Below are 60,948 nucleotides of genomic sequence, written 5' to 3'. Positions count from 1 at the left end.
TTTGCCATGTTCGAACATGCAAAGCACAAGTTCATAAGCAGATACCCACAGTTAATCTGCATGCAGGCGTTAGATGCAGCTGCTCTTATTCGTGCAGACACAGAAGACCCTGCCAAAGTGTCCTTATCTCGTTGTGAGAGGGGCTCGGCTCGGCTCGGCTCGGCTCGGCTCGGCTCGGCTCGGCTCGGCTCGGCTTGGCTCAGGCGTCGGGAGTAGGTGTGCTGACGTGGAGACGGCGACCTCTCCAGAAAGCACAGCCCAGCAGAACAGTGGCGTGAATTATGCTGTGACACAAGTTCAGCGTGCTGCCCTAAGCATTGCTGACCAGACACATCTAATGGGACGTGCAGGTGCCAGGGAACATGGTGAAACACGAGGAGGGCTGCTTAATAAAGAGAAAATCACATCAGTCTCCCTCTGTTCTCCTCTGGCTGATTAAGGCCTGCTCAGGCTTGCGTCTCCTAATGAGCAAAAGCGCCGCTATTCTCTCCGCAGGAAGCTGACCGCTGTGGCACTTAAATGCATTTCACTCCTACGAAGGTTCACTCGCTGCTCTGTTGTCTTCATAAACGATCCTCAAAATAGTGCGGCTCGGGGAACGCCTGGCGAATGTGATTGCTGCTGCGGATGAGGGTACGGGTAATGGAAGTGAGCCGCACTCAGCTTCTCCACAGAAATCAGCGAACTAATGTGACGAGGGACAGAGATGACAACAACAGATTTAACATCTCAGTGAGCCGGTGAGGATAGCACAGCCTGGCAGCTCCCATCTTCTCTCCTTCCCTGCCAAAGCTGCGCCTTCGCCGAGGCGGCCTCCCCGGTGATGATGATGGTGGAGGGGCAGCACCAGCTGTGGTGACGACGGCAGATGGCCAGCTGTCGTACCGTTGGATGGGAGGGTTTGTTGCAGGGGGGCTGAACTGTCAGAGCCCTGCCAGGGACGCCGAGGAGCCAGGCAGTGAAACACCTACACACACATCCATCGCATAGCATGTGAGAAGCTTAGTTAAATTTCCCAACCCCATCAGTTCTTCCAAAAAGTTATAGAGTGAAGACACATGTTTGTTTGTCTTTCTGCAATTAAGTGTTCAATTTGAAGTGACGTCTTTGGGGAATTATGAAAAACTTGCTACTACTGCAAATCCTAGATGATATAAAAAAAAAAAAAAAATATATATATATATATATATATAGATATATATATATATATCTATATATATATATAGATATATATTATATATATATATATATATATATATATATATATATAGATATCTATCTATCTATCTATCTATCTATCTATCTATCTATCTATCTATCTATCTATCTATCTATCTATCTATCTATCTATCTATCTATCTATCTATCTATCTATCTATCTATCTATCTATCTATCTATCTATCTATCTATCTATCTATCTATCTATCTATCTATCTATCTATCTATCTATCTATCTATCTATCTATCTATCTATATCTCTATCTATCTACCTCTACCAGAGGCCTGGGAGCTTGAGGGTCCTGCAGTATCTTGGCTGTGCCAAGGACTGCACATTTCTGGACTGAGATGTCTGATGTTGTTCCTGGGATCTGGGATCTGCCCCGAGAGCCCCGATGACCACAGGCACCACTGTGGTCTTCACCTTCCAGGCCCTCTCCAGTTCTTCCCTGAGGCCCTGGTATTTCTCCAGTTTCTCGTGCTCCTTTTTCCTGATGTTGCAATCACTTGGTATTGCTACATCTACCACAACGGCTTTCCTCTGATTTTTATCCATTACGACAATGTCTGGTTGGTTCGCCATTACCATTCTGTCTGTCTGGATCTGGAAGTCCCACAGGATCTTAGCTCTGGCGTTCTCCACCACCTTTGGGGGTGTTTCCCACTTTGATCTCAGGGTTTCCAGTCCATATTCTGCACAGATGTTTCTGTACACAATACCTGCCACTTGGTTATGTCGCTCCATGTATGCTTTCCCTGCCAGTATCTTGCACCCTGCTATGATGTGCTGGACTGTCTCAGGGGCCTCCTTGCACAACCTACACCTTGGGTCTTGTCTGGTGTGGTAGATCTGGGCCTCTATCAGCGATAGAGGCCCAGCTCTGGTGTTTAGGGCCTGTTCCTGGGCGGCCAGGATGAGGGCCTCTGTGCTGTCCTTGAGTCCAGCTTTTTCCAGCCATTGGTAGGATTTACTGATATCAGCCACTTGGGTTATTTGCTGGTGGTACATCCCATGTAGGGGCTTGTCCTCCCATGATGGTATCTCTGGCACCTCAACCTCCGTTCCCTGTTGTCTGAGACATTCACTGAGCACATTGTCTGTAGAGGCTTTGTCCCTGATGTATTTATGGATCTTAGTTGTTTCGTCCTGGACAGTGGTTCTCACACTCACTAGTCCTCTGACTCCGTCCTTGCGGCTCGTGTATATAAATATATAAAAACCTAATATATATACACATATATATATATATATATATATATATATATATAATATATATATATATATAAGGTTATATATATACCTATATATATATATATATATAATATATATATATATATATATATATATATATATATATATAAGGTTATATATACCTATATATATATATATATATATATATATATATATATATATATATATATATATATATATATATATATATTTTTTCTTTTTTTTTTTTTTTTTTCGTCTTCAACAACATGATTCTCAGAGTAATCTATTTTACGGTGTGTTTTGGAGGTACAGTGCAGTTATTCATTGCTCAATCATATACACACTTACATATAATTTGGTACACAAACTTTTTCTGGAGAGCTTTATGTAAAAAAAAAAAAAAAAAAAAAAAAAAAAATTATCACCGTAACCATTGGGGTTCATATGGACTTGCAGTCTTGCCACATTTGACAATATTATGTGCATAAAGTACATTTCAATCTTGTGATTGCTTTTTGTTTTTTTAATGTAGGTCTAAAATATGTACGTTTACCACAGCCAGCTGACAGAAACAATCTGGAAATTTATTCTTTCTGTTTTATAATAGATACTCAGGACCACATTGATTTCTGACCACACGTATGTCCATTCAAGCCCCTTTATCTCGTGATAAAGGTGAAATCCAAGTTTTCCAAAAAGAAGTAGAATCTGTCCTTTTTGTTTGCCAGTTTTTTAAATTTTTTTTTCAAATGTACCACGGAGGAAGTGAAAAATGCAGAATATTAAACTCCAACAAAAGGAACAACAGAAAGGCAGTGGATGAAAGATACAGGAGGCGCCTGGGAAAGAACCCAAACCCCAGAAATAGAGGACTTCTCCTGGCGCATCAACTCACGCCAAAGTTCACAAAGGCAAATTGTAAAAGAGCTGCTTTTTGGTCACAGCAGTGTTCACATTTTAAAGGACAGAACGTATGAACTGTCCATGTACGAGAAGCACATGCAAGACAGAAGGATTGTGAAATTTCGGCTTTTACCTTCTTAGAAGAACAACACCAGTGTGTGATTACATCTGGTCAGTCAAGATATGGAAAACACCAAGGTGACAAAATAAAAGGAAAGAACTCAGAGCTCAGAACTCATGTTTTAGTTTTGCATCTAAAACATGTACATTAAGGTGAATGTCTGAATATCTGATCCCAAATTTTACATCCTTCTGGAGTTTTTCACACATGATGCTGACTTGCAAAAAGGCTTCAGTTCTCTCTCTGTCTCTCTTTAGAAATATTTATACACACAATAAATATAAGACATAAAGATTGATGAGTGAGTCCCTTTGAAACAGAGACAGTGGGACTGATGGCTTGGACCTCAGCTCCTTGATAACATGATGTGAATCAACTTCTTCCAGAAGATGTTTGTCACTTGGCTACCAGGAAGGATTTTTCTTCCTTCTCTCTCTCTCTTTTTTTTTTTTGCACCTTAGAGAACAAACGCAGCATGCAAACCTGCAAGGGTAACTTGATGTACAGTCGAAATCAGATTTTTACACACACCGAATAAAAACAGACACACAAATTTTTTTCTCACTGCATGTAGTTTAAGACAGACCAAACGTCTTTTGTTTTAGATTGGTCGGAATTACCAAAATAATTTCTACAAAGCATACAAAACCTAGCAAGATTTTTAATTTATTTTCTTTTTTTTTACTTTCTATGAAAGTTAGCTGGATTTCTGTTCCTACTGACAGAACCGGAGTCAGGACAATCAGGTTTCTAAGCCTTTTCAGCAGACATGTTTTCTGATCTACCCTCAACTTCTCCATAGGATTGAGATCAGGGCTTTGTGATGGCTACACCAAAACATCGACTTGTTGTCCATAAGCCTACCATTTCGTCTGTATGTTTAGAATTATTGTCCATCATCGCTGATGTCTTTAGATGTTGCCCCCTTCAATATTTCCACATAATGTAATTTCCTAATGAAGCCATCTAGTTTATGAAGCTCACCAGTTCTTCCCGCAGCAAAACAGAAATGTCATTGTGTCCTGCGCCTATTCAATAAATGCTCCAGTAGGTGCAGTAAAGCAGACCTACAACATAATTGCACATTGTTCTTTTCTCATTAGGCTTATGTTTTCCATCTGTGAAGCCAGAAATGTGACAAAAAGCTGCAGTTTTGTCACATTAATACAAAGGAAATATATTCTTCCAGGCTCATATTAAGCTGGTTAGCAAGAGTTAGGTTGCTGTAATGGCAATGAAGTTTTTTTTTTTTCTTGAGTTATTGAAAAAGTATCATTTCTAACTAAATGTAAATTAAAATCATCTGCTATTTGTTGTTTTGTCCTTCTGTCTTACTTTTTAAATATATTTATTTGTCTTTTAAGAGATGGCTGTGCAATTTACAAACAGAAACAAACATTTTGTGTTTTTTAAAAAATATATTACTTCCAGGGGCGTTATTATGGTTTTATAAACTAGTTTTTACCTTAATTAGTGTGATCCATTTTACTCTGCAACTTTATAACCTTGATTCTTGTTTGCTTTTCTTTCAGTTGCTTTCGTGCAATTTATCAGAATTAAAATTCTCAAAGCTGTTAGTTCAACTTCCACAACATCATTATGGCAGCAGTTTCTAATTCCTCCTAACAAATTGCAAATCCTTTTGGACATGCACCAGTTGATTGCATACAATTCTCTTCTGCTTTATAACACAAGCATTTGCTTATGTCATGTCAGTCAACAAGAACAATACTTTTGAATCTTGCACAGTCATCCCCTATGAAACTGACTGACCTGATTTTGTTGCTTGAGTCATTAAGAACAAGAAATGTTTAACTAGTTATCAACAAAAATGACATTTTATGCATTTCTTTGCTGTTCTTTACTGAAAAAGTCTCCCAGATGGAACATTTTCTCCCAAATGAACATCAGCTTTCGCTGATGATTCTGTTTACAGCGGCGCACAGCTGTAGTCAAAGGATATTTCTCATATTTGTTGTAAATAACTTTGTACTTTGCTGTCGCTCAATGCTGTGAACAACTTGCAACTGCAAAGAGCAAAAGGAAAACCAAGTGTTAGCAGCCATCTTTTCAAGTGTCTGCTTGAAAAGAATCATGAAAAATAGATGATTTAAAACCCTGCATTAACCTGATTTTATCATAAATACATCAAACATATGTCTAGGTTTTACAGTGTATTGCTTTATAGAGGAAATTAGACTGACATATATAGATTTATATTCATAGAGAGAGAATAGATAGAATTTCTAAATAGAGTTTCAGATTTCAAATGTAAATCTATGGTGTGACTGTGGGAGCAGATTGGTAAGTGCTTCCAGACCTCGATGGGATTTATCAAGTTGTAGATTCATCAAGTTGTAGATACGATCTTTCAGTCAGAGCTAGTTTGATAGAATCACTCATGTGGGCGAAACATAATCTAGCGCAGCATCTCTTAAGTATGTCCCCCACTTTCTCCTAGTGACGCACAGATAAACATGTCGCAGGAACCTCACCCCTTGAGTATTTATTTATTTTGTTTGTGGCACCAACACAAGCTGAATTTTTACACTAAACTGCTGTAAAATTGCAACTTACTTGTAAACATTATGTTCAGGAAGTGCTGTTTAACATTCTTTTCTTCTGGATTAATAAATTGACACGCTCCTGTTTCTTCATTCAAGCCTTCCTTGCTATCTGTCCACTTATCGGTCCGGTACTGTCCATCCGCGGACCCGCCTTTCTGCCTGTCTCTGCAGTCGTTACCGGGGTTATGTGTAGTGAGGCTGAGCGGACATTACATGGACCATCTATTTGCCAGATGTTATTGCTTACATGCTGGTGATTTCATAAGGTGCTGTGACAATTTTATTAACTTGGCGGTGGTGATGGTGTGTGGAGTCTCATTTTTTATTTATTTTTTCTCAGAGAATATAAAATTGGAGAGGCTATGCAGGGTTCGGTATCAGCAACCTGGTTGCATTAGCAACACTGAGGCAGAATACATCACCGGGGGGAATTACTGAGCACAATAGACATGGCAGAATCCTTCTACTCAGTTTTAATGAGATATGCCCGGCTCATACTTTCTACAGTCCCGGGCTGCAGCTTAATGAAAAAGCACAAGGACAGCACTGTGAATTGTTCCTGACAAGAACCCTGATCTGTTAGCAGTCGGGCTGATTTTCCTATTTCCATGCAGCGAAGATATGTATTTTCAAATTGAGAAACGTGGGATGATATCAGACCAATCCCATTTCAGGAACATATTGTGCTTTAAGGACACTCGTACTGTGGGGTTTGAAGAGGAAACAGATTTCAGGCACAGTCGGGTTGTTAATGGAGCTCCATTGAGAGCAGGAGAGTCGGGGTGATAGCCCTTCCCTGATCTTATTAGTCACATATCGATCTTCCTCCTCTCTGTATGTTTGCTGAAGGTAAACATAAAACCCATAACATTGTCGGCAGCTCTTCCACCAGCTGCTCATCGGCATGAAGATGTTGTGCTCAATATAGCAATTTTGTGATTGCAATTGTGGGTTCAACAATTACAATTTACAAAACACGACTTTAGCCACAGTTTACAACAGGACAGAGTACACTGCTGCATCGACAGCATGAGTGATTAACTCAGTTGTTTTATTCACACACAACAACGTTCTAATACACGGAAATGTCCATTGACACAGATATTTACCTTTGAGAGATGAACTCAGGATTTTGTGAAAGGGCCAGGCACTGTGCATGTAATTCATGGTGTTTTGTTTGTAGCAATAGTTTTGAGAAATGCAAATGTGGGGGAGATTCGAGAAAGATACCAAAGTGACTGAGAAGAACTGTAATTGTTCATGAGCGTCAGCAGCCCACTGCAGCTGACTGCTGGAGCAAGGAGAGCTATGCTTTGATTGCTGTGGCCTTAGCTTAGCTCAGCTCCCGTTAGCGCTCAGCTGTGTCCCCATGACATCACAGAGTTTCCTTCATTAAACTCCTTTTCCTGCTGCTGGAACCAGATTGGGTTGAAATGCAAAAGATTGTGGAATCAAATAGTTATGCCAGCCTCCTGTATTCATTCCTTCATGGCTGGAGGTTCAGCAGAGACGTATCCATGATAAGAGTAATGAATCAGATTGTCAGGTTTCACAGCAAGGACTGTTTGCAAGCTGCTTTTTATTCATCCTGAACTCTGGATTTAAAATGGCTATTTGCCTTCCTTTGTTTCTCTGAGTCCTTGGCACTTTTGGATCCTGAAAACTTAATCATGGTTCTAAGCCAGATGAGCGCAAAGAGACACATACTAAAATATATTGAGTGCCTTGCAAAAGTATTACTGTTACATTAACTTTTTTGTTTTATTTTGTTATTGAGTAACAACAAATTTTATTGTATTTTAGGGGAATTATATATAATAAACAAACACTAAGTAGTGCATAATTGTAAACTGGAAAGGAAAGGATGCATGATTCTGAGGAATAATAGGATGTGGATATTGGCGGATAATAGAAATATTGGATTAAATACTAAACATATGATTTGTTGTATGTCAAAAGTTAGAGCTAAAAAACAGGACAATATTTTACTCAAAGAGATTTATGGCAAAGAACCAATAGTTGCAGAACAATGGAGGCAAAGGGAGAGTTTTATCTTTGAAGAGAATAACTTGGGATAAAAGGTCAAAGTTCAGACCTAAATGTTTATTCTAAATCCAATTGAGAGCCTATGGTAGGACGTTAGATTTGTTGTCCACAGACCATCTTTGTCCAATTTCATTAGGACTGAAATACTTGGCAAAGACTGTTCAAACACTTCAGTCACTAGATGTGTAAAGGTAGTAGTGGGATGCCCTAAAAGACTTCTAGATATTTTTATTACCAAAAATAACGAGGAGACCCGGTGCATCCACTACTAAACTAGCCACAAAGCTGGAAACTGGAAGCCATAACTGTGAAAAATCATCTCAAAGATGCAGAGAAACTGCTATCAGAAGTCCTTAATCAAATTTTGGCTTGAATATTTTCCTGACATACTGTATGTCCCTGTGTCAGATCAGAAGCTGAGTCTATCTATGAAGCCCTTCTATTCACATTATTCGACTACACAGTCATCTTTACTGCAATGTCATTTTGCCCTTGAACGGTACATTAGAGAAATTAATGTTGTTTTCTTGAAGAAAACAAATGCAAACAGAAAATTCAAGCTAAACAAATGCATTGAAAATTTATGGTGGGAAACGCATCTCAGGCCGTTAAAACTAATGTACTATATAGTGGCTGAAGGATGAGCTTTCACATTTTCGATGACTAACTCAGACACTGAATGTTCATGTGCTACACGACACCTCGAGATTGAAAGATTACATCTTTAATGGATCAAGCAGCTTCCATTTATTTCATTATTCCATCTGTACAACGGAGACAGTTCAGCCAATATTGTTGGTTTTTCAAAGCTGATAATTGTCGTTTTAACGCATAGAAATTTGGGCTGTCTACAAAATGAAATATTCAAACGCTACAATAAAGGATGAACTAATGAAACTGCAGCACTATTTCCATTTGCATTGATGCGTTCTGCTCAAAGGTTCAAGGACCTGCTTGAGCCATTTACCATTACTGCCCTCTAAACTGTTTGTTGTTGAGAAAGACCGGTGTAATTGATGATAGCATAGGTGAAAATGACTTTTTCTCACCTCACTGGGAAGACAAATCTTAACTTGAGAGCTCCAATAATACAGCATATTAAACCTGTATGTTATAGTTAATGTTTTTCTATCTATTTCCACTTTGCTGACATTGTAGCAGAGCCTTTTTCTCTGCAAAGAAGTGCATCTAGTCTAACCTTTTTGGAATGGGGTTGCAATGTGGCGCTTTCTGCTGAAGTCAGAGTTGTTTTCTGGCACTTAATCACTTTCCTCTGCCTTTCCATGAAGTGGTCACATTTACTTTTTAAGTAAACCAAGAGGTTTTTTTTTTCTTTCTTTTTCTTTTCTGCGTAACCTTCACTGACAGGTGATTTGAAGATTACACGTCTGTCACCGATGGTGTGGCTCTAAGAGCAAATGGTGAACAGGATGTGATTTTCTACCAGTCTCTGTCAGAAATCACCGCAGCGCCGGTGGTTTCCAGAAGGCTTTTCTTGAAGACTTGGCGTTCCAATTCATTATTCTTAAAGCGCAAAAAATTGTAAATAGTAAACAAAACAACAACAAAAAAGACTTCCTCAAGACCTCTGCCAATCGATAACGAAGCTCTGAGGTAGCGACGACAAAAGATCAGCTAGCTGGTTGACTCTGGCACCTGCACTGAAGAGAAGTTTTCATTAAACAAACATCTCTTGATGGCAACACACACTGAGCAAGCGGTGCTGAACTCGACCAAGACGGAACAGATTACATGGGTTGTTCCTCCCATAGCGGTGTCACTTGAGAACAGAGGAAAAGAGACGAAAGCAGAACACGTCACTGATGGGTTTCGGTAAATTGAGAGAAGTCTGGAACAAATTTATTGTGTGTAGCATTCATCGTTCATAAGTTCCACTCTACGCCTCCCATGTACCCAGAACCCAGGGTGAGAGACGATTTAGATGCTCAGGAAAACGCTGCAGAAGTTAATTAATTGATTAACTTGGGTTTCCAATATTTAACCTTTTACACAAGACTCTACAATTCAATAAACGAAAGAAAAAACACACACACATCTGTAAAAATGACAGGATTTTCTTGGCGTGTGTGCATTTGCATCCTTCAGCTAAAGACATAGTTTGCAGATCAGCAGGATCAAAATGATCTCATTGCACAGAGAAGTTAGTGAGAGGAAGAGTACAAAACGTGACTCTTTAAAACTATAAAAATATCAAGATGGAAGCTGGTCAGGGAGGCTGCCAAGACGTTGACAGGATGAGCTGCCGGGACCAGATCCTGTAGCTCTATTTAAACCTTCAGTCGCAGGTGTATATTTAACTGTAATTAAAATCAATTTGTGAATTACACAAATTTGTCTAAATTGGCAAAGTCCATCTTTTTTTCTTCTTCTCTGTTTTGTCAAATCACACTTCCTGGTCTGTGTTTATCTCCAGCATGTCGGCTAAATCAGGTGAATGCAGGCAACATATTGGATTTGGCCAAATCACTCCAGCTGGCGGCCAGGCAAGCCTTCAGTTTAAATCTTGGCTGCGAATTTTTCAACCACAATTTGGGATCAACAGAAATCCGCCAATCAGTGGCTGGGAGAGCCTCGCTGTGGTCAACTGCAAACTTTAGATCTTGCTGACTGCGTGTGCTGTCAGACGGATGTTTTGCGGTTATTTTTATGAGTCCAGCTCGCCTCTCTGTTTTCATGTTCTATTATGAGTGCATACTTACAAGATGACACTGTTCTGGCGCTCTTATGTGAAATATTTCAGAGCACAAACGTATGCTTATTGATTTTATTTTTGAGAAGTCTGCTTTTGTTTGTGAAGAAATGACTAATTACTAATACATACTTCATACATTTTGTCATTTTACAATCAAAACATTTTACTGGGATTTTATGTGACAGACCAGTCTTTGGTGTTTTAATATGCTCTATGCATTTCTGAGATGACTGAAGGCTGTGATACAAGACCAGAAAAACAGAAAGAAGCTGAAAAAAGTATTTTTGCTCAAAAAAGAGAGCTGTTGCCTCCCACTTTGTTTCACTTTTTGTTCATCTGCATAAAATCCCAATAAGACAGTTTGAAAATTATGAAACACTCAAATTTAAAAAATGGCACCCTGTATTAATGTGTCGTCAATGAAAGGGGGAAAAAAAGTGCAACCATAGTAGCAGAAAAATCTAAAAATATTTCTTTTAGTGCAACAGAAACAGGAAACGCCGAAGGCCTACATGGCATCAAATATTCTTTGTAAACATAGAAAACATGTGAGGAATGAAGACGGAGCTTCAGCCACAAACAGGACGCTTCAGTCTGATGGACCTGCAGGGTTTCAGTAGGTGGCAGAATTTTAAGCAATTTCAAAACAGAAAAAAGAAAAACTTCATAAAAACATCCACATTTGTGCAAAATGCAGCTTGAAAGAGGAGCATTTGCTGCTGTGGATTTCCACTACACTGCAGGTCTGATATATTAATATATTTATTTTTTCCTACAGAAGAATCTGAAAGACTGAAGAGAAAAGAAACACAAATGAATGAGTAATCTCAAAAAGCCTTTCAGTTTGTCCTTATCATATTTCAAAGCTCAGCTGGACTTTACAAAAAAAAACCAAAAACTAAAAAGTCTTTAAATATGCAAAGAGTTTCTTTTCACATGGACTATAATGCAAATCATGTACAGAATTCATTGCCAAGGCAAAAACTGTGTTCAACAGAAAAATCTTCAAACACATCAAATTATATTGCAACCTTTATGCCTTTTAAAAGTTGCTTAAACCTGATTAATTTGAAAGAGAAGATTGCTCCAGCTGATTTTTTTTTTTGTCCTGGCTCTGGTCTAAAGACAGCAAAAACGTTTAATTTGCTGAATGCCACATGGAAAAAAAAACAGATAACAATATGGCAGCATGCGAATGCAAGACATTTGTTTCGGCGATGAATATTGTATGAATGCCTGCTGGTTTTGAAACAAGGCTTCATTGCCGTATTTATGAGATATGTTTTCGCCACACATAAGCCGAGGAGTGCGGCGTGAGGCACAAGATGTTTTAGCACAGCGTGTTCGATCCGGCACATCTGTAGCTTCAGACTTTGTTTAGTCGTCGCTCTTCAGTGAGAATTCTTGGTTTTCTATCCTTATTTCTCCCATCTTTGAGCTGTGTGACTTTACTTCATGATAAATTTACCGCCTCTTTCCCTTTCTTCAACTGGAAAAGCTGAGCTTATCTATTATTGATCTACTGTATGTGTGTGTGTGAGAGATGTTTTTCTCTGAGGTACTCGGACCGCACGTCAGTTCATATAGCCGTAATTTTCATATCTCTGTTTGTGTGTTTGGGAGAGAATGGCAGAGAGGGAGAAGAATCAGAGCGAAAAATAATATCAATATTTGAACTTGTAAAAAATAAATAATGCAAATTATTTGAAAATAATACTTAAATCGGGGGAAATGTTATTTCCCCCCTGAGGTAGAATACATCAGGAGAAAAGAGCATGAGAAGGAAACTTAATAAATAAATGACTCTAGCTAAATAAAAAAAGAGAAAAAAGTTGCAAGTAGAAAGTAATTCCAGTCCAGACTTAGAAAGATGATGGTGGTATGACTTGAATTGAGAAACTTTATTGTTTTAATTTAACAAGTTAGGCCCACTGTCTCTAGAAGATTTTCCCTTTGGTGACAAACTTCAAATGTGTCAGTCAAGATATATTAGTAGAGGAAATTAAACAGCAAACAAAAGAGGAAAAGAGAAGACCTGAGCTGCTTCTTTTTTTTCTTCTTCTTTTTTTAATGTCTGCCCTAGAGATTAAACTCCATCTTTTTCACCGAGGGCTTGAATATAATCTTTGTTTCTGCTAAGAGATTTGAATAAACATTATGCAGTGCATTGCAGATGAATTTGAATATGGATTTGTGATGAGTTTGACAGCAACATGAAAGTTGGTGAAGTTTATAACTCCTGGCAGGACTTAAGTTGGCATCTATTTGCTCCTTTTGCAAACTCCCAATATTTACAACCTGCTCCACTGTGCATGAGGGGAACATTCAGAGTGTAAGAATGTTACTTCATGCATCTTGGCAGGACAAACACCTCCATCTCCTTGCCTCTGCTCCACTCAGCGTGATCAATAACTTCATGTTAGAAAATCCTCTCGGGATTTGTGCAAATGATGCAGAATCTCCGTCTAATAATGCAAGTCCAGCTTCAATGCATAGTGAAGGCGTGCCCATTGTTTTCATGGGGCAAATATGAAGATGTTCCTCTGAGCGCCAGGATTTTTTTTTTTCTTACAGGAGGCTAAATCAACTGCAGCCACAGCAGAAAGTGGTTCACACAGTTGTCTTTTTGCTCTCTGAGGAGGAGCCAGCTCTCTCAATTCTTTGAAACCCCTGATTCAACAAATCTGCTTTTTCCTTAAAAGTCTAACCTTTACAATGGCTATTTTTGGTGCCGGCGCTTTCTGTCTGACCACGTCGGGATTCTTGCTCTGCCGAATGTGCTCAAAGTGCACAACTGACTTATGCACAGAGCAGTTTAGATGCTAGTCACAAAATTTTACATTCAAAGCAAGAAGCCAACTTTATGAATCAGGCAAAAAAGCAGTTTTCTCTTCAGTGTTTTCAGCACATAATTAACTGGAATGGCCCTGAGATATTCAGGCTAATGAGCCAAATTAAAAGAGACTCATGTGACATAAGTTACTTGAGTCTCTTTTGTAACTTATGTTTGTTAACTATCTATGCACATAGTTCTCTCTGCACATAGATAACTATGTGCAGAGATTTTATTAACATGAACCAGGTATCAGACTTGTCAAAATGTTGCAAAAACAAAAAACGACTTCCTTACTGTAAAGGGGTTTCAGTTCAAGCACCTTATTTGATTATTGCTTTAAATTGAATCAAAAAATCAAACAAAAGCGCTCTCTAAGCCAGCTAACTTCACAGTACTTATGTGTAGGTTTAATCATGGCAGAAAGTTTAGGCCTAGTGACCGATACTTTTAATGCAGTGATAGCAGCAACATAATAAGTCCTGAAGAGTGCTGATTCTTCTGTACGTGCCTCTCACAGGAAATCACCAAAACTCTCACTGCTCATTATCCACGCGGCTGGATATTAAATTGTCGACATCACTGAGAGTTTCAGGTGAGTTCCAAGACGCGGCGTCTAGAACAAAAGCCTGTGCACGCGCGCGCACGCCAACGCGCCCCCAAACCCTCCTCCACCCACTCCTTCCTTCCCGTCTTCTATATTTCCAGCATGACTGAGCTCACCGCATTCCCCCACAGAGCCCTTCTCCAAACTTGCAGAGTGCATGAGCAAACACTGTGTACCGGGCCAATTAAAACTCCTCTGGCGTGGGCGAGGGGGAACACTGTAAAAAAGGAACCTCAGGGGTTATCACATTAACAAAAGAATATCATGTACTGTTAACTAAATAATTCCATGTTTGAGCCAAAAACATGATACAATCATGTTGCATAAACAAGATATTCCACAACTTCAACGTTTATAAAATTGAATCATGTTGAGCGAACATGATTCATTATAGTCAGACCGATCCTATGCTGAAGACCACGAGTGAGATCACGGGATATCACGCAAGTTCACGCGAGAATACGCGAGACAATCGGTTTTCTCTCGCAAATGGAATAAAATGTATTCAAGGTGAGATAACGTGATTCAATTACGTCAGCTAGATCTTCCGCCAAAAAAAAAGAACGTCGGGGCGTATTACATTAACAAAAAAATATCATGTACCTTTCACACAATAATGTTTGGTTTGAAGCGAAAACGTGATAAAATCATGTTGGATAAACAAGATATTCCACGACTTCACATTTATAAAATTGAATCATGTTGAGCTAACATGATTCATTATAGTCAGACTGATATTGTGCTGAGGACAACGAGTGAGATCACGGGATATCACGCGAGAACACGCGAGACAATCGGTTTTTTCTCTCAACTGGACTAACGTGATTGAATGACGTTATCTCAACTTGAATACATCTAATTAACATATATATACCCACCGCGGGTGGTTCTTATCCTCTGAGCTCGGGTCCTCTACCAGAGGCCTGGGAGCTTGAGGGTCCTGCGCAGTATCTTGGCTGTGCCAAGATATATATATATATATATATATATAATATATATATATATATATATATATATATATATATATATATATATATATATATATATATACGTTTTTTTTTTAATTATTTTATTCAATATCAATATTTGTCAAAGTTAATCTAATAAAAAAAAACACAGTGACGTCAGTTCCAAAGCGCTATTGTGTCAGACTCATCTCCCGCTGAAGAGGATCCAGGTCAAGAGATTACGGAAAATCACGCGAGATAACTGGCTTGCACCTTGTTGGGTTTTTTCAAGGGCAGAGGGGAGATTCCTGGCGTGCATCCACTTAATTTGAAGAAAAGAGTCAAACTTCATCTAAATCCATATAAAAATATGTAACTTAAAATTTCTCTACCATTTTCTACTTGTTCCATACTTGCGTCACATTATTTCATGTTCTGTAGATTAAGTCGGTTAGGTTAAGGCAGATAGCTTTTTGTTTACATTTATCGCCGCACCATGTTAGGTACATTCTGTGCGAAAAAAGTCTGCAGAGCCATATGTAGTGTAAGGGTCACAAAGCTGCTGCCAGAGACACAAATGGACCCCAGAAATGTCACAGTTTTGCTCCTCCTGAGCTCCCTGGAGGTTTAGTGGATTTTTAACACACGGATCTAACATCAGTCTATTTCTAACTATTTTAATTCTATTTCATTAATGTTACTATGGAGGTAAATGTAGATACACACACTTTGGTACCTTTCTATAATCATCGAGATTCTTAATTAATTATGGTAGTAAAAAGTCCTACATTTCAGTCGGTGAAACCTGCAGAAAGCATTGCTTTCTGAGCTTTGTTAAATGTTCCTAAAATACCTGTTAGTTATGGATTTCTAGTATATTTTGTCAGGTTAAAACTCTCAATGGATTATCCATTATTACAGACTTGAGCTTTCTATTTTTTTTTTCTTTAAAATACATATTCCTCTGCTGTAAAGATGTTGGGGTTTTTTGGACTCTTCTTTGTTGTCCCCAAATAATTGTAGCTCAGAAACAATATTGAAGTTCATTGGTAAAATTGGTAAAATTTTGAAATGTTGATGTTTTTTGTGTTGATTGTGCTCATTTTGACCTATGTTACTATTGCTTTCTACCATGTTCAATTCACCATTGTTCTGCACATACGTGCTTGCATGTGTCCAGTGGTTATATTCATGAGGCATTCAAGGGACTTGTACTAAAAGATACAACTCAGTTCACTATGAATTGCATATTTTAATGGCTGAAAATATATCTGATCTCTTTCAGAACATCACCTGTCTGTAATCCACCTGCGTAAGTTCTGGTCAAGGGGTCATCGGCTATCAAGTTATAGATTTCAGTGGCTAATAGTAAGTTTTGCCAGATCTAAAGTTACTGAATGTAGTGTTAGAGAGCTTATAGAGCTAGAGTTCAGCTAAACATTTATTTGGCCAGTCTGTTTTATTTGTCTTTATTTGCGTGGGGATGTGGAAATGTAAGGAGTGTAGTCTCTCTCTGTCTCGTAGATATGACCTGTTAAAACATTTTACACTTAAACACCGGCATATGCGACGTTATCCATGCCCACACATAGACTGTCCATGTATGTACTTGTAAGACATGGAATGCTTTGCATATTCATTTAAGTAGAAGGATATAGACTGTGTTGACCATTCTGTACTTTTCACATATTTCTTTGGTGATATATTCATGTCTTTATTTAAACCTCTAACAGCTTCAGTTTAGATGTTTAAATAAAATGTTAAACTCCATTTTAGTCATGGCATAATGAAGGGATACTAACAATTTTAAATATCTTTCAAATAGACTGCAAGCCACTGATCACTTTTGTTGTGACTTCCTTTGAATGTAGCTATGTTTTCAAGTGTGTGAACCTATACTGCTGGAGTTTTGAGATTGTTCTCATTGTTTTTTGATCTGCATATTTAGGAAGACACTGCTGAGGTCAGACGAGAGTGCATCCTCAAATGTCTGTGTGTACCTAAATGAAGATCCAGAGAAGCTGGTGAGGGAGTACATGGTATGTTAAATTCTCTTTGTGTTTACAATAGAGGTCCTAAGAGTTGTTAAAATACTTTCAACAACTAAGGTCCATGAGTGACTCAATCAATGTCAGTCTTAATTTATTTACTTAATTACATGTGAATTGTCTCCCCCCCCCCAATACCCTTCCCTAACTCCCTTAGGACGTTGATGAATGAAATGGCCAAAGCCGAGACTGTCCTCGGAATCGTCATTTGAGCAGAGGCTGCCGATGCACATCTGGATGTTGGGATTGTCCTGGAGGAGGTGGAAGTTATGAACAGCTTGGGCAGTGTATCTTCTGCAATAGTGATGCTGCTGGGACTAATCTACGCACTAAACTTGAGCTACCCTCAAGTTTAGTGCGTTCAGCACTCAACTTGCTCAGTAACTCAAGCATACCTTTGAAGTAATACAGGAAATAATAATGAAATTGGATGGAAAGAACTTATCAAAGAAAGCACAAGTTCTCAATATGAAACTCGCTGCTAAGTTGAGTAAAGTTTCATATGGAAAATGAGTGTTTAAAGTCTGCAGTAGAAAAGATTTATATTGTTACAGTTCTCTAAGTTGAGCAACTATACTGACATGTTTTATGTTGTAAAGAATTGGCTGGGAAATGAAACTGTAACCTTTTTGTAGTTGTTTTTTTATTTCAATGTCCAACTCAGCTGTGTTTTGTGCTGTGTAAAAAAACGATGTATAACAATTCTGAAAATACAATTGTGTTGTACCTTTTCTAATTGTTGAGTGTTCTTCCTACACTTTCACCTAGTGCTATCTTAAAATGCTTGATTAACGCTTGAAAATATGTCTTTGAATTAACGTCATGAAATAATGGAAAGGATTTCCACATGATTAACTAGCTGTCTTTTAGCATGAAGCATATTTGTTGAGCTAACTTGCTTTTAGTGAGTTGGACCTACTGAATCAGGTAGTGTGAAGGTACCACTGTAAAATAAGGTGGTTTCAACTAGATTCGTCTTAATGAAGTTACATCAATGATTTGGTCCTAAACATTGCAGATTAGTTGGGCGGGCTGTATTGCATTACACTGGGTCACGCTACAGTAACTGAGTTAAAGGAACCTTTAAAACATATGTTGAGCCAACACATTTCATTTGAATTTGAATAACCTTAATGAATGGAGTTGAGCCAACTCATTTGATTTACAATCATCCATTGCATTACCATAATTCTGGTTAAGCCAACATATTTGGTTTAAATTAGAACAACCTTAATGAATTATGTTTTGCCAACTCATTTAATTTATATAAGAATAACCACAATATATTACGTTGAGCCAACATGTTTGATTTAGAATCACCCATTGAATCACCATTGTAACAAGTTGAGCCAACACATTTGCTTTACATTGGAATAATCTTAATAAATTAGGTTGACCTAACACATTTGCTTTAAATAGGAGTAACACAAGTACATGGTGCTGAAATAAAGCAAAGTAATCAGGTGGAAATCCTTTCCATAATTTTTTTATGTTCATCCAATGACTTATTTTTTTCAGTGAATGGCAGCATGGGACAGATAGATGGGGCATAACAACCCATTTAGGTAATGACCATCTTTTCTCTCTCCCTCAGCCCCCTTCCTCCATCTTCTTTATATACGACGCGGCGTGAGTTTCTTCTCTCCGCTCGTCCTCCTCCCTCCATGTTGATTGTCTGTCATTCCCTCTGTGCTCCTGGGACCAGCTAATTGCCCCTCTCACACTCCCCCCTCTCGCCTCTTGTTTGATAGGATGCCGATTGTGGCAGATGCCGCCTTTAAGCGATCAATGGCCGAAGTTCTTGAACAGCTCAGCGCAGAGCCGACTGTGGTGACCTGACGTTTATGCCTTTAAAAGTTGTTTTTCCTTCACACGCATCACAAGTAATATCACTTTTTAGGTCATAGTGAGTTTTTTTTTTTGGATACAAAGGTGCATCTGACCGAAGTGCCTGAGTGAAGATACTCAAAGTGCTATTAGTTGGAGAAGCTTTTCTGCTCGTGCACAGAAAACATTTGAGTGGAAAGTTTACCACCTTCTCCCTTGCATAAAGCCACGCGGGTCCTCGGTTCTGTGCAGCTGTCAGGTGGGATTACCCGTTCCTGCTGACAGTGTTGCTGCATGCCTCTGAATATACTCGAGTCACCATAAAAGAAATAATGACAGAATGTGACAAATTATCACTCTCGAGTTGTCAGTCATTTGCACCCGGGGGATATTTGTTGTAGCACAAATAGCAGGGGTAGTCTTAGTCACAGGGAGGATGACATTTGCAAAGGTTTGGGTTGTGTCCTCAGTGCACAAAGAGCTCTTTTTATGCAACCGTCTGCTACACAGACACTCATTTCTCCATTAAAGCGGTGAAAACACTCTCTGGTGAGGACCGCGCAGTCGGGTTTCACACAAAAGGAGGCAGATTGGTGATAATGATGTCTCGTTACGTTCATTCTCTCTTGCCCCCGCGCGAACACCTTACCCGACGTGCAAACAAACGCCGCCGGTGATTACGTACGAGGAGGGCATCCAAACTGCCTCTGCCGGGGCTTCGTTTTGGCAAAAGACTCGCTTCGAGACTCCTCTTGGCAAAACGGAAATTTTAAATAAACACGGTTGTTTTGAAAGCACTGTCAAAAGTTGTCAGCACGTGTTTTTACAGAGTTCTCTCTTTTGTGCCGAGTCCAAATGCTGAGAAACGACGTGAAAGGGAACATTATGAAGTGGTGTGATGTTTGGCAATAAGTTTGGACACAAGAACAAAAGAAGCTGAGAACAAACAGATCTGCGGCCTCAAGAATAAATGAGCGCGCAGTTTTCACACTAAAACATGCCGTATGAAAAATTTTTGAAAAGTGCGGCGCACAAAAAATTTCACACATGCCAACTTGTGCGTAAAATATGGCGTGTTTTATGCAGGAGGCCCCCGGGCTTTAAAACACAGAAATGAGAAAGAAATCACAAGCCTGCTCTATTCTCTCCCGTTTTCCTTCTCATTGTGATTTTGGCTAATATTATCGACGCCTAGTTACACTTTGGCTTTATCATCAGTTTTATGTCTAATCATGTAGAAAATTTATATTTTAAATCATACTTTCTGTGCAGATTCCAGCTCTATTCATGTCTGCTAATGAGAGAGGCTCAGAGACACCAGACAGGCTGAAGCGCTCTTTAATTATCCCCTTCTCGCCCTTTTTTCACATTACACAGGCTCACTTCACAAGGCACTTCCATTGGACTACAGGATCAGTTCATTTTGTGTTTTTATATTCATTTTTAATTGCCTGGCGAGAGAATATGCATTTTTAAGGGACATCTCAGGGTGCGGACAAATCAAAACTGGCCGCCTTGTTCGGGAAATCTTATTTGACCTCTTTCTAAATGACTTAATTCATCAAAGTGTCGAAAACGTTCCTTTGGGATTTCCGGCCGTATTGACGTGACGGCACTATGCAGTTACTACAGATTTTTTGGGGTGGAAATCTAAGATGTGAATCTATTGTCCTTCAAAATCCTAAAAGTTCTCTGTTATGTTGGGATCTTGCAACTCATTGTTCAAAGCCGCCATCAGATAATCAATGTACTGCAGACATGAACCAGTCTACTGCTGCTCACTAAATCTTTTATTTTATTCAAACAATTAGCTTCTCTTATATGGAAGCTAAAGTAACTTAAATCCTCTGATGTTTTGATTCTGATTCTGGGCTTCAACTTAGTCAAGTCATCTTCACCGACTCTTCATGCTGAAAATGAACACATTCCTGTCTTGTGATTGGCTGATTGGCTAATTGTGTTAGCAAACAATTGAAGTTGGTAAGTGTAAAATTACAAGGCATTGTTAATATGAATAAAGAGAGCAGTCTCCCTTGCTTTAATGGAAAAACGGTTTTAGTGCTTTCGTTTTTCATCGATCCTGTCTTGACGCTTGGAAGAAATACACGTTGCCATTTTTGCAAGGGAAGATTTTTATTTTAAAGGATAAATATGAATTCAGTGTAGATGCAGGAAAACTCCTAAGTTTTAAAAATGAAAGGTAAATATATTTTAATGTACTAATTTACTGTTATTAAAAAAAAATACTGGTTTAAAACACAGCTTTAGTCAACCTTCTTCATCTCCCTGTTGAACTAAATTGAACTAAATTAATGCAAATTCTCATTAAAACATGATTCTGCATGGTTTTTGCATTGTATTGCCACTGTTCTGGATCTTCTTTCTGCATTCTTAGTTATATTGTGCAAGACTTCTGTATTTTCATGCATTTCATTTTATTTTTTTACACATTTCTCAACTCTAGGACTTAAAATACTTGTAAATGTTCTCAACGCTGCCTTTTTTTGTTTGTTTGTTTGTTCTTTTCTTTTACAATGAGCAGATTTGTCACAAGGTTTTATTAAGTCTTCTTCATTGATGTAAACTGGACCAACACTTTTCACCTAAAATTATCTATTCATCATCTTCACGTTTAATATAAGGTACATTTTTGTCGATATGAACAAGTAGAAATGTAATTTTACCTCTTTTGTCCCTCCTGTGAATGCTAACTCAATTTGTCATGTTTTTAAAAGTTTTCCATTATCCACGAGTGAAGCAGAATACAGTGAACACCTTTCTGTGCCCTTTTAACAGCTCAAATGAGTGAAATTGGCAAAGATTTAACGGTCACCTTGTGAGTGTTTGCTGACGAGGAAGTTTGTTTCCTTAATGTGCACAAGTCTCGAATATAGATGGGCTTCTTATGAACAGGTTCGCTCGTTGTTTGTGCTCTGCCAACATGAGATTACTGACAGCAATGTTTACCTACAACACTTGCGTGTTTTATAAGTGGTCAAATTTGTGCTTAAAGAGCAACACATAACAGTTACTCAATTTAAAATTTCTGCTCTGGACATGAAGATGTTCTAGAAGTTGAGTGTGTGTCAAAATTGTCCCATAGCTAACGGTCTGTACATGCCAACTCAGCCAGAATGTAAAGGCCGGCGATTCAGGCCTGTTGTAACTCTAAGCCACTCTGTCCTCTTCTGTTAATAAGATAATGCTTCACTTCTGCTGGCATCACACACTTGATGAACGTAGTCCTGGGAGATTACTTCTCAAGAGCAGCTGACAGGCAGGATTACCCAGACAAATTAATGGCTCTATAATTTGATTTTCCCGGGATTGCAGTGTCTAAGCAACTCCAGCAGAGAGGAACGGTCTGAATCAGCCCTGCCGCACGGTGACATTGGCTAATCACATCTGCATGCTAAAGAGCCCGCAGGGCCACAGGGGAGTGGGGGCCGGGGGAGACGGGAAGTGGGAATTATTGTATCCAGAAACCGATCTGTGGGACGCAGCAGGAGGGTTCTCAACTCAGACACGCATCTCAGGGTTGAGGCGAACAAGGGCGGCACTAAGGGATGTGAGAGGACAAGGTAAGTGGTAAATCTGTTACAAATCGAAAGACAACAGCACACTCTGAGCGAGTGTTTGTCCGCCATCAGAGACACCTGCTGTGCCTGAGATCAGCTTCCAAACACTTGTCAAGTGTTTCTGTCTACTACTCCAGTGGAAAGCTGTGTGCCGGTGCATGGGGGAAATAAAAAAGAAAACCTCAAGAAGGCAAGTCTCCATTGTGAGGAATACATTCAAGTTAAAATAGAATGCTTTTAATTTGAAATTAAATTAAAAGCACTGAGTCAGAGACTTTACTTGAAGAATTATTTTAGTCTGGCTCTCTCAAGGAATTTGAGTGACCAGATCAACCCAGTTCATGACCAGTCTGTACATATTTTTTTGCTTATTAAACAAGAAAGTGGAAACAAACAACCACACCCGCCACCTTTATTGATTTTCTATGACGCACACCGATATGCACTTTTCAAAACATTTCGAAATCATGGACTCTACAAAAGAAAATGCATTTCATTCTATCGTGTTGATAGATGTACCCCTTGCAGCAGTATTCAAATCATGTCGAACTCTTGGCCCAATGAGCCCCTTGCATTTCAACCAGCAACCTTCTGCAGCAGTGGAACGGTTTTGAGCTCAAGCAACTGTTTCAAATCTGACTTCGGGGGCCAATTCTCTCTGACTCTATGCCACTTGTTTGAAAATAATTTCACTTCTACGAAGCACTATTCATATTTTATTGCATTGATGTGTGTGTGTTCTGCATGACTGACGGTCAGGCTGTTACTGTCAGCGACTGACAGCCAATCAAGGAGGCAACTCAGCCTGTCCAGGAAACCCTGACTGGCGCTGACAACGCAGATTTCAATCAGCTCACGTTGGCAAAGGTGAGGCAGCATTTGCCCACATTCTTGTGCATTCAGAGACGATATATCAACGCTGAAAGTGCCTTAGCTTTGCAAAGTGTCGATTTTTCTTAATCGAAAAAGTATCATTTTTCATTATTGTTTTGTAACTATTAGCGATAAGTGCTGAAAAGCTTTCGTTCCCATGGCAAGATAAAAAGTTACATTGACTACTGCTGGCTGGGTTTGGCACTTTATTTTTCTTCTTTGGTGGTGTATTAACGACCAATTAAATGCAAATAAAAATAAACCTTCTTTACTTCCATTCACACTGTGGTAGCCATTTATGTTGAAATTTTCTAACTTGTAATTTCTACCAATTTAGTTTTTCTTTGAGCTGTCAGAATGTATTTATATGAGTTCAGAACCAAAATCTGTAAGTAATTTTTATATTTGGATTTGCTTAGATTACCTTGGGAACTTTTAGACCCTCCTATTAATTTACGTGATTAAGACCCCAGCGGGTGTGTAGACTTCCTTTTGTTTGCAAAATGTCCAGTCCCATGATCAGAAGTTGTTGTAAGTACGTTTTTTGGAGCACTTTCTGAACCTGAGATGTCAAATTAAGTTAATTTTTGTTTTCAATCAAGTTGTAATAGACTTTTAGTAATCGTTCCATGTATATTTTTGGAAGAAACAAAGTGTATATTTTTCAGACGTTAAAGTCGGAAGTGCGTGCAAGAACTAAGCCACCTGTTGCCACTGATGGTATTTGTTGGGAAAGTTTTGGTTTTGGAACTTGGAAAGCAACAAACCATCAAAAAAATATATTTATGATGTCATATCTTTTTGGTGCAATCTGATGGATTTAATTTGTTAAGGAAACAACTTGCAGCATCACTCCCTTTAGCTTTAACCCTTTTCAGTGGCTGGATCTCAAAGTAAACATTCCCAGCAAGATAACTGATGTTATTGTAAATCCCAAATAGAAAGAGTCTTCATTAAACGCAGTGCTCCCAAATAAATGTGTCTCATGACTGACACACAGAGGCTGCCAATGAACAAAAACCCTGTGAGACAGTTTGCCTGTAAATGATCAGCAGGCCCCTTCATCCCAGCACATGGTGCATGCAAGTGGCATTTTCCCACTTCAGTGCACCACACCTCTGATTTGAGGCCGTTTGATCCCAATGTTCTCCCCGTGGAACAGCAGTGCTCTGACATTTGTTGACAAGTCAAAAAAAAAGAAAGAAAGTTGAACCAAACTGTTATTAAAACGCATCAAAATGTCAAGGCAAAGTGCAAAGTGCCACTGTATGCCCTATCATGAAATCTATACGAGTTCAAGCAAGATGGATGCACCCGAATAAAGAGGCATCGTAAAAGACAATCTGCCGCACGGATTTTTTTTTTTCACCAAAAAGGTTCCTTTTTTAACTAAGGCTGCCAATTCTTAGCTGACAATGTCATGTCTCTACAAATAGATCTAAGAAAAAAAAAACGTAACTTTATTAACACTATTTTAAACAACTGGTGATGCTTGTCAATGTTTCACTGTCCTACTCTGTTGTGTGCGTCAGCTGCAGGGAAACCAAAGATAAACAGCTTTCAGAGCAGTATTTCTTAAAAACATCTGGTGATATCAAAAGACCAAAAGACGTGTTAAAGAACTGAGTCGGAAATTTTATGGATTCAGGGGGAAATCAACGGCTGTAACTGCAGCTGTAAGTGGCGCAATTGACCTATTTAAGGAAGATAACAATCTGTTTCTTTTACTCTGATGCTAAATTGACATTTTATTCACACCAAAGCTTGATTTTGTTTTCCTCATAGGCTGATAAAAAACAAAGCAGCATGTCCACAACATTTCTGACTGAATGAAATAAACATTCCAAACAAGCATCCACAGCTACCATCATTCTAAATCTATGCAGATATTTCATGAAATTACACACAAGTTGCAGATTCAAAGAATATTAACATCTTAGAATGGCCTATTCAAAGTCTGCAGCAAAGTCAAACTGAAAACATGTGGTGTGTTTTGAAAAACTGATCCTCTCCATCAAATCTGATTGAGCTTGATCTACTTTGTAAAGAACGGCTAAGAATGTTTTGAGAGTCTCTTAAAGTGAAAAGCTGACAAAACCCCAACATGACCTGCGGCTTTAATTGCAGAAAAATGTGATTATCTAGGTTCATGGAAGCTGAATACATCGACACCACACTCCTCTAGATGCTGTTTTTTAAAAAAATATTTGAAAACCCTGCATCACTTTCCTTCCAGTTTGCTACCCTGCAACACTTTCATTTGGTCTGCGAAATAAAATACCCCTAAAAACACATTAAAGTTGGTGGTTGAACCCCACAAGCTGTGAAAGTCTTCAAGGAGAAAAACATTTTCACGGCACCGTACAAGCCTTTTGCACATTCCTCTGTAAACACTTTTAACCTGCAGAATATCTGCAAAAGCCATGGGCTGAAAGAGTTATTTATTATTCAGCTGAATTAAATTATTTACATTGTTTTTCTTTGAATTACATGGTTTACCTCAACTCGAAGCTGCGCCTCTGTTTTCCTTTTCATTTTGATGAGTCCTGATCAGACTTTTCGCCCCTCTTCTGCTTTGTGCTTGAATTATGAACTCAAGGACAAACATCTGGACGTACATACAGAGCCTTGCAAAACAATTCACACCCCCCTTTGTGGTTTTCTACCTCATAACCTGCTGACAGATGGCAGTGGGTTTCCCAGTCCCTGGTCCTCAAGCTCAGTGACCGGGAAACTGGAGCATTACGCTGCCACCACCGTGTATCACTGTGGCCATTATGTGCTTGGATGAGATGTGTGAATGTAAAATGACAGTTATGGTCAAGGTTTATATTTGTGTTTTAAATATATACTTGTTGTTATTGTTCTTATCTTGTCTCATGTCATTGAATTGTGCAGCACTTTGGTCAAATTTGCCATTTTTTTTGTGCTGGGTAAATAAACAATGACTTTCTATCGACATTAACATTACACATTACTTTGTGCTGTGTGCCACAAAATGTCAACACGATGCACATTTGTGGCAGTAAAGCTGCAATGTTGTCACAAAAATATATACAGAAGCAAACAACGAGCTCTTCACAGCGAAAAGTCTGTTTGATATTACGCAACATAGTAACGTATACTACAGTTCAATGTATTTAGCATGTTCCAGTGCATGTAAACAAGCATCTTTGTTTGGATAAAGAAAGCTTAAACGTATATCTTCTTTGCTGTTCAAGGTGAAACAGATACGCCCCGAGAAGGACTTTATAAATCCTGTCAGCTACACCTGTGCGTGAAATCTTTGTAAATCTCACTCAGAGGCAAAATGAATATGACAAACAAATACATAAATCTTCCCATTAAAAGCAGTTTTCAGGCTTCAGCTGCGGCTAAGGCCGGCGGGTGACGTTGCTGAAAAATGAGCGCTGTCGCGCGACCTAAAGAAGAGACTGAAGGCACCTTTTATCTTACAAAAAGTTGTTTTACATTTCTAAATTGGTCTCCCCTGTTCCCACTTAGAGCTGACCTTTATAAAAATAACTTAGCAAACAGCACAACAAACATTTTCACAGGAAAAGGTTGGTTTTAGACGCTCTCCGGAAGAAAACAAGAGCACAGATTTGCATTTCGCTTGGTTTCAAAGGAAAGCAGATAGTTGTGAAGACGCCTTCGCAGATACCAGTTGACACATATAACAGCAAGGCAGAACTGTTCTTCTCATTTGGCGTGAACGTCCAGGTTATTATTATACTACTGTTTTTGCTGGAGTTTCTTCGCAAGCGGAGAAGAGTTATTCACATCGCCACATGTGCAGGATGAGAGCAGAATGTTCAGATTTCAAACATGATGTGTAAGGTTGCAGAGATAATGGCGTGTGCAAAACAGTTCGCCATGCGTTGTCCTGACTCGGAGGGTTGATGAAAATCTTTGCAATGTGTCAGGAAAAAGAACATTTCTATGAGCACAGTTCAGAAAGCAACCAAGTGGAAAAGATAGAATGAAAAAGTCTGTCGTCTCTCCTCTGAGGTCCGATGTTCAGTCAGCCTCTATTAGCAAATTGGACGTTATCTTCTCTGTCTGGATCGATAAATTATCGCATAACAAGATGTTGGACCTTGATTTGCATTTTTGCTCCTGACAGCATGTGACAAACTAATTATTTTTGAAGGACCCCTCTCGCTCTGCATGTGTGACAATTTGCGAAATGGAGTGAGGACGTTTCTGTGACTTGCGCAGACGCCACAGAGCTAATTTACAGAAATCTGTCGGCGTGACACGGCCCCATTAAAGCCAAGTTACAGCCAGACATAAAGCACACAACAGCCACAGGCGCCAAGACCGAAATAAAGACATCTTCATTAGAACACATCAAATATTTCATTTCTGGCTGGCCCCTTGAGAGGTTTTATTGGCTTAATAAAAGCAGAGTCTAATGGTTCCATTTTATTTTTTTAAATCCGCCTCTTTTAAATTTTTAAATTGAACATACATGCCTATTTCTTTCAGAGTGTATTGCATTTCCTATAAGCTCCGGTGAGTTTAACATCATTTCCCAACTGCATTTCCAGTTTCTCTCCTCCTCCCGAGAGTTCCTGATGTTTACCGAGGTCAGTGCGGGTGACGCGGCGTTCCTGCTGACACAAAGTTGAATACAGAAAATGATGATTGTTGGAATTTCATTTGGAGGAAGTTAATGGCCTGAATCGGTAGCAAATGCACAGAGCTGAGAAAGTGACAGGAAATAGCGACAGAGAACTACCGCACATTGTTCTCGAAGAATAATGGCAAGAATGTCAATGTCAACCAGTAAAAAAAATAAATAAATAAAAAAAATAGAAACCCATTACGTATTAAATATGGTTCGGAGAAAATAAAGAAACTCAAATTGTTTTTCTGCACTGCAGCAATATGAGGAAAGTTTAGATAGATAATTGCAGTAAATGGTTTACTGACTCAAGGTTGTTGTCAAAGTTCTGATACTGTTTTTTTTTTTTTTTCCCATAACTACAATCCTGTGACATGGTTACCTGTCTAGACAGAATCCATGGTAAAGAAATCCAGCTATTGAGCAAGAGCAGCGCTGATGAGCTTTTTAAAAGCAAACCACGTTTACATGAATAGCACCATTCACACTCGAGGCAATTAAAAGAGTTGCACATAAAAGAAAAATTGAAGTGAAAGTGACGTTAAAGCATTGCCTAAAAATATTGAATTAGCAAAATGCAGGTTTACATTGACGATCACAATGAAGGGCTTCCACTGCAGAGCAATTGGCGGCGTTGTTGCTTTTGTAGCGAGAAGGTCACTGACTGAATCGCAGCCTGAGGTCCTGCTGCGTGGAGGTGTGATGTTCTCTCTGAGTCCAAAACACGACTGTTAGGTTAATTGCTCTGTCTCCAGAAAAAAATGTAACAATGACATGAGTGTGTGGTTGTTTGTCCTGAGTGTTGCCCCGGTGTGGGCTGCTGACCTGTCCAGGCCGGTTTCAGTTCCACTCAGGACCTTGGGAAGTAAATGTCGCCTCTTTGTGGTTTTATTTCCCTTTCAGAATGAACACTGAATGAATAGTTCTCTGGTGACCTCAGGCGTCAAGTGCCTTTTAGTCCCCTACAGATCAAAACTCAACTGTAAAGTTTTTCTGAAGCAGAAAACTAGTCGTGGCTTCCAGGGCTGTTTGGATGTGCTGCGTTTTCCTGGATTTTCGGAAATGCTTTTGGGAACAACACTGTGTCAAAGACGTTACCCTTTAGTGGCATTTGTTAATTTTACAGCAGACTTGAAGCCTTGAAAGTTGGACCAAAGTGATTTACAATAATGTACACCTGATTAAATCTATGCCACACAGTGGAAAATGAATACAAATTTAATCCGTAACACGAAACAAACACATCAGGACTCGACTGGCTCCGCTACTGTGGAATGTCTTTAGAAGCATGCAGAGGTCGTCTGAGGTCTGAGCGTTTCTTCTCTGATTTGGAAAGCTGTTCCACTGAATAAGTCGAGACACTGCAAGGGTACCATTACCTGGGTGTTTGTGAGACATCTGAGAGTAACTGTTTTTTTAACCTGAAACCTTTAGCTGCAGGAGGGGAAAACGATGATAAGGCTTTGACAAATTGCACTCTTTCGCTTTCTTTCAGAAAAAAAAGTAGAAAAAAAACAGAGCCTTAAACAAAAACAAAAAAAACTGTTGCATTTTCTCCTTCAGACTACTGCACACACAAAAACAAAGCAGTCCCCGATATTTCAAACCAGAGGTTTCGACAGAAGACTGTCTGATGACTTATAGAGATAAAACAGACTTTTCCTAGTGGGGATCTGGTTGTTTCTTTGTACAGTAAATATTTTTACCTGCCGTTGAACTCTTGCAGAATTTCCACTTTGACCAAACATTAGCTTTAGAGCTCACAGCCACTGAGAGCACGACCATTGTGGACAAAGTTGTATTTATATAATCCCATAACAACAATGGCAAAAATGTCTGTTGACCTTTGAACTCAGTCACGTTTGAGTTACATTTTGATGATGTACACTGAAGACTATGAAGCACGCAGTCCACAATGCTTAACTCCCCACCGGAAACATGTACTGTGCAACAGAATGTATTGGGCATATTTAACCAGAGGATAAAAAAATAAAAATCTAGTGAGAACTATTTTATCAATTTCTATACTGCCCTTTTCTTCCAACATATCCATCAAAAAAACTGAATTCCCCCTTCACAACACTGAGGAGTCGGTTGTTCAATCTTGGAAATGTTCCTATGTGGGGATAAGAGCATAGATGATGTCAGGTTTGCACCATGTGGTGAAGGATAAATCGGCTAGAAGGACAAGCAGGATACATGTTATCAGCAGATAAAAGTGTCTACAATTAAAACTTAACTTTTATCTTCCTGTTGAAGAAATCATTTCCGTTCATATTAGAAACATAAACTTTCACACACTTCGATGTTTTCTGTCTTCTTGTGACTTCTCCTATGAGCTGTGTAACTCTGCAGCTCCTCCAGAGTTACTACAGGCGTCTCAGCTGTTTTTCTGATTATCGATCCAGTTGCTCATCAATTTGGGCGAGCTGTCATGTATTTATAGGTCTGCAGATGTGGCGTAGACACTTTATATTTTCTGTTGACGGATGAATCAGTGGTTTTTGAGATGTGCATAGTTTGGGACAGTATGTTTAAAAACCTTATTTAAACCTTTGGAGTGTTTTGAATGCAGTTGGTTGCATTTTTGTCAAGGTGTATCAGAGAAATGGATTAAATCTGTAAAAAAAAAAAAATAAATAAATGAAGAGAAGTCTTCTGCTTTACCGCTTTACACTGTTTAGTGTTCAGATGAAATCCTAATGGGATGCTTAAAGATTTCTGGTTGTTGTTTGAAAATTACTGAAAAGACTCACAAGATGTTTGGACGATTTTTGAAGAAACTGTGAAGGTCAGAGGGGAAAGAAAATATGCAAACTAATACTTTTATTAATCATTTTGCACACATCTCCTTTCACTTGTGCAAAGATTGATTTCTTTTACTATTACCTGCTCATTGACATAGAAAACATGCGGCCAGGGAATGCAATTAAAAAAATGGTAAAAAGGGCATTTTGCAATAACCCAAGAGAGCTGGTGTCTCCACAGATATGAGTTGGGGCATTGGTAAATGAATTATTCATCTAGCAAGGACACAAGGCTCTGCTGCAGATATGGAGGCTGTACAGATGGACCCTGAGAGACATAATCCAGACGGGAAGAGCGCAAATGAATCCACATTACCTTCTGATCTGACCTTACACTCTTATGGTGACGTCCGCTAAAAGCTGCTCCATTGGTTGGACCATGACTTGTACCTCTTTTCACACTTCACAGTGCATCTCGACCTCATTAGGCACTTGGAAACATGCATCATGTTTTACAAAAGCTTTGTTAGCATGCAAATGCATTCAAAGTCCCACTGTGGGATGCAGGCTTTTATTAAACCAGTCAAGAGAGAGTTGATGTTAGAGTTCCTTGGCTTTCATTAGATAGAAGCTGCACTAACGGGAGCAAGGCAGCTAGCAGCATGGTCAGCTGGGATTACATACAGAAGGGATCACAGGGAAGACTTCATCAAAAATGCTGAGACACCAGGCAGCTCATTACTACAGTTGCAGCACATCTGCAACTCAGTGGTCCTGGTCTTGCCAGCTAACGCAGACGTGCAAGCCGAAAATATCACAAATAAATAGACACTCGAGGAACTGCAATACAATTTTAACTGCTTGCAGTGGTAGAAACACAAATCTAAGCGTCTTATGCAATCAGTGTTTGTCCTGTTCATTATTAAAGCAGTTCATTGCACCTTTGCGTAAGCCAAGAATGTTTGAGATTTCAGGAACACAAACGCTGGAGAACGTCGTTCCCACACCGACGAGGAGAGAATGAGGCCTGTTCGTGTCTCAATGCAGGTACTATTACAGAGAATTTATTTTTATTGCCAAGAAATATGGCTGAGAAGCCATTAATCTGGAGAGGTGGTGCCTTAGAAAAATAAATGAAACCCCCCGGAACAGTTTAAAAAGCTTGTTTGTGTTGCACAGTTCCAGGTAGCCTATAGAAAAAGAATCTAAAAGTCTAACCACTAGCTGCTATAGTTGGTGTTTCAGACGGATCAGCACTTTATTTGATCATCTGGACCTAAAATACTTAGATGGACAAAAACTGAAGTGGACTGTGAACTGTAATTATTTAAAACCGAGTTTGAGAATCAGTATGAATCAGTTTTATTTTCACTTGTAAAAACACAAAATGAGAATTCTCTGCATAGCTTTGACATTTGGACCAAATCATACTTAAATGAGAGTAATAATAATAAACCTCATAAACACACAACCAACTTTTTGGACATCTACAGAAGTTCTTCATGGCTACTGGTTATTTTTTCTCCTTTTGAAGAAGTTGATTTGACATTCACTTTTAAACCATATTTCATTTATTCCATTTCATTTGAAAAGAAATTTAATTGAATTTAACTGAGTTGAATTTAATTTGCGAGGTGCATCGAAAACAGCACGGAATAATAACCAAATCAAACTTTGAAATCAAGTAAACGCAGACAGACGCAACATGAAATATGAAACCCAGTGATGAATAAAATATTCCTTTAAAACAGTGACTGCAGAAAAATATGAATTCTGAATATAGATAGTCATTTTGAGACTTATTCAGGTCGGTTCCTTCTTCACTACAACAATTGATTGAGCCGGGAGCAAATCAGAGGAAATAAGGAAAATCATTAATCTCAGATATGAAGCACTCAGCAGGGAAGCCCACACTTTCACCTGTAGGGTTAATTGAATTGGGCCTTTACTGCCTCTGCAGTAATAACTGCTCCTCCAAATAAGAAAAAAAGAAAAAGTATATATATTTTTAATTAAAAACAGTGATAGTAACAATTTGGAAAAGATCAAACCACAAGGAAAAAGTTGACTTTAACAATACTTTATTTGCATTTGTGTCCCTCCAACCCATATTACCCTTAAATGATTACCATATGAATTTAATGTTTATATATTGTGACTTTGAGTTCATTGCATCACTTGACAAAAACAAAAATGTAATCAAATACAATAAACTGCTGACAAAGTGATTTGGGCAGGTGACAAAAAAGACATGACCACTGCTGAATTGGTTCTTTAAGTTCACACTTTATATACATCTGATAAAAAGAACAAATATATTTTTGGAAAGTTTTTTTTTAGTGATCAGTCTCTCCTCTAAGAGAATCAGTATCCTTTTTGAATCCTAAGATTCCCTCGAGTGGATTTTACACACAGAGTCCAAGGTTGTTCAATTTGGCCTTGGAGTTCAGAAAGTTTCTACTGGCTGAATTTGCCTTGGGCTTAGGGGTTTATTCTATTCACATTAATATTCCCTCCCTCTCCCACAGCAGCCTAACCGCAGACATTGCTCCATTTAATGCCAAAATGAAGCAGAAAACACAAAGAAGGCATTTTACTGTCAATCAACTACTACAATTCAATAAACACAGGCCATAATCTGGAACTGCGCAGGGCAATATGTTAAAGAGGCAATTCAGAAAGTTTGCAGAGTTAATATCTTACCTGCAGTAGGAGGTATGTTAGTGTAACTTCAGATTAGATTGTCCATGAGGCTAAAGCTGAGGCAGACCAAAGCTGACTTCTCAGAGTAACTGTACATTATACACTCACCGCCCACTATACTTGATTGTACTGGAGCTCTCTGTTACAGTGGCTGTATATATCCAATCCAGCTTTAAAAAACAAACAAACAGAAAATAAAAAAACAAACAAAAAAGACATCTGCTGCCATGAAATTGGCCTCTGTCTCTTTTATAACCTCCTCCTTTTCCCGGATCATCATAACAACGTCCAGGTGTTTGCTAATCGTCTGGTGGGGAGCCGAGTTGAAAACTAGACATAAACTTACCACAAGAACTCTAAGACTTTCTTAAATTTTAACTTGTGGCATAAGAAAAATATCCTGATTGCCTCTGTTTGTCAAGCCCAGTGGTATTTGTATTCCATAAAAACAACATATTTAGATCTGAAGGCCACGCAGCTCAAAGGTTCTGTTCCTCTTCAGCCTGAAGAACAAATGGCTGCTTAACGCAACTTCAGGTTGTTCGGCTTGTGGTTTGTGACTGGAAGTGCACAGCCACAAGCCGTGGTTACGAAGTGCGTAATCCATCAATAGCTGGTGCTGAAGAGGTTTCCTTTTGCAAGTAACCACTTTAGTTGAAAACAGTTCATGGGAGGGTGAAATGTTGAAAACATAAATTACCACAAGCTTGAGAGGAATGTGAAGCGATTCAAAATTTTGGGGGGAAAGGTGTTGAAATGTAGCCAGCCTTCAGCCATCACAGTCCTTGTGAAGTGACCTCTGAACCGTATGACATCTGGAGAAAAATAAAACATGTCTGGACCTCAGAGGTTCAACTTTAGACAATAGGAAACTTGATATCATACAAACCTGCGAGAAAAAAGGCACCAAATCATTTTGTTTTTCAGCAGATTTGTTATTTGACACTGGAAGAAAAGACCAGACTGTTCCAAGCTTGTGTAAGGTATCATCTGTGAGCCTTTCTAATTCATTTTTAGTCTCTCTGTGTATTTACAGCTTGACTCTTTGTTTCATTTGTTGCTTTTATGCTTTGATCCCCTCGTGAAATAAAAGCAAAAACATAGATTTCTGTTCAGCGGCGATTTTGTATCGATGATTATACTCCTAATGCACTTGGGTCTTCTTTCTTTTATGCTACAACAATTTTAAAACAAAGAAACAAACAAAAAATGCTGCAATCAACACAGCTTTTTCTGTAAAGCCAGAAGCTCAAATCCAAGATGGTTGGAACCATGAAAAGGTTTATCAACTTTTTTGTTCACCCGTGCCTTCTTCTTCAGACTGTATCTGCTCTCACATAAAATGACTGTCTTCAACGCACTGTTTGGTTCTCCGAATGCCCCAAATGGACCCATCATCTTACACTTAAAATCAGTAAAAGCAGTAGGTTGTTGGAATGGAGACGTCTGACTAAAGTAAAAAGAAAAAAATCACAACTGGATGGAGGACGTCTGTCAACAAAAAAAGACTCAGAAAGATGGCATTTTTCTTCAGTTTAAAGCAATATAGCTATGCAGCGTGAATCTGTTTATTTTTAAAAGTCATGCATTTTAAGACGATTCAATGCAGTTTAAGTACGACTCTCTCAAAAAGTTCATGCAAAAAGGACAAAAAGTAAAAGCTGAGTACAACTTAGCTTTATTTTAGTTCTGATGTCCGACAAAGACAGCAAGAGTGGATTAAAAAATGCTTACAACGATGCTCTATATATGAAAAAGTAAAAAAAAAATATCAGGATTGATTTTTTTTCAACCTCTTTCCCTCTTGTGAACATAAAATTCTCTTTAACTCCAGTTGATAGCATCTCAACATCTTTTATTTTTGAAAGTTTCTGACTTGACTGAACCCTCCACTGACAATATTACTGACATGATCTGTCCATATTTTAAAATGCAGCTAAGCTTGTCGCCGTTTGCAAAGCTCTGCCGACATAGAGAGAGCTGATTTCCACAATGAACACTTTACAGCCTGACTAGTCAGCTGCTACCCTGTGAAACTAAATAAGCATATTTGCACTATCAGTCTCCCTTTTTTTCTTTACATAAAACAATGGCCAATCAAACAAATGTACATGCTGTTCTTTTTATCCCTCATAAAGTTCACAATTAATGTCCGCACACTGCAAATAAAGTTGCTGGTTTGTGCAAAAGCATCGTTCCCAATAAACTCATCCTGAGATCAAGCCTCAGAACCCAAACTCTGAAAATCTCCACATATGTTTGTTTTAAATTTCCTCAGCTGTATCAACTGTATTTCCCCTGAAGCACTGCAATGTGGGAACTTAAAGCGGAGCCCAATACGCCGTTTCAACCCTTGGAGAATTCCTGAGCTTGACAGACTTGCCACTCCTGGTTATGGCTGCAAAACTTCGACTGTGTGACGATGGGGCCGAGGCTTTATCGAGCTGTCAATTATTTTGATTTCGTCGAACAGAAAGTCCTCTGTGCTGATTTTTCTTAAAACATAAAAAATAAATAAATCCTCCCTGCGGTGCAGCTATTGGCTCAGTTTGAGACGTTTAAGTATGTGTCGACAGCATCAGATCATAAACATTATCACTACTAGAATCTAAGTAACAGGAAGCCAGACTCATAATTTCTTGATTCAGTGCAAGAAATAACCAGTTCCCTTAACTTGAGGCCTGAGCCAGTCGAAGACTTTTAAATACTCATCCCAGAGGAATCTGATCACTGAGCATCATTAGCTATCATGACTGAAGCTCAGTGATCTGTGACTCTGTGTGATGTGCATATAAATGGTGAGAATGACACTTTATCCGCTTTGTCCTACCCTTGACCAAATTAAGCGAGCTGGACACCGTCACTACCTTGTTTGGAGGCTCAGAGATGCAACACTCTCACCATGTCAGAACATCCGTCCTTCAAAAATTACGGAAGATCTCCAAGTCCTTATGAAAGAATCAACCGGTCAACTAAAGACGGGGAACTTTTATGGTCATTATGGTGTGTTCCCTAGTGCAAAAAATATCATTTGAAATGAGAAATTAAGTCCCTTTTTGACACATTCTAACAAAAGGTGCCACAATCAAAAATAACAAGTCAGGTGTCATGTAACATAAGTAAGGTTTTTCAGTTTCTGAATATTTGAGCCAACGATACAACCTTTGATGAAAGTTTAGCAAAGCTTCGCGTCTTCTGCTTCTCCGTCCAGCTCTTGTCAGCATGTGTCCTCTTGGCACACAGCCTGACCTCTTAACAACTTGTTTTTATTGAGCATTGACTGTCTGCTGTGCTGATTGTCTGACCTTTTAAGGTTACAGTTTTTAACAATCCATGCGAATGGCTTGTTACACTGCAGGACGCAGTTCAGGTTTCTGGCGTTGCAGTTACAATTCATTTTGGTAGGAAGGCTAATTAAAACACGAGAGTACAAATGAATCATCCAGGACTAAACATTTCAACGTTTCGACACAACTATCGATCTTCTCCTGAGAGCGGAGAGAACATGCAGACTCCACGGAGCGAACTGAAATCAAAACTTGAACCTTGCACTTCCCCATGCAATTTCAATTTGACACATTGTTTTGGCTGTGAAGTTTTGATAATTTGTTAAAGTATATTTGGATATAATTTGCCAACAACAAAAAAAAAAGAAAAAAGACACATGAATAATTGCTCAAGGATATTTATTATATTAAAGAAAAAGCAGAATGTGCTGCTGGAATAAACTCGGCTTGGTATTATGGTCACAAATCCTACTTTCACCTCTGAAACCAAGTCATACTTTTATTTTCTTGTTCATTGCTGCCGTTGACTGGATTTTGCGGCCTTGGAGTAATTCCTAAAGGATAACCTTGTAGCTTGACTGTGTTAAATTAAAACCTGAGTGATACACCAAGGAAGGCGAGCTGCTGCCAGTGACTACTGCTTGACATGCAGAAAAGGAATGGCAAGAGGAACTGGGGAAATTTGACAGAACCATTCCTCTATCGCAAATTCAGTAAGTCATTAATATATTATATGGCTGTAAAGGCAGCTTTCCATTTTAATCTACTTGTGTAGGCATTTTGTTTTCTGTAAAAAACAATCAAAGATGGGTATTTGTTTCCCAGAAGAAGGGTGAAAGACTTGTTTTCCTACTGATCTACATGTGATAATATTGCTGCTTTTTCCGTCTTGTGAAAAAATTTAGAGCAAATACTTAATTCAGTATCACAAAATGTAGAAATCATGGTTGTGGTGACGTTCGATTCTCAAGGAATGTCCCAGTTGTTTGTCAAAGAAAGCAAGTCATTAAAAAAACAACAAAAAAACACTTTTGTGACACAATCAGAGTATTTGATGACAAGTGATCACAAAACGGAAAGCGCAGCACCAGGTGTGACTTTCTCGTCTGGATCTACGGAGTTTGACTTCAATTTCTTTCCGATTTCTTTTTTTTTTTTTTTTTACAGACTAGATGTCTATATTTTGACAATAAAGATTGAGGCCTTTTATTCTTCTTCATTCACAAGACGAAACGCAACGGGTTGCAATTTCTCAAACACTTTGAGTTCAATGTCAAATTGATTGTCGTATAATCAAGTCACTTGCCCATACAGTCACAACTGCGCTGCAGCATGCTCACCTTCCTGCTAAACCGTAGCACATCCAACCTGCAGAGTTGTGCATACAGTGACACAATACAGTGACGGAGGGACTGCCTGCAGCTGCTCAAACATGTCCTCGGTTCTCTGGTTGGGACCTTCCCATGTAATTACACAGCTGTCACGGTGTAATCATGCTAATCTCTGGTGAATCACAAGGAAATGGCACGTGCCAGTTGCTCATTATGAGCCATGCCTCCTCTTCATCTACTGTGTACTTGATTTATAAACCCGGAGTGATAATCTCCTTGTCTCTGATGGGATTTTTTTTCTGTTTTTTTTTTTTAAAGTAATTTGTTTAATTTCTTAAATGAGTGAAGGAAAATTTAAATTTGGATTGCTTACATGGGGGTGGGGGGAGGCTCTGTGTGATGGTTAATCTTTTGAATGAACCTGTAGTCAGTTCGAGTTAGAATGCTGTGCTGGGTTTTTTCTTTTTGATGGGTTTCGGTACAGTTTGCCTGTAGAAAACAGAGCTGTCAGTCTGCATTGATTCAGTGGCAGCTGATGAAATAAGTTCAAACAGAGGGCATTTAAACAAAGCCTTGTTATCTTACACTTCAGCATAGAATGACAATTTGCAGTTAGGCTCAAGCTCGCATGTGCGTGAAACCAGAGTCGGCACAATTACCTCTCTGAACGCAGCTTTTCCAGTGTTTTCCATAATAAATCGATATGTTGGCTTCTTTCTGGATATGTACAGCTACCAGATTAAATCGTCATCTTGAGAGTCTAACAAAAAATTAATAAATAAAAAAATTGGGTTGTCAAGAACTGAAATATTCAGCTGTTTCTCGCCTTATTCTCAGGTGATGCCTTGTGAGAAACGGGCAGTTTTTATTTAGTTCATGCTGAACAAATTGTTTTGGTACCTCGTGGTCCCAACACGCTGCTTCTCTGTTTCCTGCAAACGGTTCTTTGTCCACTGGAGTAAAACGCGGTTCAGAATAACATAAATTGTCCTGTGCAGCAGCTGTCTACCTTTTATGTCCATACCTCTTCATTCTGCACAGATTTTTTTTCCGCACTTTGTCCTGCATGCAGTGGGAGAAGTCGCAGTAGACAAACAAAAGAAACCAAAATGACAGATTTAGGATCGGTTTTGACTGATTTTCTACTTTCGTTTAGTCTGAAAAGAAGCAATTCCCTTAATTATCAGCTCACTATAACACATCAAGCGCAATCAGCCAAAAATAGCTGCTTTCTTCTCGTATGCTTTCATACCTTATCGTAAGACGGGGCCAGAAGTGAAGGAGGTGTGAAAACACACTTCACTCAAATTGAACAGCCTGCCAAGTCCATTTATTGCAGAAAATGCTTTTTATGTTATTTTCTCTTCTTTTAATTATATTTATTATCTCACTTGTTTTGGTTATGCATTTTATTATATATTTGGAAGGAGGCTTTTTAGTAGCTCTGAGCTTTCTTCTTCTCAACCTGCAATGCACCAACTGTTGTTTATTATGTTTTGTGCCATTATACTGATGTCACAAAGGTCTAATTAATGTTTATATCAATATAGGTAAATGGTCTAAATGGAAAGAGGAGAATTTTGATTTCCAAAAAGAAATTCCTGCCCTGTCCATCTCACTCACTTTACTGTTGTGTTCTTGGACGAGACACTTCACCCGCTTCGCCGGCTGAACGGCAGCTTCGCTTCTGTCAGTCTGCCACAGGGCAGCTGTGGCCACAATGTGGCTGAACACCATCACTGCATGAATGACTAAATGTAGAGCAAAGTCCCCAGTTCATAAAACAAGAAGTGAACAAGTAAGCCATTTCCTCTCCGCCAGTTTTGAACTTCTAGAAACGGAAGATCTTAGCTAAACTGGATGGAGAACGACTTCAATTTTCCAGTCGTGCAAAAAATAAAAAAACAATTCAATTAGATTTTGAGGTGTCCAAAGTGCGACCCGTGGGCCACTTGTGGCCTTGGCTGAATTTCCCAACACTCTATGTATCTTTTTAGAATAGTCAAGTTTATATCTTCTTAAACTGAAAATGTCAAGTAGAGCAAAACTATTTTTTCTTCAGTTTCCCTTTTGCTTTTATTTCCATCTCATAAAAAAAACATCTAGCAACTTGTGCACACCAATCCATCAGCAAAGTTCATAGAAGAAAATTTGTTTCATAGACTTGAAATGCATAAAATAATGAGCCCAAAAGGTTAAGAGACTGCAAACGCTAAAACGTATCATGTTTTTTTTTTTCCTATTCCTATAGGTGAAAGAGAAATAATTCACTACAATATCTTTGGAAAAATCTTGGCCCCTGAATACTTTGTGATTTTAATCATTTTACTATACTCTGATTTACGTCATTGCAGCTCTTGTTGTATGTTGAGGCTAATAGGTCTGCTAAAATTTAGATCTGTGCCCCAATGTGAAGTCTTCTGCAGATTATTCCTGTCCTGGATTCACTTTCTTCCGCCTCCTGTGGACAGCTTCCATTACTGTGGGCATGAAGTGTTTCACTGCGCATCTTTCCACACAGGGTGCATTGCATATGGGCCAAAGACTTTCATTTTAGTCTTCTCTGACAAGAGATTGCTTGGTCCTCTGTATCGCTTATGGCAAACTGCAGATTTGAATTCTATTGACTGTGTTTCAGCAATTCAACACTCTCGCCAGTCCTTTCAAAATTGCCTTCAGCAGCTGGATTAGGCAGGAGACTTCAGGGAGAACTAATGTGCAGACCATGCAGGGTTTGTGTATTTTCTTTTTTACAGACATTGAACAGATTACACGCGAGATCTCAGCAGCTAACGCTGATTTTACAGGCAGCAATTTATAGCATATTCTTCCTTTAGTTTAACAAAATGATCACACAAAAAGGCCAATAAGAACTTAAGACTAAACTAAAATACCTACACAATTTACTAAACAATTACAATCTTAGAAAAAATGTTTAACACATTATGTTTTCTTTTTTTAACTCACAATATTCTCCCATCTTCCTTCAACATATGAGATCTTTTTAGGTTCCCAGACTCTGAAGTGTGTCATCTGCATAAAAGAAATGTTCTGGGAAACCTTGAGACCTCAGTCTTTCATGGTTTGCTTTAGATATTGTGAGTTAGTGTTTGACTTTGGGTGAGTTCAAAATATTTTCAGACTATGGGAGCAATTGATGCCCAGTTTGATAGGATTTGGATTAAATTAGTCCAATTAATTTCAGTTCAACACACATAAAAATCTGAGATAAATCCAAATAACCATTAATATGCACTGCTCTGAAGAAAAATTTTATTTTTCTTTACTCTGGGGTAAAATCCAGCTTTTATTTGGGCATTTGACAATTTCTGAGGTTTTCTTTTTGTGTTAGGTCCAGTACACAAGACATCAACATTGAAAATCATTATATAGTCTAGCCACTGTAGTCTGTGTGCGTGTGTGTGCGTGTGTGTGTGATATTAACTTAAATTAGTTCTTGGGTTAGAGTCAAAGATGAAACTCTGTGTCAGTTCCTGAGGGAAAACTCTGTAACACCTGGGTGAAAGGTTCAGGAACTTGCATTTTAATTGCATGTATTTGCTTCTAACTGAATTATTGATAACCTTTTTTTCTTTTTTGCTTTTATGAGTTTTTGAAATCATTTTGTCTTTTTTTAAGTATATTTCTTTGTTTAGCCTCCCTTTTGAAATCTCTTATGTATGTTTGCATGAGTTTACTGGAAAGCAAATCTGGATAAGAAACATTTTTGCTCTATTTTACTAAAAAAAACAAAAAACAAATCAGCAGTCAGAACATTAATGCTCAGCTATAGCTAACTAAGTAAGACCGCCTCAATTTACTGCAAGGTGGTGCACTTATTAAAAATGCAACTGCTGTCTTTGGCCCATACATACCACAATACTGCTGGCGTAAAAACCTCCTGCTGCTACTTTCTTAGTCTATAGGTGAAGGTGGATGATGTGTGCAGAACCGGATTGACAGTTCCTCCTTCCACACAAAAACCGAAAGCTACTAAATGCGAGCTTCCAGTTAAAGGAAATGTATAAGGACGATTTTTTTATTTGCCCATGTGATGTTGAGCTCTCGGCATAAAGTCAACATTAAAACTCTCTCTCATGCGGACAGGATGTGGGAGAGTATCAGAAATAGACTTAATGCTGATCACTATGCATTGAGTTTGCAGATGGCCTCTTTGCCAGTGGCAAGGCAGAGAATGGAGATGTTTTTGATTTCCTTATTCCAGAAATTTTCTGTGGAAGTGAGGATTAAACGCCAGCGAGGTCTTAAGGCCGGATACCTTTAGGGCAGCTGAGAAGTTAATCAAATGTGCCGCGCAACTTTATTGGTGTGCGACGCATGCATTTCGAATGGCAATGTGGAAGCTTTAAACAAACCGCACCTGGATGAGGTTACTCTTTTCTTTTTTTACAGCCAGTATCCCCCCCTACATTTGTATGATTTCACTTCTCACCACAGAAAGAAGAGTATTCTTCAAAGGACGCTGTATAAATCGATTGGGTAAGACTTCTTTCTATTCCCCTCTTCTCCCCCCACCACAGCAATGTGAACACCAGCTCTATGCATCAGAAATAGACCTCCTTTTCAGAATTAGAAAGGGAGGAACGGGGGAGGAGGGCTGCAGAGAGTTGAGGGAGGGAGAGGAGAGAGAAAAAAAATGTATGTATTCAAACTGGAGGCCTCGCTGAATTGATGGGCACATGCCGTGGAGCTTTTCTGCAGGGAAATCATTTGCATAATGGGAAAGTGGTTGGAGTTGGAGCTGAGAGCTCTCCTCCAGTGGGGGAAGGGGGGAGGCGACAGTCAGTGAAGGAAGGAGAAGGTTCCTATCAGAGAGACGGCTGACACTATGTTGCTCAGAGAGGGAGACGCATACAGCTGATAACTTCCTTTGCTTGCCGTCGCCTTCATCTGCAAAACAATTTACCAACGGCCTCCGATGTCTGCAGCCGATGTGAAATCATGGCTTTGTCATAAAAAAGGTAAAGAAAAAATATCAATAAATAAATAAAAACAACCCTGCAGGAGTACAGTCTCATCTTCATTCGCCTATTTTAACAAAATGAATAAATTTCCAGGCAACTTGCTATACAAAAAGAAGAATATATAGATAAAAAATGAATTCCATCCATTAGGGATTAAAAGAAGCCATTTCTAAAACACAAAGGAAAGTAAACCAGTTGTAATACACCTTACAGTTCTGCTTCCATTAAACCAGAAGACCAAACACTGATGCAAACACTGATCATAGTTGCATTTTTTTCTTTTTCATGGCGCTTTGCTTCATTCCTGAAAGACTCACAGAAGCAGCCTTGTGATTTCTGTGCGCAACATCTGGATCTCAAGTAACAAAACAACGAATCTCAGTGAAAAACAACAACAAACAAAATCTTTCATGCAACAATTCAGCCTTTCAGCAACTCGGCAGTGAGCAGAAATGTGCTTCTTCTGGGACATCCGTGGGAATAGATTAAATTAACATTTCACACAATATCATCTATAAATGACCACGTGATACTCATCATACAAATCAGAGTGAACTAGACCAAGAGGTTTCCACTATATCATACACATATTTACTTCGACCATGAGAAATTAGTAAAAAAAAGTGGACACCAAAGAACTGCCTGCAGAATTATTGATAGGTATATTTGTCTTTAGATGGATAGATGGATGGATTAAACAACAACAAAACCATTTTAAAAATGGTGTGTACGAGGTACTTAAATGCACCATAACGGTGCAACTCATTGTAAATCTCCAGTTCCTCTCCTTGTAAGGGAATTAAAAAAAAAAAAAAGAATATTATTGAAAGATTAAGATACTTAATCTTAATCTTGAATAAAGCTGGTCAGTCCATTGTCTTCCATCTCTATCTCTCTACGTCTCGAGCTCTCTGCTTCACTTTGTCCACACATACATTAGTGTTTTTGCAGTGTTATTGGAAAATAGACTCTACATTTCATTTCCTTTCCAGAGGACTGACGGAATACTTAAACAAAGCTATCGCTGTCTCTCGAACTCCATCAAATACATTCGCTCTAAAAGGGGGAAACACGAGAACGCATTAATGTTCAGAAGCTTAGAGTTGAGTCCTTTGCAGAAGAGTAAGCATTAACTTTAAAGAGCATTAATTCGACATCTGTTCAAATGCATTTAAATTCTACTAAACGATTGCAACATTTGATAAAGCATTGCACTTGGAGAAAGTCAAGAATGCAGGACGTCGAGTGGAAAATTGTGTTCAGTCTTCTGTTGCCAAAATAGTAAAGTTTTGATATTTGTGTTCGAATAACTGTGCAATTTGGGCATTTGTTTGGAATTTATTGTGCTTCAGTTTACTAATTTATGTTGCACAAAACTTTGTGTCTTTCGTTTTTGCACTTCACAAATAAAATGTACCAAAGTTTCCCTTGTGGCAGATCCAGGCTAGATACAAACATCACACCAGAAAAAAAAACTTGAGGAGACAAAAGTCAGACTGCAGGTGATTTGGCTGCAAAGGATCAGAAACACCTGTACAGTGTGCTGCAATTTGTGTTAAGAATTTATAATAAAAACAGATGTTTAAAAAGTTATTTCAACATCTTCTCATACGTGCAAATATAAAACCTGAAGGTCTGACGTGATGTGACCAAAATGTGTGCATGCACACGCTGCCCTGCACATAAAAAAAAAAATCGCTTGACAGATGAGGGTGGATGTACACTGCCTTCGAGAGAAAGTGTCTCACTGCGTGATTTATAGGTTTCAGACTGTTTTGTGCAGTCGTGTGATGTATGTGCGTGCTTACTAGAAAGGATGTATGTAATATACGCCGGGAGTTGCGGATCAATCTGAATGATGTTTCAGTCAAACATTTTTCAAATGTTTTGGAGGTGCTTTGCTGTTTGCCTGCCAAGAATATCAACAACTGCTTTGTGGGTGTTTCCAGGAAAAGTGGGAGAGAAGGCGCTCCATTGGCACTAGAGCTATGTGCACGTATGGAGGCGTTTATTAAGCCTCCACGTGTGATTTATCTTTTCAAACATTGTATGATGATGGATTTCTAATCTCCAAGTGAGTCCATTAAGCCAAGAATTCAGGTTGCTCGCACGTTTATTTAAACCCAGCTCTCCAGTTCATTTCCTAATGCATGTTTTAATCAGAGAGTGGCTACTTCTTCATGCCTAATGAAGACAGTTATTTCTAATGAGAGTCCAAATTGCCCAAAGACAAGTGGGATACAGACGGAGGGTTTAAGTTGCTCCTCTGCACTCGATATCAGGTGAACTCTTAACTCTTCCGGGTTTCCTGCAATTATCAATGAATAAGCAGCGGAAAGAACTCCAGAATGAAAGCGAGCAGCTGTAAAAAGGCATTTAACGTATGCTTTTGTAGCATACCCTGAAGCACAAAGTATGCACGTTTTTTTAAGTTATTTATTTCTTTATTTTTATACAATTAAGTAAGAATGATTTTTTTTCTTTCCACAATCGAATGTAATGCTGCACAATAAGCTTCGAATCATTTTCCCTCCGCTGTTCTGTGTGTCTGCTGGGATTTAAGCTGCTTTCGAATTCACAACGCATGTCCTGAGTCATAACAAAGGATCAGAGGGTGATCACTCTGCACCTTTGTCTTAAACTCCAAGGAATGCAGCCGCCTTTAACGGGATTATATTTGCCCGGGTAACCAATTTATGTGTTTATTTCTGTCTGACAAATATTGAGTGATATTCATATTAATAGTCACTGCAGGAAAAAAAATTCCCCACAAAATATTAACGAGAACGGGATATTTAAGGTTATGTGTTTGGATAGCTGGTTAGACTGTAAACATCTGAACAAATGTTTCTGTAAGGAAATGTACCCTGAATATGTAGCTCGGTGTGGAATTTAACATTTATAGGTATAATCCAAAAGGATTTACACGTCAACATGATTCAAGATTGTTCACTTTGTGAAAGAGAAATATTTTCAAAAAGAAAAAAAAACTAAAATTCATTCATAAAGATGCGTTAAGCAACTGAAAGTGCACCTCCCTGCTGAGTTACCGTGACTAAACTTGCATCTATTTACTGTAAATAGATGTTTAATTGCTTTTGGGTTTTCTGCTCAAACTTTCTTCATTGCACTAAAGAGTTAATCCTTTTTAGCATTTTCCTTAAGTTACAGTTTTGGCCATTTTGGCAGTTAACCCCAAAAAACTGTCTTAGAGTTTCTTTTGAAACATAATCAATAAAACACTAATCAGCAAACTGATGTTTAATGACGGCCCTTAACAAAATGTCTATTTTTATCATGCAAAGCACCTTATTGACGAAAAGTGATATACAAATAAAATTTTGTTTGATTTAATGAGGCTTAAAGACGATTTTGGTGAATAAACAAGTATAAAAACTTTTTAAATACTGCTTCAAACTGGTGAGTTGCTGGCCAGTGGCTACGTCACCAGGCCAGTCTCTTTGGCTTTCGCCACAGTTTCTCCTTCATTCTTCAAACCGCTGCATTTTTTTCAGAAGCACATATTGGAAAAGGTATGGCAGTTTTTGTTGACGCAACAAACGTTAACAAAATAAAACATTCAACCTTACTGTTATTGAAAGTGAGCAAATGAGAAGCTGCAAATAGTAACCTCTCCCTCTTTGTCATGCTGACTTTGGGGATGTGTTTAAGTTGGTGTCCAGTTGTTTGCTTAGAAAATAATGTTCTGCAAGACTTTTGTGGTCAAATATAACTGTGTCTTGTTGCTATTTGAATAAGTCAAAGGCGTCATTATGTCAAAGTGCAAACCAGCAGTGAGCATAAGAGAATTACCTGCAAATCATCAAGATAAAAGGGCGTCTCTGCAGCATGGGAGTTGACATAAAGTGCAGCATTCGCCACCATTTTAAATGGCCCTCGGATTTCTAGATCAAACTGACAAAGTGAGCAATCAGGGAAAAAAAAAAAGGAGGTCCCATCTGCTCAAAGCTCCTCTGAACTTTACAGGACAGCATTCATCTGTGCAGCACTTCCCCAATCAGGCTTTCATTGTAAAGTGCTGCAAAAGACAGAATTCACTGCTAGATAAAACGGTGCATGACAGCCTGCTGGGGGATTTGCCAAAGGGGACGTTAATGATGCTCATACCGTAAGAAAGAAGATGCTTGAATTTATCGAAGAAAAAATTGAGCCATCTGGATACAGTGGCTGATAACTTCTGAGAAACAAACCAAGTATTGATCAGATGCTTACTTTTTTTGTCTGTGATAGTAGCATTATTTGTAGGAATTTTTTTTTTCTGTAAAAGGCCTTGTGACACAAATTATAATTGACTTCTACAAGTAAGAAATCATAGTTCAAACCTGAGTGAAAAGTTTTCCACTGTGTTTAAGACCTCAGGAAGGTTTACAGTGTATTTAAAGAAGACAAACTGCAGCACGGCACCACATATGCGTTTTCATCTGCTGTGGGTGAGCGTAAACATTCCCAAAGGCAAAAAGTTAGAAACCTCCCAGGAATGGCTGAATCGGGGTTTCTCCGTGGTACTTTGGGTGAAATCTCTGAGACTGTTCAAAAAACACACACACAAAAAAAGGTTTTCTATATTTTTTATGAATTGCATTTTAAAAAATTGCAATTCAGAATTATGTGAAATTGTGTGAGTTTTACATCACAGTATAATCTTATACCCTCATTCTGCCTCACAGACCAAGTACCCCCACTGAGCTCCTGCAGACTAGCCAGTAGCAATTAGCACACACCTACTAGAATTGCACATCTTCTGAGCTCATTATACATGTTATTTCTCAGTGCGAAATGAATAAAAACATTGTTAGAAAGATCAGAGGAGCAAAATGATTACTTGCTGAAAGAGCAGAATTTTCTTAAAGTGACAGAGACCCACTTTCAAAGGATAAATTTTAAGTCATATTTGATATGCACTGCATTTTTATAGCAACTAAAGGTAACATAGGTAGTTGATTGCTATAAATACACTATGTGCCTAATTCTGCCCCATTAAAACATTTACAAAGTACAATAGGTTTTGCCATCTTATTAGTACACTTAATGTTGTTTGTGTTCAAGTGAGTTTAACTTCAAACTTCAGCATGCATTTTATTGGCAAAAAATACTGGGTCACTTACTTTTAACTTATCCAAAACGTCTTTGTACACTGAGAGTTCCTTTAAACCACAGGGCAGAACAATAATAATACTGGAAAACAACCCCACACCAAACTGCAAAAACATTGACAAAATACAGTCAGACATATTGTTGTCGTTGCAACTTCCACAGCCACACTCATCCATTGGATTCCCAGACAGAGTGTCATGATACATCGTTATTAGCATCTCTCCAGTGCTCTAGAGTTCAGTGGCTGTGTTCTTAACACCGGGCCGTCCTACACTTATCATGCAGTTGTTGTTGTAAGCTTGGATGCAGCTTGTCTGCCATGGAAACCCAGTCGGTGAAGCTCTTTGCATTCTGTTCTTGAGCGATCCTGAAGGGCCTGTGAGATTTGGAGGTGTGTAGCTGTTGACTCTGCATGAGGTGAGTGACCTCTGCACAGCGTCTCAGTATCCACTGACCCTGCCTTTTGGTTTTACATGACCTACCACTTCGTGGTTGAGTTACTGTGACACCTAATTAGTTTCCTTTTTTTTATATAATAACCTTAACAGTTAGCAGCGTGATATTTAGTAGTGAGGAAATTTCCCAATTGAACTTGGTAAATTTGGATGTACATAAAAATATTGATCTTATTCTTATCTTATGGAAGGGATTGCCTCAAGAATAGTGGGCTCACATACTGAAAATACGCAGTGCAACATATTTATATTTCTTGATGTTTCATGAAATATTTTAGGGGTCTAAAGTAGAATTTTTTTTCTTTTGCTCTCTTGTATTGTGGTGTCAAGATCTTTACCGTCAGACCTTCATGGACAAGAAGTATCATTTTTAGGAGCTGTAGCTTTTCTTTTCCACACCAATATGAACTAGAAAGAAAAATCATGCACCTGTCATGTAAATGCAGAAACAGCTTCTGGTGTTTTTAAAGACATGGTTTTCAGAGAATCTATCTGCATATAAAACTAAGGCTATGTAGGGTGTTTTTAGTCTACTAATACTACTACGAAAAATTAATCAACAAATTTTTGATGGTCATTTTTACAGTTTTGTGTCAGTTTAGGTCTTTGAGAAACAGATTTAAAACAACCGCTGAAGTGTGTCTTTAGACTCAATTTATTTTCTCAAATACAAACCAAAAAGGGCAAAATCTCAAGCACACACAAGTGAGGAACATTCTTGAACTTAAGATATTTAGACTCACCTTAAATATCTGGTGAAACAGGTGAGTGGCATAACTAAGATGGGCGAACACAGATGGGTTCAATGAGCTGAGGAACGCGAACCAAAACGAGAAATAAGCCAGACAAAGATAAAAATAAAAAAAAATACAGATACACAAGAAGAATCACACTAAGACAAACATACCATTTAGTAAACAAGGAAACGAACAGAAACTACAAAGAGCTCAAGTGAAACTGATGAGAATGAATAAGTAAACCAAAACCCTGATGCAGGAACATGAAAAAACCTGGTGAGCAAAGAGTAAAAGAAACTGGCAAAATATGAAAGAACTTGAATTAATTAAACACAACATAAACTCTTCAGGAAGGGAGCACCATAATAGCTTAATAAACCATAAAAAAAAAAAAAAACAAGAATCATGACAGGCTTGTAAACTAATTTTTTTAGAAAACAAAATAGAGCCACATTTAAAAAAATCAACTCACCTACACATGGAGCAGAACCACAATAATTAGAAAAAGGGCCTAATGTGAAATCTTCATAATTAACTTATATGAATATCATGTATTTAAACCTTTTCCTGAATATTAATCATGAGAAAAAAAAACAAAAAACATACGGTAATTAAATAGATTTGCTTCGGTCAAATTCATGGTTGCAAAATTGAAGATGTTTAGGAGACACTTCTTCAATTCAATTCTGTTAGAAAATATTTTATTATAGGGAATTTACACAACATGCACAAATGAAGAAGTACGAAGCTGAACTGGTGCTATTGCACAAATTGGAAAAGGAGCAAATCAGCTGGGAGGCAATTAAAATATATGTAAATACATTAAAATATGCCGCTCCTTCATATGCCATCTGCATTGAGACAGATGACAGAAAATGAGACACGTTTTTACTTTTATCTCATTGGTTTGTTTGAGCTTCTTTCCAACTTTTGTTAAAAAATAAATAAATAAATATAATAAAAAGAAACAAAGTAAAATGACGTTTCAAATTCAATCTCTGCTTTAAAGATCCACTTTGTAGCATTTCCAACATTCAGAAACAAGTGACTCGACAGTGTCCCACTGTGGCGTGTTTACGAGTCTTTTACTGAGTTGCTAACTCCAATGATGCTGTTTTGCCAAGTGATACAAACACTTATTGTTCTGATTGAGGGTAAAAAGTGTGGCTGACGTTATTTTTATACAGAGCAACAACGAATACTCTCATTCTTTGAAAAGCGATAACCAACCGTATGATAAATGTCTCTTGGTGGCTTTGGAAAGTGGAAAATGATTGGATTGGTGTTTTGAGGATTGTTTTATTTTTGTCACTGTACAGTTGTTTTGGTCTTATTCTTCTGACCTTATAAAGCTCTCTGTGTTCCTCACCACAAGTTGAATAAGAAAAAAATGCTCTTTGACCAAACCAGTAAGCCATTCTGTCGTTTTATCCCTGCCAAGTTACGCCTGGCGTAAAATCCATGATGTTCTTCCAGACATTGTTGGATCACAAATTGAGAAACCTTACAATCACATTTTACTTTCTTGTACATGCTATAAATAAATGCTTTTGTATTTATTTATCTAATAATGTAATCCCATAAAATTTCTTACCCACCGGCCCCCAAACTCAAGCCTCATTTCGGCTTTTACAAACTGTGAGCGGGAGGCTTAGGATGCTGTGAAGAGCGTCTGAGTCCCTCCTGGGAGACGGTAGGGCCACGAGTCTGAGGCGCGCTCTGTACGATGAGATGCACAAACAAACACGGAACGCTTTGCCTGGAACCGGTTCCTCGCCGAATCGACTGCTTATCCCTGGTTTCTCTAGCAGAAGGAAGAGGTGGTGCATGTACTGAAAAAGTAATACACTGACAACCGCACATATCACAGGCACCCTCGTATCTCACCTGAACGAATTAACTGGAATATGTCTATTATATGGGAAAGAGGCTGTAAATTACCAGCAGGGTCGAGCTTTGAGCTGGGATACATCCTCCTGACTTTTAATATGCATTAGAGAAGCTGATTTTGACATTTTATTAATAGGGGACCTGTCAGCAAGGGGATACAGACTTCGTTATTTAATCATTGTTGCATTACTATGGAGATTGTGTATCAAATAAGAAAGGGAATTACTCAGTGATCAAATTCTTATGACATTGCTGTATTAATCTGTGTCAGACAGAAAGAAGGTGTTATTGTGGACTCTGTATATTCAGCCTGCAGGTTTGCATACAGATCAAGAGGTTCAGTTGGATGACAGTTTATATTTATATTTGATAGCAGCAGCAAATCGAAACTTCCCTCAGCGATGGGTTGGTACTTATTTATTAATATTTCCGAACAACACGAGGTAATTAAGGAAGATGAAGGGAAGGAACAAACTGCATGAAGATCATGTTGGACGAAAATCGTATAGAAAATGCATTTCGAGTCACAAGTCTGAACGGTCTATTAACCCGATCTGCAGCGCACTGTTTTAAAAACCCGGGTCATTGTGATTCATGACATGCAATGAGGCGAATCTGATGCAGACCAGGTGAAAAAATGTCAGTTTTAGAGAATTTTGCTGTTTTTCTAACAAGCCTCCGGGAGTGGCGCCGAGCTCAGTTTGCTGCATGTGACTTTGAACATTCTTGCTGAATTCCTAAGCTGCCTGCAAAAGGTTTGGGTTGCATTCACAAAATCCTTTCAAAACGCACACTAGGGCGCTGTTGTCTAAAATTGGGCTCTGGGATTACCTACAAACTCAATTGAGGAATGATTTTAAACTGTAAACACTTGTGGGGTTACAGGGGGCAAAGGGCATCTTGATGAAATCCCAGAAAATGATGTCAATCTCCTTTATGTTTACTAAAACATTTTGACGATAGCTAGAGTTACTTACAAAGTTTAGTTTCCACACCGTCTTGATCCACTCAAGTTTCTTGGTGTGGACAATATGTGCCACAAACCATTGGTTCTTCTTTCACTTATTTTTTTATTGTGTATTTTTGTGTGCAATGACCGTAAAAGCGTTGACAGAATCACACTGGTTCCTTGGGAACAGTGTGCACCTTGCAAACCTGGAAGACGTAGATACAACTTCAGTTTTCTTCGTGACATGTGTCTTATGGGGGTATCGTCAAGGCACTTAACCCCAAACTGGATCCCAGGGGGATGAAGGAGGTTATGGACAAACACTGTGATTAGAAAAAAAAATCAAAAACGTAAGTTATCTGTCAGTTTTCACCTGAGCAAGTTTTTGTTTTTATTGTTTAGTTTTTCTGCCCGTGCAGTCGATTGGTATCCCTGTGTGCTGAGTAGCTGTCCACTGCTTGCTGCTTTGAAAAGCAAGATTAGCTTGGGAGCTTTGTGTGAGACTGCGCTGTCTTTCATCCCACAGATGACGCACCTCACTGAAACTCCAAACTCTTAAACAGCTAAATTTAGCTGTTTAATTTAAAATGTCCTTTCAACAAAAAGACACGGTAATGTCACATAGCAGCAACCGTCTGGAGGCGGAAAGTTGTGTGTCTACGGTTGTAGAGTCCCAACAAACTAAGTTGCCATTTCCATACATGCTGGCATTTGTGAAATTACCTTCTCTGTTTTTACAATTTTTTTAAACAACATTTCAACTAATCTGTTATTGCACATCTGTTTATCTGCACTGATGTACTGTGTTACATATAGTTTGACTTTTTCTGTGTTCCAGGCATCTGCACAAGATGTACATCTTTGTAAAAGTGATCCGACTCATTCCTTGGTAAGTGAGTCTGATATTTCTATTTAGAACATCAGCACAGCAATTTCTGTTTTAGAATTGTACAATATGTTTTTATTATTGTTGATATTATTTATTTTTACATTGTTTTTAACACTTTAACAACTGTTTGTGTCCCTTTGCATCTGTTGCTGTTGTTACACCTGAATTTCTTCTTTGCAGGACAATTCAGTTCAACTTTATTCAAACATTTAAAACATGTCTCGTTCTTAAGGCAGTTCACTGGCTAAAACAGCATGCCCTTGTGGTGTCAAATTGGGAAATTCAGAAGAGAACGTTCCTTGGCAATCACACAAATGAACCAAATCATGTTTAGGATTTAGATTTGCAGAGTGCAAGGTGACTTAGCTAATCTGTTTAGATGCGCAAGCACGTCCTGATGTGACTGTCATGCACTGGGCACAAAGTCACACTCAGACTTTCATCATGCGATTAGTCTTATGGTTGGCAGATCAGACTGCATAAGTTCATTTAGAAAGATCATGTCTGAAGCCTGGAAATGCAGCCCTCATGTTCTTCCTTCTCTCCTCCAGAGATCACAGGGAAGACAAGATAAGAGGATGTACTGCCGAGTTGTTTTTGCCCCATCTGCAGAAAAAGTTATTCCTTGCAGCCGCTGTTTTGCTGGTAAATATTCCATGAAGTCAGCTTATGTGGGTTCAGTTGCAACAGTAAATGTGATTAGGATTCAGGTGGTTTGCTCTACTTTTGCCACACACACACACACACACACATGCAAGTTCACCCACAAACTCGCTCCACCGTGCAGTGAGTCCTTGTTTTTTCCTCGCGCTTGGGTTAAATTGGGGAAATCATAGAGAGCAGAAGAGGCTTCATCAATGGTTCGGGGTTGATGAGACTCAATGATATCAATAATCAATCCTGAAGCTCGCAGCTACAAACTGGTCAGTTAAGCTCGGGTGCAAATCGATGCGATGATGAAGCAGCTTGTCCCCTGGGTTCGCTGTGCCGCTTAGTCTGCTTGGTGGAGACTTTCCTCAGCCGGATGCAAACTCTGGCAGCACAGGTCACTCCGTAGATGGGAATGATGCTCCAGGTGGTGGAGCGGGATGTTGGAAAACCTTCAACACGACAAACAACGCTACAAATAAAAACCCCTTTGCGAAAACAAAAGGTAATTTATAACGCACTCCTGTGATGGTTCAACTCTGCAGTTCACATTCAGTTCAGCTAAAGCTTAAGGCTTTCGCAGCAAATTGTGCTTCACCCCCACCACACCGCACACTACTTCAAAATCTGCAGAAGTGTTTATGTGTACGCAGCGAGTTTACTCTCCTGTTTCCTTCTTGCAGATACCGGAGAGCCAATAAGAAGGTGTGTTTATCCTGCAAATGCTTCTAGAAACACTTTCACCAAATGAATAACAATGGTACACCCTCCCGCAAACCCCCCCCCCCGACCCCTTGTTTGCAGGGAGACGTTTTCTGATTTTCATATAAAGCGCTACAGTCAGGAAACGTCCTTCAGCCAACAAAGGAGAGCTCTTTACAGGGGCTTTGAATTCTTAATCATTTGTTTAATTGCGCTTGTTTGTGTTTGTATTTCAGAGTGAATGTAAACGGGAGTCAATACAGTCGAAGGCGTCCCAGTGGTCCAGCTGTGTGACCGGACTCAGGCACACGGCGGACTGCTTTGACCTTGCTACTTGGCAGACGGCAGGAGTCTCTGTCTGCCTCTGCTGCTTTGGCTCGGTGTGTGTGTGTGTGTGTGTGTGTGTGTGTGTGTGCGGTGTGTGTGTGTGTGTGTGTGTGTGCCTAAATACTTGAAACACATTCTCATATGACTTGACGATATGATGAAAAGTCCCTTACATGGACTTGTTTGACTTGCGTTGTTTCTGTTTCTCCTTGATGTCCAGCAGCTTGTCGCTGACCGAGCTGCTTTGCTGTTGCCATGGCAGCAACTCTGAGCGCTTCGGCTATTAAAGGGCGAGTTCAATAATTCGTGTTGCATGTGTGAAGTTATTTATGGCGATGATTCCCTTGCTTGTTGCAGAAATATCTCATGTCATTTTGAGATTCCTGAAAATGTACATAAGTAGTGGAGGCTGACAGGTCATCAGACCTTTTCTGTCTTTTTTAGCTGTTTGAAATAACTTAAAGAGAAAATATTCATATCAGTGGTAAATAACAGTATGAAATAGACCGTAGCTCTTTAATGTCAGAGCAACAGCTTAACCTTTGTTGCGTCGGTCCCCTTGAGATCATTTCGAAACCTCAAGTGTTGTGTAAGAATTTGGGATTAGGACTCAAGAATCACGCAAACCGGGGAACAGAATGAAAATGATCTCTTAATCTAAACAAGCAAAGCTTTGGTTTTGGTTGTGATGTGCATTTTTACGTGTCGGTGACCTTATAGTGGGAAGACGTGTGGCATGAGCGTGCCAAGTCCTATTGTGCGCGACAAAACGGATCAAGCGAGACCGTCTTTAGCGGCATTACTCAGAGTTTCCCCCGACTACGACACTGGACACGCTCTAAGCGGATTCAGTTCTGTCATTTTCTTTGCAGCGTTGTGTCATATTACACTGGAACCATTGGAACCACATTGTTTTTTATATTTATATATATATATATATCCACACTGCAAAATCACATTAAATTCCCTGTAATTTTGGTAGGCTAATTACGTAATTTAAATAATCTTCAAAACTTGTTTAATTAATTTCCCTGCTTGTACTGATGCTCATAAAAAGATTTTTTTACAGTCAAAGGGTCTATTATTTTAAAACCAGCTCATATTTCATTTTCTGAGAATGCTCTGACCTGTTAATTTATATCATATCTTACAATGATAAAACGACACGATATTCTGTTAAGAACTGAAGGTACAAAATGATTGTTTTTTTTATAATCGCCATGTTTGATTTTCTGATCTTCCTATTGTTGAAAACTGCAGCGTCCCGCCCTCTAAACACGATGGCTAGACTGGACATCCTCAAGACACAACAAAAAAAAGTTCAGTCTATTTCATTGCCACAATGCTGCCAACCTTACAAGATGTCGGTCTGCAGAGGTCAAAGCTGTTTTGAAAAAGGGAACAATATCAAGCGGGTAGGTTTAACGTTACGGCTAAAGTTCAACCCAAACACGGGAAAGGGACAGAAAGGGGATTTAAGCCAGATTTAACATGCTTGTTGGTTCCAGATGGGCTGAGCGGGGGGTTTTGAGAAACTGCTGATTTATTGATTTTCTCACACAACCACAGGTCAAAAAAAAAAAAACAGTGAGCGACCGCTGCGTGACTGAAAAGAAAATGCAGTGTTGATGTATGTTGGAAAGGCAACAACAGGTCAACTGTTTTATTCATAAGATATGTGAAACGCCATCCGAAAAAAGAAAAATGTATGTGGAAGCAGACGGACATAGGCAGCAGGAGGAGATCAGAGACGGTTCTCCTTTCTGTTCCGGGAAGAACTGGAAGCTGAGGTCACAGTTCACACAGGTACCACAAAGTTGGACAAGAGCAGATTGGAAAAACATCGACTGTACTGATGAGTCTTGATACGGCCAGAGTCATACTGCCTCTTCAGGCAAATGGTGAGGGTGTAAAGGATGAGGATATTTTATAAACACAATTTATTACACTTACTTTGCCAAACTAAGCATCACTGAATGCAGGGGCGTCAAACTCATTTTCATTTTGGGCCATATCAAAATCTGAATGTTCTTAAAGGGCTGTTTGTGCCAGAATGCATTGATTAAACTCATTAAATTGCTACAATATTTGTAGCAAATGTCAATAAATAGCTGTTTTAGCATTCAATGTTTCTTAAAATTAAATAACATTGAACATCTTTTCACACTGATCAGTCCATGCAAGATTTTGTGATTTTTTTGTGTGTTTTTTTTGTAATAAAAATTGCAGATATTTATACAAATATTGTGTATAAACATTTTCAAGGACTTTTTAAGATATTTGTGCTGATATATGATGTTTAATGTGACTTTTTATTAATCGCCATATCAGGCACAGACCATAAGGCCGAGGCAGCAAACCAAACGTTTTTGGCCATTTTTGAAAGAAATTTGCAATAACAATCAGAAACAAATGTGGAGATCTGATGATTTTGTGTGAATTTTGCAAATTTGTGAAAAAACCGGAGTGACGTATTGATGTATTTTGAGTCTAGAGGGCCACATAAAAAGCTACGGCGGGCCAGATTCGGCCCCCAGACCTTGAGTTTGGCACAAGTGACTCAAGTTGACTACCTGAGTATTAATGCCTTGTACCAATCAATTCATAAATGAAACATTTGAAATTATTTAAAACCGGTTCGTCGAACATGAATGTAAGTCCACTGTTCGTCGGTGGCCTCCAACTCCAACAGAGATTAGTCCAGTGGATTGAGTCATGGAGTCAACCAACACAAAAATGACTAATCTAGATTTCAGATCATCATTTTCATCTCATCAGAACAAAATGAGGCAATAAAGGTACAAAAACAATACTAAAGAAAAATAAGAATCTCAATTGTGAAGGAAAGGTTCACAGTTGTTCGTCTCCTCTCCATCTAAGATGGTCCTGATACCAAGAATAACTCTGAAAATTATCTTTTCTTTTCACAAATGGAATAAAGGCTTTACAGAAAAAAAAGCTGTTCAGGCTGCAGTCACATGCTGAGTTCTGCTTCTTGTCAGAAGCAAGTACTGAAATTGTCCTTTCTCTGTCTTCACTGCTACCTTAACAGAAATGGCTTCATATTAGGCAAGTCAAATATTTACAATTTTAAATAGTTAAAACTGGACACTGTACCAAACTCTCTAGTTTGGGTTTCAGTTTCTAAACAGCATTTTTTTTCATACAATTTTATTTGAATTTAATTTAATTTTTTTTCAAATCCACTATTTTCTTTGCAATTCACATCAATGTGCTCCATTATCCTGTCTGTCTGTTGAATTAAACTCCAATTGAAGAGCACATAGTTTGTCATTTACATGGAGGTCTGTGCTGTATACTTGGCCTTGCCTGGACAACGTTGGCAGTCCTGCTGTGTCCCGAGGCTTTTGAGCAGCGGCATGCGGGTGTCTCTGCTGGTAATCATCTGTTTAAGTGCTAATCACGACTTCGCTGCTTTACAGTGTGCCCGAGTGTGCTCCTCTCGCCACTCAATCAGGCGGACCCAACAGAATACAGTACGGCAGCTGTTGAGACAACCGGCCCCGTCTCTCCATTAGTTCAACAAGAGCTATTCATTAATTTATTTATCTAGTCTCTCGCAGGAGCGAGGCCATGGAGATACAGCAGAGGGAGCTTTTTAATCAGAGCTGCAGCTCCCAAACCGGCTGACTAATGTGCAGTGATGTGCGGTTGTTTATCCGGGGCACGGGTGCCAAAGGGCAAAGGGACTAGAGGATGCATTTCCCCCCCTGTGATTCTCTCCCTCGGGTTAGGGTTAGGTCTCCCTGAACATGAAAAAGAGCAAAGCCCAGGAAGATTCTGAACTTTTTCCTAACAAGACATAAAGCAATTAGACTCCATCTGGATTGAGGACGATTACGTGCAGTTTTGGTGTCACACCCTCCCCCGAGGATTTCCTCGACGGGGTCGAGTTAGAAAACGGGGCGCAAAAGAAAAAAAAAAAAAAAAGAAAAAGAGAGAGATTGATGAGTTCAATGTTTTCCAAATGAGCAGCCTCATACGCATAATTACATCGCGGAAATGAACGGATCATCGTGATACAAACTCGGGCGAGGGGCATGCTAATTGCTCATCAGATGGTGAAGGCCGCGGCGTCGGCCGCCTCACAACTGCAGCAGGAGCCGGGGAGGGGCTTCTGCTGAGCAGATTAATGTGATCCATCTTCCGTTCATCCACGCTTGCTATTCCGTATTCCGGTTATCTCTCCTTACAGTACGCAAGAGTCACATTGATGTTGTTTATTGAAGCTACAGAGAACATCCGCCGTCAGGCGTTTCCCGTTAACGTGAAGAAATGGCAGATATCTTTTGTACTTCCTCTTCGTAAAGCTTGTTTATTAAATGGCATGTTGTGCTGTTATTACTCCTGTTTACAAGCTTATGTTCAGGTTTTCTTTTCCTGTTGACCGCGAAGAGGCAAAGGAGGACACTTTGAGACAGACTAGACATCCGTAAGTGATATTTAGTGGAGTAATATTGAGGATAATGACGTGACTAATTTGAATAAATCCCCTCTCTATGATAAGGGAGCTATAATTAGCAGAGGTCACTGAGTTTCATAGTGTTGCAGCAGGCATGTTGTGTTAACAGGAGTCGAAACGCACAACTTCGATGATTGTAATGTCTCAGAAATGAGACAAGTTTTCAACATTTTATGAAAAAAATGAGCCTACATGAAAGAAACCTGTCGCATGAGGCGTTTCGAAATGAAAAAGTGAAAGTTGAGTGTCAAAATAGGAGACTTAAATATCATATTTTTATTAAAATTCAGCTCCTTCTCTGAGCATTTCCAGCAGTAGTTGCCCTTAGGGGAACTGAAGGCTGTGTATATGATCTACAGTAACAAGCTTGGCTTGACAACTCTGTTCATTGCACTGCTAAGAGGAGGTGTTGTTATGGTGCTGCTACATAATTCTTCAGTTATTTAATAGTAAATCTTTTTTATATATATGAACCTGTTACTTTACTATAAATTGCATTCATCTAACACAACGTTTTTCCCTGTTTCAGCAGCTGGAGCTAAAGAATAATACCATCGAGGTTGAATATTTCCAGGCTTTCATGTATCAGCATATGTCCCCTATCCTCTCGGATCTGATGTTCTTTTCTTAATCACCTCTTCCATCTCTCCGTTAGACTCCTCATACGCCGTGCCAGTCACATTTTCTGCCCTCCTTATCAGTGATGCCAGTTCAGTCAAGAGGTAGGAGCAAATATTCCAGCAAAGTATTGTGAGAAGCTTGTGGAGCAAAACCAAAAACACCCAAACAACATCCTACAGTTTTTAAGGCAAAATTAACAACACTTATGGGAATTTCTTAATCTAAGCAAAGTAAGACAACCCCCCCCAAAAAAATCTCACATTATTCTAGCTCTTAGCAAAAAGCAATATTTTGATCATTCCAAGGTTAAGCTTGTCTGATTTCATGTCAGACAGAGGAAACGGTTTGTCTTTTTATACTGTATGTATAAACATACGTTGATATGGTTTTATTTCCTTCCTATTTGTAAAATTGCCCTAAATGCCACCTTGAAACCAAATCTCTCCAATGATGTTCTTCAATTTGTGTTATTATTACTATTACAGCTTATTTTAAATTATTATCATAACTAAATTTACGTAAAATGGAAAAATCCCTACAACTCAATCCCAACCAACTCTTATGATGTTTTGTGTTCTCCAGATTTCTGAAGTTTGATTCATTTTTTTGGTTCTAAGTTTCATGTTCAATTCATTGATCCAGGCTTTGCACAACTATCTGCTCATCGAACCTTTAATATTCTTATCCTGAAGCAATAGTTTCAGAATTGTAAAGTCTCTTTTTGGCAGCGGTGTGCTGATCAAATCTGCAGGAATGGATAGCAAATCCCTTTTCCCTAACCTTATCTGATAGCTGTCCGGCAAACCTTTCGCCACACTCCTCCTGCATTGCATATAGACCGAATAGCCTCTGGCCTACAGCACCGCCATGTATTTTCTTCCTTCCTCAAACCCCACATGAATAAGTTAGTGTCCAGAAAGGATGATCTAGATCTCTTTAGATTTCCTCTGGGAT

The 60,948-nt window shown here is 38.9% G+C and overlaps 1 long non-coding RNA gene across 1 annotated transcript; it reads left to right on the top strand.

The window, feature by feature from the left end:
* Window positions 1–15,600: 15,600 nt before the first annotated feature.
* On the top strand, window positions 15,601–17,948 carry LOC129369106 (uncharacterized). Its single transcript, XR_008606920.1, has 3 exons — window positions 15,601–16,537; window positions 17,118–17,208; window positions 17,375–17,948. It is a non-coding gene; the product is annotated as an uncharacterized LOC129369106 (long non-coding RNA).
* The last annotated feature ends 43,000 nt before the right edge of the window (window positions 17,949–60,948 follow it).

The sequence above is a fragment of the Poeciliopsis prolifica genome, unplaced genomic scaffold, assembly GCF_027474105.1.
Source record: "Poeciliopsis prolifica strain line A6 unplaced genomic scaffold, Auburn_PproV2 SCAFFOLD020, whole genome shotgun sequence".
NCBI lineage: Eukaryota > Metazoa > Chordata > Actinopteri > Cyprinodontiformes > Poeciliidae > Poeciliopsis > Poeciliopsis prolifica.
The sequence above is the reverse complement of the archived record's forward strand: the minus strand, read 5'-3'. Positions and strand labels throughout refer to the sequence as shown.